The sequence below is a fragment of the Amphiura filiformis genome, chromosome 10 (assembly GCF_039555335.1).
Source record: "Amphiura filiformis chromosome 10, Afil_fr2py, whole genome shotgun sequence".
Classification (NCBI taxonomy): Eukaryota; Metazoa; Echinodermata; class Ophiuroidea; order Amphilepidida; family Amphiuridae; genus Amphiura; species Amphiura filiformis.
The window spans coordinates 35,024,804-35,096,892 of NC_092637.1; the positions used below are offsets into that span (position 1 = coordinate 35,024,804).

The window sequence follows — 72,089 nt, forward strand, 5'->3', positions numbered from 1 at the left end:
TGCAAATAAACTTGATGTCAGAGACAGAGCAACTGTTTACAAGGCTAAAGTTTGCATTGTGATGGAATATACCTCACTGTCTAAGATGAGGGCCAGCACACACACTCTAGGATTACTAGACTCTATCCAGAGGAAGGACCTTCTAATCATAAGCGTGAGCGAAGAAGAAGCAAGTACAGGGCTGAACATCACATCTATCCATCAAAACGTCAAGTGACTGCAACAACAGTCCTCTATAAAATGCACACCAGCTTGTTCCCACCAGATCTGAAGGCACAGCCACTAAAGTCATTTGTAGTCAGAAGGGCTACCCGCTCAAGCCTGTCCATGCCTTGCCATGCTCTCACAATACCAGTTTCTAGAACCATACCTACTGGCAGGACCTTCATCCACACTTCAGTTCACGTTTGGAATAGCCTACCAGATGGGGTAGTCGGAGAGCAGCGTGCATAAGCATCTTATTTCACATGTCTGATGCTTTACCCTTCACTCTTGTTGTTCCTAAGCTACTGTGAACCACTGATTGGCACATGTGGTGTTCTTTTATATAGTGCCTATATAATCGAGTGCCTATATAAGTGTCACTCCTCATGGGCTATTGTTCACTTTAGTATTTAAAAAGCAGTAAAAATGTTTTTCAGCCAAAAAGACACACAGATCTTTTGAATTGGGGTTTACAAAAATACCAATGACAGCAACTTTGTTCCTATACAATCAGCCAAATGTAATGAGCATGTTAAAATGCAGTGGGGACGCCATGAAGGAAGAAAGTGTTAATTTTCAAATGCTCTCTTTTTCCAAACAACATTGGTTTAACATAAGGGAATAAAGTCGCATTGTGCCGAATGATGCTTTAAAATTGGCTACGAAGAAGCTATCAATTGCTGATATTGATATCGATGAAGTACCTTTCTCCTGCTGATATTAGTATTGATGAAGTAGCTATTTTTACTACTGGTGATATCAGTATTGATGGAAGTAATTACCTACTTCTGATATTGGTTTTGATGAAGTAGCTATATCTAATGTTGATATTGGTGTTAATGAAGTATAGCTGTCTACTGCTGACATTGGTATTGATGAAGTAGTTATCTATTGTTGATACTGGTGATACTATCTTATGCTAGCTGAATAAATCAGTTATGGGACATCGGGCCTTTTGAGGCTACTGTCGTGGCCCCCTATACATGAAAAAGTTGTTGCCATTGATTAGTATTATTTTGTAGACCCCAATATGCAATAGTTCCAATTCAAAAGATCCATCCATGTGTTTATTTGGCTGAATAACCAGTTATGGGATATTTGGCCCATTGATGCTACTGTCTGGGCCCCCGTACAGGAAAAAGTTGATATCGTTAGTATTTTTGTAGACCCCAATGTGCAATAGTTCCAATTCAACAAGATCCATCCATATGTTTCTTCAGCTGAATAACCAGTTATGGGATATCTGGTCCATTGAGGCTACTGTCTGGGCCCCGTACAGGAAAAAGTTGGTGTCATTGGTATTTTTGTATAATACAATGGGTAATAGTTCCAATTCAAAAAGATTCATCCATGTGTCTCTTCAGCTGAATGGGTATAGGTCATTGGTAGATCACCAGCGTGGCCATCTTCGGAGTCTAATTTCACCCTTCTTAAGATGAGCACTCCTGGTGTAATTTTCTCTTGCAAGATGACAAAATTGGATAAATCAGTTAAGGGACATTAGGCCCTTTGGACAATTTGAAAAATCGGTTATGGGATATTGGGCCCTTTGAGGCTACTGTCTAGGCCCCCGTACAGGAAAAGTTGCTGTCATTGGTATTTTTGTGCACCCCAATGTGTAATTGTTCCAATGCACAAATATTTATGCATGTCTTCCTTCAGCTGAATAACCTGTTATGGGGCATCAGGGTCTTTAAGGCTACTGTCTGGGCCCCTGTACAGGAAACAATTGCTGTCATTGGTATTTTTGTGCACTCCAATGTGTAATAGTTCCAATGCAAAAATATTTATGCATGCCTCTCTTCAGCTGAATAAATCAGTTATGGGACATTGGGCCCTTTGAGGCTACTGTCTGAGCCCCGTACAGAAAAAAAGTTTCCGTCATTGGTATTTTTGTGCACCACAATGTCTAATAGTACCAATGCATATAGATTCATCCATGCCTTCCTTCAGCTGAATAACCTGTTATGGGACATTGGGCCCTTTGAGGCTACTGTCTGGGCCCCTGTACAGGAAAAAGTTGCTGTCATTGGTATTTTTGTGCAACCCAATGTGTAACAGTTCCAATGCTAAAAGATTTACGCATGTCTTCCTTCAGCTGAATAACCTGTTATGGGGCATCGGGCCCTTTGAGGCTACTGTCTGGGCCCCCGTACAGGCCAAAGTTGCTGTCATTGATATTTTTGTAAATCCCAATGGGTAATAATTCCAATGCAAAAAGATTCATCCATGTCTCTCTTCAGCTGAATAAGTCAGTTATGGGACATTGGGCCCTTTGAGGCTACTGTCTGGGCCCCCGTACAGGAAAAAGTTGCTGTCATTGGTATTTTTGTGCACCCTAATGTGTAATAGTTCCATTTCAAAAAGATTCATCCTTGTCTCTCTTCAGCTGAATAACACCATATGGGCGGGCCCCTTTGGGGCTACTGTCCGGGCCCCCGTACAGGCCAAAGTTGCTGTCATTGCTATAGGCATGAAAAGTATCCTCCTGGGAGTGATATCCAACAAGTTTTGTCCATGTCTCTCTTGAGCTGAATAAACGCATTTTTGGCCCCTATTTTGTGACCCCAGGCTGAACGTACAGGCTGTGACCCGGCAGCAATATGGAATATTGAATCTTGGGCCTATACTAACATAATCAGACCATCAAACCTTTTGTCTCTTCTGAGCTGAATAAATTGTCTGGGCTCCTAGTCTATAAGGCTTGAAATACTAGGAGTTATCTTCTAAATACGGGCGTATAAGTGGTATGGTGGCATCTAGTTAAATGCATTGTTATTATTACAAGTGGAAAGGGGTATACGCAATACGGAGGAATCAAATTCAATTTTTTCTTCTGGATTATGTTTATGACAGTGAATTATTGTACTTCTGCTCACCAAAATCTTTGTATAGTATTGATGTGATATTTTTAGCTGTGAAGATCATCTCCAACTCCACTGCCACTCGCACACCAATAGTTGTTCATGTTACTGAAAACGCATCCCCGTAAAGTCGCCAGTCCTATATTCGTATATATAGGAATCATCAGGAACTTAACACGGAAATATAATTCAAAACATTTTCTTGTTCGACATCTTCTTTAAATGACACAGTGCAGTGGTATCGTTGCAACCTGGTGATTTACATATTAAAGCTTCCAATCGACATTTCCCTACACTTTCAGTAATTAGCACGTCTTTGAGTACGTCTGAAAACTCGATACTTGAAGTACGTCAATGAGGAGTTGAACTTAAAAAGTTGGATCTGCATGAAGACAATTTTGAAGTGCCGCTAAGCAACCCTGATTAATTAATACTGTGCAATTATTATTCTATACGGGATTTTATCGTCTAACCTGAACATGAATCGTGATCATCTTGCGTTGTTTTTATTTGTTGTTATTGTTCACGTGACGCTGTCATCTTGCCAAAGTAAGTTTGAATTGACTTTGAACAAGCGAAGTTGTATTAAACACACATTTTGAGGCACATTGTAATTATGTAATATACACACACTGCATACACTCTAAAAAATAGTTTACTAAACACTGAGTAAAAAGGTCACAGCTCAACAGGTGAGTAAAAAATAACTCAACATTGTGCTCATATTAGGTCACAACTCAACAAATGAGTAAAAAATTACTCAACATTGAGAAAATTACTCAACATTAGTAATTTTTTACTCATTTGGTGAGTTGTGACCTAAATGAGCTCAATGTTGAGTAATTTTTTACTCAACTGTTGAGCTGTGACCTTTTTACTAAGCATTTAAGTGGGTCAAATGTTGATGAAATTCCACAGAATAATCTTTTATTTCCAAAATGAACCCTTATATTACAAAACCCTTTATACAAAACATAAGAAATCGGCTCATTTCAGTTTGCCTGAACCCCCCCCCCCTTTGTCGGATAATATTCGAAAGTAAAATTGATGGATATTTGGTTGAAATAGTCAATAATTCAAGGTGTATAGATGTCATGTTAAGTCTGTAGTAGCATGCTTGTGGACTCTTTGTATTAAAGATACATTCATTTCGAAAATGGCCGATAGGAAGTAGGCCTATAAGCGCGTTACTTAAGTGTATATTTACAAAGGAAAATCTAAAGTCCCGGGTCCAAAGTCCAATGTAAATAATTAATTCGTGTGTGTCATGTACGATTGTATTAGACCGTTCCGATATAATTAGACAATTTAAGGTTTTAAATCGGGATTCCCCAAACATGGCCATGTGTCATGGGGGAGGCAAAGATATTTTGTCACGTCGTCGGAAGGTGGCGTAAAGATTTGTTGGCGCAATAAAAGGGGAAAGGGATAGCGAGCGATATTTGGCAGACTATTTTGAAAATTAACCACACCGGAGTACGTATTATTGCACAACCCCTAAATAACAATAGTAAATTTGAAGAGAAAACTAATACATCAGTCTTGATAAAAATGCATCATAACTGAGCAAGACTGTCATGAAGCCGGTGTGATATGTATTTTAAACATTAAACTGCAAGTGCTTTGGAATTATGTTTCAATGTCATCTTAATATTCCGGGTATTTAAGTTATGGATATGTCAAAACATTTAAATATCCAAATATATAAATCTGCTCTCACACGACTTTTAATGTCTGCATATCATTCATCAAAATACCTGCATGTACATGAAAAAGCACTGGTTGGGGTATTATATACCCATAATGCCATTTGGTCATGTTTTACCCACAGTGCAACTTGCATAATTTTGTCAACTGTCTTGATCGTTGAATACCTGTAATACTAATACTGCATTGTGCAACCAGAAATTTTGATTTCCCCTTTTTATACAAATGTTAACTTATAGGTACATTCCACATCATATACATGCAGATCGTTGGCATAATTTTCAAATCATATCACTGTTATGAAATTCTATTGGTTTATAGTTTTTATCTTTGGTTCACTATTTATATTAACTTTTTAAAGTTGCTATAAACTTATTTTATCTAAACTGCATCATGGATTTTTTCCAGCATCTTGCTTTGGGAACTAAAAATATATTGCATTGTCGCAATATGTCCAAGGAAAAAAGTATAATAAAATACGAAAAAAAAAAAAAAAAAAAAAAAAAAAAAAGCACTGGTTGTTTAAAAAAAATCGACATTGAAAAGTGACCAAGTTTTAAGAAACAAGTTTTGAATATAGTCATATTTTTATTTAATAAACTGTTGCTAAAAACACTCATTATTTTATTACTATTTTCATTTTATTATTACTATTATCATTATTATTATTATTATTATTATTATTATTATTATTATTATTATTATTATTATTATTAGTGTTATTGTTATTATTATTATTATTATTATTATTATTATTATTATTGTTGTTGTTGTTGTTGTTGTTGTTGTTGTTGTTGTTGTTGTTGTTATTATTATTATTATTACTTTTATAATAATAATAATTGTTTTTATTATAATTACCAGATCAAACCTCCTGTAATGCTGCAAGAAACTGCAAGGAGTGTTTAAAACGTGACCCCGCATGCGCATGGTGTACAGATGACGTAAGTATGCTCAGAAGATAAGAAAGTATGAACAAACATCACTGACTTGAATGTCATGATAATTAGAGAATAAAGGTATTGTTTTTAGCCGCTGGAGTGCATCTATCGTCTCATATAACACGGGCGACATCATTATTTTAAGTAAAACAACGAGGCGAAGCCGAGTTGTTTTACGCCAATCGGTTGGTTCAAATAGCGAGTACGCGTATTGCGTCGATGCACACGCGCTGACCCGTGTGATATCGTGTCATATCGCACGGGTAAGAACCAATAAGATTGCAGGAACGTTCTCAAGTGTTTAAGAATTTTCCATATTTCACATAAATTATTATATATATATAATGAAAACTCATTCCTTTTCAAGAGCCTATTACAGATCGGCAACCAAGTAAAGATCATGAAATGCGTAATATGGTCGTGGAGTACTGTGGCTCGGGGTGCGACACATGTGTAGGGGGGGGGATCAGGAATGTGCCCCTCATTTAGGTAAATAAGGCCCAAGCCATTTCGTTCATGCACCATTTTACACTATTTTGCTTTAAACAAAACGTTTACGGGAGCATGTCCAAAACAGATGCCAAAACGGCCACTATTTTTTAAATCCATACGCAGAGGTTGGCTGAAGGGAGTGCTTCCCTGGTAAGTCGGACAATTTAAAAAACGAAGGTCCAATTTACCGTTTTTCAAACCGAATGTGTAGTAGGCCTAGTACAGCAGCATGACCAAAACAGAAGCCAAAACGGCAACTAGTTTTTGTACCCAGGGAGGAGGTGTGCCGACTGAGCCCCGCAAAAACAATATAAGCTAGGAAGTTCAAACTTGAGTTGATTCTCTTAATTATAAATAACTTTCACTTGGTCATAAAAAGAACAACATTTTAATAAGGGTGTATGCGTAACAGCTTTTAGGCTGAACAGCGCCCTCGCATCCTAAATTGGAGCTTGAACTCACAATATAAGATACAATTCTGGTACAAATTGCATAAATGGGTCCAGTGGTCCCCAACTACATGTATGTCAATTATCATTAAAATCATCACACAATATAGACAATTATCAAAATATTCAAAAGAGTGTAAAAGAGGAGGGGGGTCAAAAACGAATCCTCTTCTATGTCGTTTTTTGGCCCGCACCATCTCATATTTCAACCGATTTTTTTAAACATGTCAAAATGCTCAGGAGGATGGGCAGCTTAAAATAAAACACTCCCCTAAGCTTTCTGAAACAGCACCCGGGGCATTTTCAGGCTGTTTAGCTTATGCCTATTAAAAAGAAATCTGAAAGTTTGAAAGAAAGTACATGAGGAAGTGAAAAAGTTAAGAAACTCTAAATTTACAATGAAGACAAAAGATGTAAAAGTGAAAGAGGTATGAGGAAAGGAAGAAATGAAATGAAATGAAGCAAAAGTTGCATTGTTCAAAATGGTATCGTATCATATGTTTCTCTCAGAGAATGATGTACAGCTGTTCACTTCCTGCACTATTGTTTATTATCTATTGAAATGTTGGCATGTAAAATAAGTTTCACAATATTTTTTTCTATTTTCTATCGTATCAGATCTGTAAAACTGAAACCCATTAGAAAAAGTTAGAGGACATCTCCCATTCACCCATGTGTGGTGAATTGACTACGTAATAATCACATACTCACGGGTATAGGCCAATTGCACGTATCCACTGTTTTCGAAAGCCGCATCTTTGCCGTAACAAATGTATTTAGGCCAAAATATCACAATTAATATTGATTTGAATATGTTATCTTCATATACATGCAACAAAATTAAAAAATTAAAAAACAGATACAGGCACCTGATGCAATTTCAACCAAGCATTTCAGTGTTTTGTAGTGAATGTGGATGTGGATGACGGCTTGTTGCCATTCATACTACAGTTCATTCATAAAAAATATCAAAGTCACTCGAATGTATCGACTATCGGGCATATTCTAGCCAAATTTGGACACCGTCCGACTATTTTTCCTATAGGTACCTTGCAATATTGATATAAAATTGGATCGGTTGAGCCCATATTTATTGGTCGAGCTATGAGTTTTAAAATATTGGACGAGACGTAGTCGAGTCCAAATATTTTACAACTCATAGCGAGACCAATAAATATTGAGCGTAAAGCATCAATTTTATCATTATTATGTTTTGGATCCAATATTATCACAACTTGGATCCATCAAAACATAATAATCATAAATATTGGTCAGAATGCCCATATTTGGCATTTGGCAAATACACGAATATTATACACAGAAATATAAGATAGAAATTCCCACACACGGAAAACAGCTAGCTCCTCTTTTGATGTTTACTGAGGTATGGCGAGTGTGGCCTTCACCATGTAAAATTGGGAAAGCTATTTAGCATAACAAAGGGTTAGTTCCCATTACACTGTGGACCACGGAAAGTGGTTATTTGCATAGTAAATACACTATTAAATCACGGCGAGATATAAATTGGGTGATGATGTCATAGCTCATTAAGGTTAAATACAATGGATTTTCAAGGCTTGATTCCAGAGGGGCGTAAGTTAATAATAGAAACAGCCATGCAGAAAAAAAATGAACTCAAGCGTATAAATCTACATGCAAAATGACCACGAACCTATGAAACCGTGGCACGTGAGTCATCCTATGTTGCAGAGATAGGGAGGGAGGGCGCAACCATGATAGGGGCTGCCGGGTGGGGGAAGCCGGTTTCTGCCATTTTTCTATGGTATTTTATAAATTTTAATTTTTTTAAATATTATCCTCAGATGATATATGTCGTGAAATAAATCAATGCCGCTATAGACTAGTAATAGGCCTAGTAGGCCTACCCTGATTATGCAATATATACAATATATTTAGACTAGTCGGCCTATTAATGAATTATACAATAATAAAAAAAACCGGCAAAAACAATCAATCACTGCAGTCAGAAAGAAATAAACGAACAAGAAAGAAGACAGAAAAAGAGAAAGGAAAAAAAAAGGAAAAAAAAATAGAATTAGATCACACAGGGACTCGAAAGTCGAACCCGTACTAGTTGACCAGCTCAAAACAATTACATAGATTCGAGGAGATTATCAGCCAAGCGCGCTAGTCGATTGCGCCACCGAAGCAGCTTACGAATTCTATTGGTCTCAAACTGACTACATGATCAATAGTGCATGCAGGCTGTTATGATAAACAAGCGCATTCCTCCGCAAAGTCGGACGCATCGATGACGAAAAAAAATCGTTTTTTTTTCAAAAGTAGCTTCAATTAGGAATGAAAATCAAGTGGTAGAGTAATCGACAGACAGTTGAGAAATAATGTTGGTAGTTAGATGTCAAAATTAACGTTCAACAATCAAGATATCGATAATGTAAAAAAAAGCAGTGTTTTCTCAAGCAAGATTCTCGAAAATGTTCCCTAAAAATGGGCTTTTAAGATTTAATCGGTACTGTATTTGGTTCTTCCCCATGGCAACATTATTTCTTTGATCGATTTGTAGTAGAATACAAGAAAGAAGAAAACAATCACTCGGCGTGGTTTTATACGGGGCGCACATTTGAAAAAAAAACGTCATGGAACGCGTTTTTGATCTTGTGAACATGGTGCGAAAAAAGGCTTTAAACGAATGATTTTCAAACTTATTCTTAAAATTTGTATAAACACACAAAGAAAATGTTAAGCTACATCAATGCACCAACATTTCACTCGCTGCGATATCTGGTTACTGAGAAAACTCTGTTTTAGAGAACAACTTTATACGTCTTTTATACGTTTTTTATACGTTTCTTAGTGTAACCTTAAAGTTCGTCAGTCGGTGTATTGCAACTTGTTGTAATGCATGTTTTTTCACATGGATATAATCCTAGGATTATTTGACTATCTAAACTACGCTTTCAAATGTAGATTGACTCGTTCGATTTCGCTGCTCGTGAATATTGCACTGCACTGCGAAACTATTTAAACACTTCTTTTGTATACTTTGATCAGGTAACTTCAAACCAAGAGATTCTGTGGTCACACGATTATATAACAAAACTGAAATGAAATTCGAAACTGCTGTCTAAAGGTTTTAAGTTTCTAACAAAGGGTACAGACAAAGGTATCGGTAATAATGTCAGTCAATAGCTTGGGCAGGATAATATGAAACCACGTGGACAAAAACCAAAACCAATCCGAAAACTTGAAATGACCGATTGTCAATTACGAGGGCCGGTCAAAAAGTTCGTAGAACTCGGTATGCTACTTTGTCGCACGGTATTGAATTTGGTCTCATTTGAAAGCTTGTTCCTTCAAAACATTACTGCAAAGATATTATATGTTTGTGCATCGCTGTATATGGGCAGGACACTCTTCAGAGGAAGCCTACCTCCATGAATTCACAGGTACTTCCAGAAGTGAATACAGGGCCATCATGGAAATTACTCCCGAAGGTGGTGAAAACTCGAATAAACTTTAACAATGTAGAGTTGTTGTAAATGGTAATGAAGTCCTTGGTATTCAACAGCAACGAAATGGTTCTTAGAGTTCATGAATGGAATGAGCGTCCTTGAAGATCATCCAAGGTCCAAAAGACTTGCTGACGTCACCACTAATGATATACGCGCTGGTACAGTGGCATTGATAATGAATAAAGAGCCAAATAAGAAAGATGAGATAGCCACAAAATATGACAACTCTGATGAATGTGTTTTCTATATTAATCCATTAACATTTGGGTATTCCAGGGTGTCTTCTAGATGGGGTCCCGGAATCTTCATGCACAAAATTGATACCAGTTGACATATTCAGGTCCACACCTTCTATATACTTAGAATGAGGACCAAGGCAAGTTTAATCTATATGTGACTAAAGGTGATAAGGCATACATTAATCACTGGAATTATGAGTGAATTTAGTGGAAGCACCTGGATCTCACACCCCTAAGAAGATCATCACTCGGTCACCGTAGTTCAAGGTCTTCATCGCTGTTTCTGAGATCCAAGGATAGTCTTGATGACAGATCATTTGCCAAATGAAAGTACAATCATAGGGGTATATCATACAATTTCGATAGCAAAATTGGGGCAAGCCATCATGTGAAGAAGGTTGATGGTAGGAATGTGGCTGTTCTCGGATTGTGTCCTGTACGCTATTCTTAGTTTGTCAAGCTGCCATTCACGACAGAGGGGTCAGTTAATTAAAGTAACCATATTGTGGTTCAGGCATGACCTCCAGTTAGTGAAACCTATTTTAGAATTTTAAGTCCTACCTTCATAATATCAGGTTTGCTGGTGATCAATGCTGGTGAGCCTTCACTGAAGAGTGGCTCATGGAGCTTTCGGAAGACTTCAAGGTTTCAAGGAAAATTGCGATGGGTACATTAAGCAATTATTATATTCATATGCAATCTTTTTACTGTCACGCTCAAAGAACGCTACAATAGCGTTTTAATATGAGGGGATGAAATGTCCAGGGGGATGAAAATGCGAGGGGATGAAATGTCCAGGGGATGAAAATGCGAGGGGATGAAATGTCCAGTTACCACATTAAGGTATGTAGTGACCATGCTAAAGAGAGAGATAGAAAGAATTTGGCTAGTACTCTTTCAAGTACCTTGTTCTACGAACTTATTGACCGCCCCTCGTATTTTGATCATATGCTCGAAATATACGCAGCGCCTTTATGGGACGCTGTTTCTTTATTCAAAATACGATATCACTGTACTTACTGGAACTTACGCGAAATTATAGATTCCAATCGTTCAAGTGTTACGTCAATCATTTGTGACCTCACATTTCCGATTATTTTGTTTTTACCAATTCGAATGCCTAATCAGTGTTTTTATGTTTGATAAATCACATTGTTCTTTATTTTTCTTTGTTATTACTATATAGGTCTTTAACATAAGATGTGATTTGGAGGACAGTCTTATCACTAGTGGGTGTTTAAATGTTACCAATCCACGAGGCTCATACGAAGTTATCAAGGTCAGTGATCATAACAAGTTAATACACACACAAATTGATCATTATTAAGTAATGGGTAACATTATCAAGTAAAATGGAGACAAACATTGTGGCTGGGAAAACATACTAAACACCTCAAAAGAAATAAGTCCCCCTCTGAACATGTCGTCATAACATCGTAAAGTTTCGTTTTGTGCCAACAAAACTAACTTTGAAATAATTATATGACTGTTTACTAAGTGCTGTGTGAAAATGAGAGATTTCCATGACTTCAGGGCTGAATGAGCCTAAATTGAAGACAAAAGTGCCCTTTCCAAAAGTCACAAAGTAGGCCTATGCTTGTTAACTGCAAGGCGTATTGGGACAAGGAATGGAACTGACCATCTTACAACTCACTGTGCTGAACTCTGCACCAAGGGGATTTGCATGGCTGAATGATCAAGAATCGATACACATTACAGTAAATGTTCACTTGGTGAGGATTTTAAACTGCACTCAAACACATGGGGTTTTCCATTAGTAACAAGCCATGAATCAACTTTTGTGACAAGCATAGGCCTACTTTGTGACTTCAGCCCTGAAGTCATGGAAATCTCTCATTTTCACACAGCAATTAGTAAACAGTCATATAATTATTTCAAAGTTAGTTTTGTTGGTACAAAATGAAACCTTACGATGTTATGACGACATGTTCAGAGGGGGACTTATTTCTTTTGAGATGTTTAGTTTGGATGTTATTTCAGCTTGTGAATTATTATGATTAACAAGTAGCATTTGCACTAGTCTCCGTATATATACAGGGTGTAACAATAAAATTTGTACAGTTTTGAAAATAGAATGACACAAGTATGCCGCTTAATTTTTGGTTTGATATTTATATGGCTATCAAGATAATTTCTTTAGCCACCAGATAAGCTTTGACCCAATAAAATTGATGGCATACAAGTGAAGATATGGCCAATTATGTAACCTAGTCTTAAAACCGCTTGGGCCACTTTTGTCTAAGTGTTACAAAAGTGACTGAATAGAGTTGAACCATAGACCAGTTGGACGGTGCTCTTAGGTAGTTTCAAACAATGGGGTATTCGAAGTGGTAAAATGATTACATAATCCTTGAGTTTTTGAAAGTTACAACTAAGCACTGACATAACAACCTCATTTACTAGAAAACGTGGCTGCAACTCAGCAACTTCTATCCCAATTCACGTTAGAAGACCGTATTTTTATGGTTGTGACATTCGGTAGCACATGGAGTCAAGCAGAAACCATAAGATTGTTTATAGCTCATTTTCCAAACTCACATCTTCCATCAAAGCTTACAATTACATATAACTGTGAGAAGTATGTAGAATTTGTTAACAGAAATGCTGGCAATAGTGGTCGCCCCAGAACAGCTAGAAGCCCAGCTGAACTTAATTTCAAAAGTTCATTGTTTTGTACTAATGGATGCAAAAACTTTATAAGGTTTAATCAATGATATCTCAGGAATATGAGAAATTAATGTACTTTATTTTAATTTGAAAGAAATTTCATGACTTCATTTATAGATTTTAAAGAAATATCGTATTATTATTACTAGTATTAAGTTCATGTTAATTATATAAAGAAACATCACTTATAATTCGTTTGTGTCAGTTCTTTAATGCACGATAAGTATTTCTATGCGGTTCAAACTTGATATGCCCAAACATAGCAAAAGTGGCCCAACACGTTTTCTGGACGATTTAATTAATTGGACATAACTTTTGAACCCAAGCCAAGATATCACTGATCAAATAGCATATAAAATTTGTGCCATAACTCTTTTAGTTTTTGCGTGAGAAGTCAAAATGTAATTGTACAAATTTTATTGTTACACCCTGTATGTTGTAACACACAACAGAAACAATCTTGCCATTTCAGTGCATATTAGTTTTAGTTTAGATTGGGATATTGATATGTCGTTTCCTAAAAACATTTGTTTCCCGAAACTTAGGAAAGATAGTGGCTAGATATGGTTGTAAGATTTAATATTCAAAAAAGATTACAATCTATGTAGAGGCCTCTTGGCAGGTTTTATTTCTGGTAATGTTTTTAAATTTACGAACAAATCGATTTGTGAGAAGTCATAAAATGGCAATTTACCATTGGGTGGCAATTTATTTCCAGCTTTAATTGCTCTGTATCATGTGTATGCTTTACACAGTTTCAGATCAAACACTTATTTCACTCTGTTGCTATGTTAGATAAACTGAAACTGATTTTCAAGATGGTTATTTCCGAGTGTAGTTTTTTGCAGAAAATTGTTAATTGGAAATCATAATAGCTTATTTTCACCAATTAAGTTTAATTCCGAAATGTTATTTCTTTCCAGAAAAAAAAATCGCTTAATATGCAAACGATATTTAAACCATAAAATGGTTTAACAATACAAATTACTAATGCATTTTAGGACGGGTTGGCATATTTTAGGTACACCTGAACTCTGACCTCTTTTTGGTAAAAAATGCTTTACTAAAATTTATTCAAAGTATTTTCAATATGATAACAATGCATTAATAATTGAATAATTAATTATTAAAGGAAATTTCCCGATAAGTCAGACAATGCATTGCGAATTTGTAATATTGATATCGCGAATGAATGATTTAAGAGTCGGAATAGCATTCACCGGCAAGATTCCTCTCGGGAATACACATTTTGTTCATGCTCTTTGAAATGACTGATTTATGTTTTTAGGATGAACCTCTTGGAGATGCAGATACTTCGCCTATAAATAAGACAGTTCAAGTGCAACCTCAACACATCAAGCTTAAATTAAGAAAAGGTAAGGAGAGGACATGTTTGTATAAAGGGTATCAGCTAGGTTTCATTATCATTGAGGTATAGGACTTTTTATTTTTTCGGAGAGGAGCAGGTAGGACAACTTTTTGATTATATTTCTACATGTTCATACTACATACTCTGAAAATTTTAGAAAATTCGCACGGGTTTTTTTTTTAATCATATTTTTGTTCCTAAAATGGGGGTTATAACGGGCACTCTCTCCATAGGGCTACATGTAAAGACCAGTTATAGACAAATGGCCCTAAAATAAAATGGACTCGTTCATTTTTCCTCAAATTTTGCATATGATGTAGATTTAAAATCTGGAATGTAATGCAAGTGGTGTCGTTGCTGCTCTTCTAAATTCATTTTTAAAATGTCCGCCCCAGACCAAGGTGGGAAAAACAGTTACATGCTTGTGTTGGTAATAATGTACCCGGCAGCCATTCGGCTGGTCGGCGGTATAACTTTTGCCCCATGGACATTTTGCCCTGTGTTCCACTGTATTAATGTACCTATATGATATGCAGCATGTAGCCCACGGTTTGGTATTATAGTGGTTTTTTAATATTCATTTATTCCTGTTTAGGGGAGACACAACGAATCACCCTATTGGTGCGTCCTGCTGAGGATTACCCATTGGATTTGTATTACCTCATGGATCTCAGTAAATCTATGGTAGACGATCTGAAAAATCTGCGAAACCTGGGCTCAGTTCTAGGTAGGTTTTCAGGGGAGTTGTTAACTATTTAAAGGTGAAAAAATAAGCCACCGACCTCAAGAGAAAGGAAACATAAGGGTATTATCCGTGATAGGTGTGCTAATAATAGCCTACTATGCAAGTGAAGGACCGGAAGTGATATAGTAAGGATATAATTTAGCATTTTAGTGACTAGATATTCGCGTTAATTTCATGATAAACTTAAAATGCATTGAAAACGCCAAATTGCAGTCACAAAATAATTATATAATATTAGGAAATCGCCAAACCGAATGGTAACGTAGGTATGTGGAAAGAAACTGCAATAACAATTACAACATATGTGCCCAAAGAGTTGTCTTTGGCATGTCCCATTTTTTGAAATATCATCAAAATATCAAGTTTTGGAAAAACGCCCCAAAATTTAAAACAAACACGAAACTTCCAAAATAAATACATATTCGCACTTGGCGGCCCAGTCACTGCCTGCTGCTGTGATTTGGGGTAACTCGTTGCTTCCTCTTTCCAGATACCTATACTTCAAGTTCGCCCATACCCCACGCCTTAATGCCAATAGATAATTGTCAAAATGAAATTTAACTCCTTAATGGTTTACTTTTTCATGTTAGTTCATTATGCCACAGTTCATTTTCCTTGCGTGGGTTTAACAGTTCAAATTATTTAGGTCGAAGTGTGTGGTGTTGGTTTTATTTCTTCTTCTTTTTTCAGCACGTGAATTACAGAAACTATCAAGTGACGTTCAAATGGGGTTTGGGTCATTTGTTGATAAGGAGATTTATCCATACGTGTACACGGATCCTACAGAGTGAGTGAACTCTTCCTATTTTCTTTTGTTTCCTTTTGTTCATGAAAAACGGTGAACCTGCTCTCGTGGCCAAGTGGTTATGGCGCATGTCTCGTACAACTGGGGTCCTAGGTTCAATTCCCGACAGGCTCACTTATCTTGTTTCCTGCTTTATTAATTGCTCGACGCCGAAACTTGTAATATCATCATCGTTTTATTTATTTCAATTTCAAGAATTACTAAACCGTTCACATGAATATTCGAGAAATCACGGTAGAAAGTGATGAACATTGTGAGCATGTTAAATTGTGGTTACTCCTTCATGTAATAAATCATGAAAACTAGTTCAGTGTGAAAACTTCATTGAAGGATAAATTACCATCGTCCTTATCATCAACATTCATCATCTTCGTCATTTTGTAGAGTATCGTCCATAAGTTTTTTTTTAAGTATTTTTAAATGACTTGTCTCAATTTCACTTTTACCAAAAGGTTGGAAGAGTCGTGTAACCCCCCTGATCTACCTCCAGTATACACATGTGCCCCAGCCTATGGCGTCAGGAACAGTCTCAGTTTAACTACTGATTTGGACCAATTTCCTGTAAGTCAATTCGATAAAGTCTTTTCAAGTTTTCAGTTATTTCACGGCTGTTTGATGTATATAGAATTGGCTTCATTATTAACTAAATGCAAACTATAGATGGCGCTATTTATCGTAAATCATATTTCTTTATTTGCAAGGGTTAGGTGATTAATACCGCCATTAAAACAGCTGGAATAGGTGAAACAAGCAGCAAGGAAAAAATTATTTGTATTAAAAGCTTGAAAGGGTAATGTCCAGTAACTAAATAGCGCCACCAATTTTGGCATTAATACATACATTTTATATCCGAAAAAGCTTTAAAAAATACTATAAAAGTGAATAATTTTGTAAAAGAGGGGAAATTAAAGTTGAGAACGACTCAAAAGCATCTGTTTACATTAGCACGATATCACCTTTAGCGGGTTAAGCCTAAAATTTAGTTATACATGATGTTTTGTTTGAAAAACTAATAAATGCTCCCATTAAACAACATATTTATGTTACTTCCGATTTTGGTTTTGGTTTCCTTCTGTGTCTCAAATTTGATTGACAATGCTATTTTGTCATCCCTCCCCTTGTGCTGCTAAAAATTAAAACGCCATTTTGTAAATAGGCGGCAATTTCTTTCATTTCAATACGATTTAAAATTTTGATGTTCAAATACAAAGCATATGTTGGATTTCTCTACCGGAAGTCAGTGTGTAACGAAATTCTTTCCCACAAGGTAATAGGCATATATTGCATAACAATAAAACGAAACAGTATACTTTAGCAAATTTTCGGTACCACGCGTACCTTCTTGCATAACAATAGATACAGTTCAGATTCTGTATCTGATTCCGAGAATCCGAATGAGAGTTAAACCTGTACACCCTTCAAGACAACACGGTGGGCACTTTCAATCACTTCGAAGATACACTGAAATGTGAAGTTTTTGTTTGGTTTGGTGTTGTTTTTTGGCGAATGTGACTTCTAAAACAAATGCACAGTGATTTATACAAGACAAGCTTCTTGAAAATGAAAAAAAAAACCTCCCCATGTTAGTGACTAAAAATCGTTTATACACACAAAAATCCTAATACTGGACTTTTGTACCAAAACTTGAGGGATGAACAGTAATTAATAGCAAGAAACACATACAATATCATATGCTAGATGCCATATTCGAGTAAAATGATAACATTTGATTAAAGGGGTATCTCGTGATCCTAGCATCCTCTATTTATGTCATTTTTCATTAGATATCCACGAAAAAAACCTATTCCCAAAATTTCAGTTGATTCCGATTTTGCGTTCGCGAGTTATGCATGTGTATTATGTGTTTTACACTGCTCCATAGACAATGCGTTGTAATTTCGTTCTGGTGCACCAGAACGAAATTCAAATTTCACGATATCTTTGCTAAACGAATTAATCTGCAAGAAATATTTTGTACATAAACATTATATTAGAAAAGTGGGGGGATGAGGCTGTGGATCACGAAATGCCCCTTTAATACCGTTACGGAATTTAATTGAAATAAAAATATTTTTTATCACAAAATCCAGGAAATGGTTAGACTAGCGAACTATTCTTCAAGTATAACAAGACCGGAAGGAGGTATGGACGCACTTATGCAGATTGCTGTTTGTAAGGTAGGTTCGTAAAATTATTTTATGTAAACATCATGCGATCTTGTGGGCTTGTGCAAAATGTATGCCTACTTTTTATTATTGTACCAGGGCCCTGACAGCAAGTTCAGAAGTATGTTACTGCGTGGAAGCGGCCATTGACCCTGTCATCGGGTATCAGGAACTACCGGTCGCGTACGGCGCACTTGAATGCACCCTATACGCGTTATTGATCGCGTGGGACGCTTGTGCTGGCGACGCGTTCGTTAGTACCCCGGCGACCCCCGCGTTGCCGTTAGCACCCGTTAGCGCCCTATGGCAGCTCCCATACGTGTGTCAATTTGTGATTCGCGGGATCTTATTTTTCAGGCTTTGTAGCGTGCAAATTTGGCTGGTCGGATTTTTACAGTAGGGGACCTGATTGTGCCACTGCTTGCTGCAAGTAGCCACATTCTATGGCAACCGATAACATATATTGATTACATTTTTCAAAATTATTTTACCAGAGGAACATTTTAAACAAATATTTCTCAAAGTCACCCATGTCATGCATGTATCATTTAAACAGTTTTTAAAACGTTTTTATGTGTGCTGGCTTATCTTTGTCGATTTCATATATCCATTTGACAATACAAAGTGTAATGAAACACCAGTTTCTTCTTTCTTTCCCTCCTTCTCACCTTCCCCTGTTTCCCCTCCCCTCCCTTCTCCATAATCTCCCCTCCCTTTCCCCTCCATTTATCCTCGCTCTCTCAAACTTTATCCCCTCTTACGATACCCCATTCCAATTACATGGCACTCCAGTTGCCTCCTCCTTAATGGCGTAGTCAATGTTTTTCTTTTAGGAGGGCGTGAGGAGGCGACTTTCAAGGGAAAATATTATTGACAAATATGGGTAAAATAGGCCTAAAACGTATAATATCATCGCGGCCAGCATCCAACTGGGGAGGTCAAGTGTGAGGACAAGATATCCTATGAAGGAGCTGTCCCTCCACTTGGCTACCGCCACTGCATACCCTGTCCACTTCCAATGCCCCCCTCTCCTTCTCCCAACCCCATTTCTTACCAACCAGACACAACCAATGACATGTTCTATTGAAAAACATATATGCACCTACTATACTCTTCCAGTATACTACACTGCTCGCTCCAGTAAAATCAGACCATTTATACGGGAACTGGGAGCTTAATCCCTCGCTGTTGAAGTTATTTAAAAAATTCATTTCGCAAACTGAATTTTTGTACTTCATGAGCACAAACAAAAGTATTATACCAAGCTTGACGTTTGGAACAGAAAATATTAACACCTATAATTCAATCAGCAATTTTCAATAACATATGGCGTGTTTTTAACCCAAACCAAATTAGATTTCCAATAATTAGGTTTTTAACTGGATAATAAGCAAATGGTAATCAATGTTGTAGTTTATGAGGAAATATGGAAACTTTTGTTCTGAAATTGACATAGTTTCGTTCATTTACGGCTCACTATAGATTTTCGCGTTCACCTCGACTTCTAGAGGCTTTAATGTCAGAGTGTTTTTGAATACATAATCCTCTAAACGTTTAAGTTTGTGATTTTGAACTGCATTTCCCAAATTATCTCATCTCTGCCTATAATCTCTAATCTGTACCGATGGAAAAAGGGATAAATGGCTCAAGCACGTATATTTAGTGTGTATGTTATATAATTATATTAAAATGTTCTCAAACAAATCCAAATAAAGGTGATGTTATTTACCTCAATGACGTTTCGTGCTGTAACACAGCACTTTCTCAAATTGAATGACCAGCTTTGACCTTTGACGTCGGCTGCTTCCTGTTGGTAGCTGACGGACGTAGGTGGTGCTGTCAATAACTGATCATAGATGTGCGGAAGGAAGTAGTTCCCACAATCCCTGTTGAGAGTATTTGCCTGCCCATTCTCCCTTATCCATATTGATTCTTTGATGTGTCTCCTTTTCCTGTTAGTTTCAATGTCTCTTATTTTGGCTTCTTCCCAGCCTATCACATGATTGTCCTCGGCGACATGGTCCGTGAGAGCGGATTTCTTAGGGGCGCTGGCGACAGATGTTTTCCTTTGGGCCCTGGTATTTGGTTTTTCTGATGCCAGGTCCGATTCAGTTTTATGTTCTTTCATCCTTGTACCGAAAAGTCTGGAAGTCTCTCCGATATAGGATTTGGGGCAACCTAGGCAGGGAATTTCGTACACGCAATCTGCTGTTGTTTTGGTATCCCGTTTATCTTTGGGATGCACCAGGTGATTTCTAAGCGTTTTGTGTGGTTTAAAGTTCGCTTGGTAGCCGTGTTTTTGAAAATTCTTCTAGTCTTTTCCGACAAGCCCTGCTTATAAGGGAGGCACACAAAGCCACGACTTTTGGTGGTTTGAGATTGGTCAATGACTTTTGGCTTACTGGGCTCCTGAACCTTTTTAAAGGCCCACTCCGGGTAGCCGCAACGCGTAAGGGCTTCCTTTATTTTTGACTCCTCAAGATCTCTGTCTTTTTCCTCGGTTACTACTTTCTCTTTTCTGTCCATGAGAGTTCGGATAACACTAAGTTTGTGTTGTAAGGGGTGGTGTGATTGGAAGTGCTTATATTGATCTGTATGTGTCTTCTTTTTATAAACTAACAGCTTGAGAGTTCCGTCTGATTTCCTGACAATTAGCGTATCTAAGAATGGGATTTGCTGATCTTCCTCCGTTTCATAAGTGAATTTAATGTTGCCGGTTTTGTCGATTTGATTTAAATGCTCAGTGAGGGGTTCTGCGGATCCTTTATTGACTATCTCCAACACATCGTCCACATAGCGTTTCCATAGCCTCGGTTTTATGTCAAGGGGGGCTGTGACGAGTGCTTCTTGCTCGAGTCACTCCATGTATAAATTCGCTACTATAGGGCTGACCGGGGAACCCATAGCCGTGCCAAATCGTTGTTAGTATATTTGTCCTCGAAAGGAAAAAAAAAGTGGTGGTAAGAGCAAATTCAAGTACTTCCATGATGTTGTCTATGGTTAGCTTAGTCCGTTCTTTCAAGGTCTTATCGTCCTCCAAACGCTTCCTAATAATATTCAAGGATTCGCTGACCGTGGTGTTAGTAAATAAGGATACCACGTCATGAGACATGAACTCTTCTCCTTCGTCAATTAAAATCTCCGCTAGACCCTCCGCTAGATCTTTTGAATTAACCACGTGACGTTGGGTCTGGCCTACCAATGGACCTAAGATACGAGCAAGTTCTTTTGAGGTCTCGTACATGATTGAGCCACAATAATCGACAATGGGTCTCAACGGGGTACCAGGCTTATGTATTTTAGGTGTACAATACATACGAGGCGTGTTTTCCGCAGTAGGATACAATTTCCAGTACTCGCTAACTGTGATCTTTTCTTCCTTTTTCCATTTCTTTAACATACCAAGGAGTTTGTCCTTGTATTTGGATGTTGGGTCAGATTTCAGTTTTGGTACGTTTTTCATCACTCAACATGTTGTTTACTTTGTCTTCATAGGAATATTTGTCTAAAACCACTGTGGATTTGCCTTTGTCTGCTGGTAAAATCATGATTTTATCGTCTTTCTTGAGATCTTGTAAAGCCCGTTTTTCCTCTTTTGACAAGTTGGATTTTGTGTTATTGGACGATTTAATCGCGCCAACCATTTCTGCACGTAACTGGGAAGCATCGCTCACGTTCAAACCTGCGCAGGCTTCCTCAGTGGCAACAATATAATCGTGCAATACTTCGCTGTTGTTTTCCGGCGCGACTGCATAATTCAGCCCTTTTGCGAGCAGAGTGGTTTCAGGGGCGGATAAATCGCGTTTAGAATTATTAATAACCCATTTCTTGAGCTGTGTACCACTGAGATCAATTTCATTACTACTGGTAGTACTCACATGATTACGTGAAAGAGATTTCTTTGCTTGTTTTTGTCCTTTTTCTTGCAACCATTCCAGCTTCCGGGTCTGCCGACATTTTGTTTTTGTGAATTCGCTCTCGCGAGAATTCGCGATATGATCGTCTATTTGGCGTCTCACATTGTCAGGGAAACGGGACTGTATTTCTAGATCAGAATGACTTGATTCTTTCTCTAATGCATCGATCTTATTGCTAATAACCCGAATTCGCTCCCGAACAAGTTCTTTTTGTGCTTTGTTAACAATCTCACGTGCCTTGTTGGTATTTATTGGGCATTTTAAACGAAGACTGGGCGGCGTGATGTCTAAATCGCGGCAACTACTTCCTTCCGCACATCTATGATCAGTTATTGACAGCACCACCTACGTCAGCTACCAACAGGAAGCAGCCGACGTCAAAGGTCAAAGCTGGTCATTCAATTTGAGAAAGTGCTGTGTTACAGCACGAAACGTCATTGAGGTAAATAACATCACCTTTATTTGGATTTGTTTGAGAACATTTTAATAGAATTTTAATGGACAATCCTGATGAATCTATTTGCATGTTTTATGATAAAATAAAAATTACTTTGATAACCCTGTCTTGATTTTTTTTAAATTCCTATCTTTATTTAATTCCTAAGATTGGTAATTTAGTCCATTATTTACCTTTGATGTGTGAAATTTAAATGCAAGAAAAGAAACTAAATATGACGTTCCCTTCTTTTTGTCAGCACCGATCAAGTATTTAATAACCATTAATGGGTCCTAAATAATTTTATATTTTGTTTCCATATATTGTAGGATTTGATAGGCTGGAGAGATACAGCCAGACATATGTTGGTTTACACAAGTGATAGCTCTGTTCACGTTGCAGGCGACGGAAGGGTAATTAATATCAATACGAATATTATGTATATAGAAGAAAAAGACGTAGAAGAAAGACCAGGAGAAGGAAGAAGAAGTGGAGAAAAAGAACAAATAAACGAAAGCGAAGAAGAAAACGAAGAAGAGAAGTAAGATGAGCAGAGATAGAGGAAGGTGTGGAGAAGATTGGCAGAAAATGAAGAAAGAAGAGCAGCATCTGGGCATTGTTACTTTGAAAAATCAATTATAATCAATTGTTTTTTCTCTTCTTATATTTACATGATTTATAGAAATATTTATAATGATATTTACATAATATGTTTCAATGTATGCTTTAGATAGGTGGAATTTCCAGCCCAAACGACGGGATGTGTCATCTGGACCCTATCACTAATGAGTACACAGAAAGCGTTGAACAGGTAAGTCATGAGAGTATCATCAGAGGCATAGCTAACGTGGTTCCGTTTAGGTAGGGTTGGTGCTGGCGATGGACTATTTGACCAGGACTAAAATGATAAACTTCGGTCATCCCTCCGTGTAGGCATAGTTATGTGCGCACAGGCGGATTGCATAATGTCCATAAAATAACATGTCTGCCAGTATGTTATTATTTTATAGATCGCTTCGTGGCATCGATGATTAGTTGTTTGGTTATCAAAGGGAGGGGAAGTGAAATGGGTAGTGGGACATCAGGAAATTTGTAATTTTCCCCCAATGTGGGATTTTTTGTTCTCATTGTGTAGATGATACCTTTTAAATGGAGTTAATAGATTGGGTTTAGTTACCAACATAAACATGAGAAAAATATTTTATCCTATATACAGGATTTTCCCACTATAGGACACCTGAATTCGAAAATCAGCGATAATAATATCTATCCGATATTTGCCATTGCAGCACTTTATCAACAATTTTACGAGGTATGTGTAGTGTTCTTCAGTATGTCAGCCTTGCAGTAAATACAAAAACAGGTCCGTGATTTCTCTCTTGTCCGAAGGGCTGCTAGTCCGAAAACCAAATTAAATTCGCTAATCCGAAGGTTCTCTAGTCCGAATATAGAATAAGGGTTAGGGTTAGGGTTAGCGCTAGCCTCGTTCTATATTCGGACTAGAGAACCTTATTTATAATTCGGACAAAAGTACCCGATATTCGTACTAGCGAGCCTTTTTCAGAAAAGTAGCGAACCTTCGGATTAAGGAGCCTTCGGACTAGGGAACCTTCGGACTATTGTCACCTAACAGGTCATGCTAAATGCTCATGATTTCAACACGAACGAAACAAGCATAATAACTGCGTTGTTGTGTTTTTGTGAAGTCATTTATTGTTACTGATTGGAGATATGTAACATATCTTCTGTAGTGCCAATTCTGCTGTCATTTTGACACATAAGCACGTAGATCTAAAACCATAGTACTGAAAAGTAAGACGTTCAATTGTAATATGATCATTCACATACCTCTTCTTCACGTTTTATTTCTTTCACAGTCGATGGCAAAGCATATCACTGGAGCAGCTGTCGGTACCTTGGCACCAGATTCTAGCAATATCATATCTATCATTAAGGAGCAATACAATGTAAGTTATAACTTGGAAATATCAGACGGAAGGAACACCAATGATATTTGCGATTTTAACGTGAAACGGAACCTTGAACGGTAACGGCATTCATCCGTTCCGACGTCTAATTCACGTTATGATAGTGTATGCATTATTTGTGTGTAACGCATCTTTCACCGAGGTTGTGTAGACGCATTAATGCGCAAGATCTTGTTATAAACTGCTCAAATAAAGAAAGTCCGCAGTCATACAACCCGTCGTACACCAAAACCTGATCTTGTTATTACCATTTGATTGATACGGTCGTATGCAGAATCTTGTTAGCTCCAATTTGATACCCAATTTGCTACCAAACACTCAAAAGTGACAAAGGTTGATACCAGTTTATGGCATTTGGTGCATTTTCGAAAGTTGCAAATCAAAACGAAGCACGCGGTCGAAATGGCTTAGCGTGGCAATATGGTCAAGCTTGCTTGCCCACGATGGGCCCCTGTCGACTACCCCAAGTGCGCGCTTTATTCAATTGTCAATTTAAAACGCATGGATTGCTACAGTGATTTACTGATGAATACTAGGGCACGATGCGATCGATATGACCTAGCGGTTGTTTCGGGCTATGTCATTATGTCAAGGGTCGTGCTCTGCCATTCACCTCTACAGGTTCGCGTGGTCCGTTTTTAATTTGCAACTTTTGAAATACACCAAATTTCATATACTGGTATCAATCTCTGTGAATTTAGAGTTTTCGGTAGCAAATTTGGTATCAAATTGCAGCTAGCAAGATTCTGCACACGACCTTAGCAATCAAATTGTCATAACAAGATTAGGTTTTGGTGTAGGACGGGTTACATGACTGCGGACTTTCTTTATTTGAGGTGTTTAATATATACTGCGCCAAAAAGTTTCCTTGTCGACGCAAACATATTATTTTAATAAATGATTATTAAAACATGCCATGACAGATTTGCCGGCTGCTCATGCGTTCCATACTTACCCGCAAATGAATGATAGGTGTAAGGTATATGTAATATATTGTGTTTTTGTACATTTATTCATATTATTATAATTGTTGACAGGCTATAACCTCCAAAATAGAATTGATAGACTCAGCGCCCGAGGGAATCAACATTGCCTACACAGCCCACTGTGGTGAGGGAGACAATAGACCTGGGGAGAAAGTTTGCACAGGGCTCTCATTGGGTCAGGTGATCAGTTTTGATTTAGATATTACGGCAACCAGTTGCGAAGAGGATGTGAGTCGTGGGTAAGTTTTGTTGTCCGGCATGGACTTTTCTGTGTATATAAACTACATTCGATTCCAGTACTGTGCCTGCATGTTCTAAGTGATCCATCTCTGAACACGCCCTAAACTAGTCTTTTGTTCTTCATAGGTTTTATGTAAAACCATACGGACTGAAAGATGCTCTGGTGATAGCAACTGAAGTTATTTGTTCTTGTGAATGTGAAGAGAAAGGGGTGAGAAACGTTTCTTTTTTTAAATTTCTTCCATGTTATTGATATTTGGGGATTTATGGTTTTTGAAACTACATGACAAAATGACACTGGCCATTTGTATTATCACTCTTCATTTAGGGACGGTTTCAAAACTCAAACGCCGGTTGTCCGCCGGTTACGACCGGGTCTTTCCGATTGGAGATGGTTTGTATTGTTCTAAAACAATGGAACGCCGCCTCTTAAAGACCTATTTGCTTCTTCTTCTTTTTTCTTGAAGTCATCTGTGTTAATTTCTTGATTAGAATATAACTTGTTGATATCATTGCATTATATTTATATAACGACAACCGAAATACGAAGGTTGTTAAAACAAATTGCTATTGTTTAAGATTTACCCTAATGTAGTCTATTTTGATATACAGATCCCAAACAGTGATCTCTGCAGTGATGGCAATGGAACGTTTGCCTGCGGTGTGTGCTACTGTAATCCTAATAGATATGGCAAAGAGTGCGAATGTGATGTAGAGTCGGGAACCGGTGAGGGATATGAAAACTGTCGGGCGTAAGTACTGACTATATAGACGAATCCATTTTCACGCATTCCTACACTTTAATGGCAGCCATTATTGGGTCCACCTAAAATGTGAAATGATGTGGCCTTGGCGGGGATATTAAACTGCATTCCATCACCCGTGTTAGACGTAGACAAAAGAATGATGAAAGTTTACAACACAATACAATTCAACATCGAATTTTAAGCGGATTTAATCCACCCAATTGGGCAGTATCAACACCAGTTTGGTGCAGATTGGATTCGTCTATAGCATGCTTATCAAACTTAACGCTACTAAATATCAATTCTTTCTTTCTTTCTTTCTTTCTTTCTTTCATTATCCTTCTTTATTTGCTTTTGCAGATCTAACGCGACTTTGATTTGCTCTGGTCGTGGTGAGTGTTACTGCGGTGAATGCCAATGCTTCCTGCGTCAGGTACTCGAGTTAACTAAAGTCGTGTTGTCTTATATTATGATACAGATTAAAATACCCTCTAGTACCTTATCTTTTCCTTCAACATAGAGTGGGTCGATCTTTACACTCACATATTGAGACAAATAAAGCTTGCACACAAGAGGAAAGGTTCTGATTGATATATTATGTCCTTAATCCAATAACCGAAAAACCCATGGAGATATAAATGCAATTATTGGCTTTCTTGACGCATCTCTAATAAAATCAATATTAATATATATATATTATGAAGTACACTGTTTTTATTTCAGTTAAATGGCTAGAACTGAAAAAACAGAAGAGATTTTTTCCAATATGTGTGTTAGCTTTAGGCCTTGCGTGGATTACCCGGGGGATTACCCGTGTCATTTATACTCATAGACAATACCCAAAAAAAAACACTGTATTACATTATCTTATTAACCAAATCCGCCATTTTTGCTCATGCCTATTAAGTTCAACTTTAGTAAATATACCGGTTATTTTTCTCTGTTTAGAATCCTAAGGAAGTCATTTCTGGACCCTTTTGTGAGTGTGACAATTTCTCATGTGACAGATATGAAGGCGAAATATGTGGAGGTAAGTGCGAATTAGTTACGTGCAGACATGGTTTCTTTTCATTCCCGATAAGCACACCTTGTAAAACAAATCTCAATTAGTCTTTTCCATGTATGGCGGGCAGTATTGGAAAAATACTATATAATCCTCTTCGTGGAGCGTCACCGCATAGGAGTGTCACGGCCATACTTCTAAAAGGCTAAATGTGGTAGTCGCTTCATTCAATTTTCCCCAATAAGTAAACGCGGGAAATGTATCTGTGATGATGACAATGTCACAAAGGTTATGCAGGGAACGCATGTCAGTATCTAGATATCAATTTTCCCCAATAAGTAAACAAGTTAACCCTAACCCTAATCCATAATAGTATTGGGGAAACTTTAATAAAGCGACTACCACATTAGCCCTTTAGAAGTATGGCCGTGGACACATTGCGGTGACGCTCCACTGAGAGAGTTGCACAGTCTTTTGCCAAGCGTTCGACAAGGGCGCGCACAGGTTTTCCCATTTTTCCCGGAAGGTAAACAGATTGTTGGTGTGCACTCACATTAAAAGAGATTCGTACAAGCGTAGTAACAAAAGCCTCGAAATTGCTGCACATAGAATTTTAGTTATGATAAAACTTGTGCAGAGTGTCAGGCAGTTTGCTTGCCGTAACTTAAGGCAGTTAATTTGTTTTAACCCTAGAATAAAAAATATTTTTTTGAATTTCGTATAGGCCCAAAACGCGGGAAATGTATCTGTGATGAAAACACGTGGACGAGTAAATGTCAATGTCACAAAGGCTATGCAGGGAACGCATGTCAATGTCCAGATACTAATGACGCATGTATGGCTACGACCGGGGTGAGATTTTATGCTTATTTCAATTATTGTTAATTGTTCCGCAGAAGGAGCCATAAATACACACTATTTGTTACCTCTATTGTTTTTATATTGGAAGATAAAGACAAACAAAGAACACAAAGAACATTTGTTCATTTGCTTTTATTCGTCATCAGTCATCCTAGACTATTTAATATAAGGCACTTTTCAATTAAACTATGAACTATGACTTACATTAATGACCCATGGGTGCCGCCATAACAAGATGTGTACAATGCTAACCATTGCAGATGGGAATTTTTTAGACAAAAATCATCGCAATTATTAAAAATTTAATAGGCTAATTTATCCACCCCCTTTTCATCCTTTTACAGTTTCTCCTAGTTCTGCTATTTTTATTATTTTTTTCATTATGTGTGTGTGGTATATTATATCTTATTTTCTTTCATAGCTGCTGTGTAATGGATTTGGTGAATGTGATTGTGGAAAATGTGTATGTGATGAAAATTCGTCATTCCGAGGCCCAACCTGTGAAGATTGCGGGGTACGTACACTTATGGTTGCAAAAAATCCCCTTATCAGTGGCGTAGATTTCTTTTTGACTTTGGGGGATGGGTTGAAAGATGTCTTTAAATACAGTGCATCCAGCCCCTTTTGGCGACAGAAAAATGTTATGGTACAAATGCGTGCGAAGCGCACTGAAATGTGTGCAATATTGACTGATGCAATATGGTGCAAAAGTGGAATAAATTCTCGCGAAGCGCCAAAAATGTGCTTATTGGGGGCTAAGATGGCCAAATATGATGTTAATTTGGTCAGAAACCCACATACAGGCGTCAACATTGGGGATGATTGTATGGACATCCCCCAGGCAAAATATTGGGGAGGGGATCTACGCCTGTGCCCCTTATTATACTATATATCGTGTATCATGGATTTATCGTACTGTTGGGTGTGAACAGATAATGCCCGATACCGCGATGTTGATGCGTCCCCGACGTGGGGAGTGCATTAAACGTATGAACATCGTGCACCTTTTTGTACAATTATTTCACTCTCAAAGTAACTTCAGAGGGTGACGTTATCGACTTTAATGTTGCCAAGGTTGCAACCCGCAAATTAAATATTACAAACAGTTTATTGAGACGTTTATATTATTGTCTCCATATCAACCAATAAGACCAAAGAACGTGCCTTCAACCAGGCGTATTTGTTCCCCTCCCCCTTAATTAGCCACAAAAGACAACTCAGGTACCTGGTTTTTAAGAGAACGGGTCATAATTGGAATAATACAAAAGCTAAAAGCAGTGTTATTCAATTCGAATAAAATTTGGCACGATCAATTTGCTGGGTGAGGTGGTGTTACAATATCCATGTATAATTTGTTTGATTTGATTTATATGTAATTTCAACACAGGATATCCATATCATCTAATCTTTATACATAGTCAGCTAACTTAAATAAAGTAATCCAATAGTTCAATATAATAGTATAAAAATTAGACGCTATGAATAACCGAAAACAGCTTTTCACTTACTTATCTTACTCCTCACTCCTATTTAACTCTTTCTTCAAACAGATTTGTATTGGTGACTGTGGAGTGTTTCGAGAGTGTGTTATGTGTACGGTGTTTGAGGAAGGGCGTCTTTCCCCTGAGGAGTGTGCACAATGTTCTATGTTAATTGTAGTCGAAAAGAAACTTCAAATTCGTGAGTTGAGGTCCATTTTGCAAACGTCTTTACATGTTCGCTAGTAACACTTAAAGCAATAGTGTTTCAATAAAAAATGGACGTTTTTTCCAAAAAAAATGTTAGTTTTTACTGAACCGAAACAATGGGGAGAAAATTTATTAAAGCCTTACAGGTATGTTGGTTCATTAAAATTCATTACAATCGCGCAGAAATCAGATTTTTCGAAGCAAATAAATGAGGACGTCCTCAACAAATGCTACAACGTTGATTTAAGCAATATACATATAGAATGTGGAAGTTATTTTATACTTGAGATTATTTTCCTATTAAGGCCTATTTAGTTATATTTGTTTGCCTTTTACACCATCAGCTGAAGGTAGCTTGCAGTGCGAGACCCTCAACGAAGCAAACTGTACCGTGATCTATTACTACGAAACACTACAAAATGGAACAGTTTTGGTTCATGTACAAAAACATCCAGGTAGGTTATAAAAATCGTACACACCTACATACATTATAAGCTCACCCACTCAATCTCTTAATGATAAAATTGAATTTTCAACCTTAGTCTGTGGTGTGTCCGCAATATAAGAAACCAACAGATTGAATAATCAAACCCAATCGACTGTGCACTCGCCACTTATAAGAGAGCATACCCATACGCGCTCAACATCCATACACACCCCAGCTCACACCCCTATATACACACCCCAGCCCACACCCATTGCAACAGCGATAAGAATACATTATGTATTATGCTTGTGTGGAAAAAATTCCAATTCCATTAACCCTATGAAATACAGGGTGTCCCTCCCAAAAAAGAGAAACCTGGTTGCGCCCTCTTTTTCCCCTATTTCGGAAAAGTTGATCAAATATATTTTGATTGGTAAAGAAGTTTTTAATCGTTAGCTTTAATAAACTGAAAAAAAAAATTTCAATCGGCTCACAACTTTTGACGAAAATTCTCTTTAAGAAATTAATCCGTTTTTTCACTCTGTCCACGGAGGAGGTTTGGTACTTCAAGATTACACGTACCATGAATGGATATCAAACATTCCTCAACGATAACTTTAAAAAATAACATTATTTAGGGAATGGGCTTTACTTGTGGGTTTCGGATTGTGTTAAGTGTCATTAATTTGTGCGTAAAATGGACGTGGGATGTAACTTCTTTTGGTATACTTGCAATTTTTTTTTTTTTTTTTTTTTTGGTTATATGCTTTTTTGTTTTATCATGTTTCTTACTTTCTTACGTTGTTGTTTCTTGCTTTACTGTGCAGCTCTGCCCTCTACCTGGTTGCCTCCTTGGCGAATACAGGTTTCAGCCCTGGTCCTCATTGCATCAATTGCGTTGCGTACCATCCTCGTGCGCCCACGGTTGTTTGATTGGATCATTTATTAGTTTTTTAAATAAAACATCATGGGCGTAATAATAGGAGATGAAATCTGCTGCGTTTATGATGAATTTTAGGCTTTATTCTTCTTTGAAAAGCGTTTCCCATAACTATGCACACTCAACCCTCGATAACCCGAGTATACATCAAAATTATGCAATGATAGAGTACAAGAGTGTCTTAAACAGTCTGATGTTTTTCTTCCAGACCGAGCAAGTCTGTGTTCTGTTCCTGGCAACATTCTGACGGAGCATATCATTATACATGTATAGGCTATTCCCAGAACAGTCTGTTATGTTGTGCCCTGTATTTTGTTATCAATTACCAGTTAGCGTGAAGTCAACTGACCTATTAATTAACCCTAACGCCCGAAGCTCTTTCTGGCGTTCTGGCGACTACGAGGGAGTGCGACTGAAACAAACACAGAAGTTGTTTGCTCTGGGCATTGAGTCACGGGTCTTTCGCTGGCCGGACCAACGAAAGCGTGCCTATCACGTGAGATATACGCAGACCCAGTGATATATCATGTACTATTTTGTAGTACTCGGGCGTATTATGGTTAATTTAGTTATAAGAAAGCCCTTAAAATAACTTATTGACCAAGTATAATCAAACCCCATTTTGATTCTTTTTAGTGTGTCCACAAGCAACAGTAGTTAAGGTAGAGCCGTGGATCATAGTTGTCGCTATTATATGTGCCATATTGTTTATCGGGTTACTTCTTATCCTACTGCTGAGATTGTATATATACTACCTTGACAAAAAGGAATTTGCGGAGTTTGAAAAGGATAGAAAACAAGCCAATTGGGATACGGTAAGGAAGCCTACCATACCAGAATACGATTATTTTATATACTATCGGGATTTCCACATACGGACGAACAACTATTTAATATAAACCGTACCTGTAGAACCCATGAACATGGTTTAATCTAATACAGGATTACGAAGACTAATTTGTGTCTGATGTAAATGTCAATAAAACTCCCCGGGACCCTTAATTGGTTAGTAGTGCGTAAAAGCCAGTGGTTTTTTTAACCTTTAAAAAAAAATAATCTTTTCTAGGCATTGTTGACATGGTGCCTTCAGGAAAGAAAGTTTCCTATATGTGCAAAAAAAAAAAAAAAAAAAAGATGTTTTCAATTTTTTCAGATTAGGGTAATTTTAGCCTCCACTGATAAAAAAAAACCCGACCGAACGACCCTACCTGAAAGGTCCGTACGCAAGTAGGACATGCGTATCGTTTGAGATGGTTTGTATATTTGAAGGTGCAAAAGAAACGCAATCACCAGGACAATTCGTAAACAAATCGCTTCTTAGTTTGAGTGACAGATGACGTCAGACTCAAATTAGACTTTTTGATTATGTCTCAGATTATTAGTGATTTACAGTCACAAAACAGCTTTGCCTTAATAACGACACTCTCTAAAGTCAGTATAATACAAAGGAACTGTTTATAATTAACCGAGGCTCGTCTGTATGAGAAAACAAACTCTATTGATTATAATTAAAATTTGGATAGATCTCAAGACCACTAAAAACAGTAAAATTAAAGTTCATTGTTTTTCTTTTGTCAAGAGACACTCTTTTTCATTTTAAATTATGAGAGATGTTTATTGCACGATAGTTAATAAACGGCGAATAAGACTCTGAAAACGTTATTTCCATTTCACCTCTTTAAATGCTGCCCATACGTGGCAAAACTTATGTTTTGACGGTTGCATTTAGTCACATCTCCAGTATAATACAAAACAAACGTTAATATAAACATTTTTTTTTTGCCTGAAGACGAAATAATCAAATCATTTGACCTTCTTAGATAATCCCTGTAAGGGTATGTGGATAGATCTGAGATGTCATTTGACGTCACGATGATGTGCATATCATTTAGCGAAAACCATTACTGCGCATTTCAAAGCCGAGAGAAGTGCGTAGTAACGATGTGCGCATCGGCGTGACGACATAACAAGTCTACCCGCAAAGGATTATGTGAGTAACAGAAGAGGTCAAGAGTCCTGTAGCAAGTTAAAGCCATATTATATTACATTTCTGTCAAATAGATTAGTATTTATTTTCCATAAAATGTTAGCTTTTACTGTCAGATATGTCCCCTTTTAATTTTGAGCCGAACAAGTGAGGTAAAGCATAGAAAATTGGAATTAACTAGCGCCCATGCATGTTACTCCCGCGGTTGTAATACGGTACGATCCTCGGGGTGTGTGTGTATGTGTATCACACACGCCGTGTACGTACTGTGCATACGCGTTCGACTAATATTTCCATCGTAATAATAAAGCGAGGGTTCCATCGTTTTATTCAAAATCTCGGATTTTGACAAAACTACAGCACCTAAAGTCTTGATTTTTGCAGAGTATCTTTATTGGCTAGCACATTACAATCCTGTAAAACCAGAAAAAAATGTCTAACCAAATGATGCAAAATCAACAAAGACTAATCACGCTGTCAAAATAAATTATACTTCTTAAATTTGGGAAGTGTAATGTATGGAGATGGCTTTGTTGGATGTGCATCGCAAACGGACGTGACTTTACACAGGCGGGCGCGTCTTTTGCAGTCGTGTCTTAATTCATAGGCCTATATGTTTAAGATTGTGTCTTCAGCCAAGACACACTGCCGTTTAGACTATGCCATAGTCGATTTTTGATAAATAAAAATACGTTATTAATCATGATGAACGCATTCAGTTGAACTCGAATTTATACTGATATTTATTACATCAAAATACTAGTATAAAATGGTTATGAAAAAGTTTATATAATTATATTTGTGACAGTAAAAGTAAAGTATACGTAAACTTATATTATTGAATGCAACATATCATAATGGCATAACTGTAATGACACTCCAATACTGAACAATTCTAATTTTAGAATCTGCCAGTTTATTACGATTTAAAATCGACTATGGACTTTCACTTTTAAGCAGAACTTTACCCCGGGACTCACACACTGTCAATCATACTTGTTTATCAATAAAATCTAACCACAAGACTAAGCATGGTGGTACAATACGCGCTAGATGCATACGTTCATCCACCAGCACAAAAGCGCCGCATTCCCTAGATAGTTGTGTACCATGTATAGTACCAGTACGCGTCGGGAGGATTTAAACAATAACGAGATCTGGGCGACCAATCACAAGCCAGATTCATTTTTAAAGATGCATTACATCATCACCAATTTTAGTTAGGCCAGAAATGGGCCTAACTCTCAAGTCAAAGTCCGTAGTCCACTTGGGAAGCTAACATACAGAGGGAGTACGGTGACTGAAAAGATGATCAGTTGCGAAAATCTATCAATTGTGCACAAATTATTTAAATCGGAGTTTTAAGCTTAAATGCAATATCCAAAGTATGCACATTCATGACAATGGGCAAGTGGACTACGGAGTAGTCTAACTGCCGTTAAGGCAATCTTTGCAGTGTAATATTTCTTATTACTTTTTAATGTTCCTTTTTGCAGTCAACAAATCCTATCTACAAACCTTCAACAACGAAACACGCAAACCCCATGTATGGAAAAGCTGTACAGATGGAATATCAAGACGATCCAAGACCAAAAACCGAGTTATAACCATTGATAACCAGTGTTAATGGAACCAGAGGCAAAATAATTACTGACAAACCAGGATTAGAGCAGGCCAATGATCAAGGACATCGTTTAATTCAAGATATGAGTTATTTAGTACGGATGTTTAAGTAGGATTATTTCTACCACAGACAGAACTACCAAAACCGTACATATCATTCGCAGTCATCTTCTACGTATTATTATAATTATTTCTGAAGTAATCATGACTATATTGCGAGATTCTTATTTCAATCCCGGTCGGTTCAGTCTTCACTGAAAATGTGTACGCATGATGGTTCCAATTAGGGGTACTTTTCAAGAAATGTCCGCGGAATTTTTGAGGACAAAATTGTTCGCGATTGTCCAAATTAGGGGTGTTTTGGAGCAAAATTGTCCTTGAAATGAAAAATAGGGTGTATTTCTAGGACTTGCGTCCACGTTTTACCACTACAGTTTTCGTTATTGTCCTCATTTCCCCGTGAAATAGGGGGGGGGGGGAATTCAAAAGCATCCTTGAAATGGTCAAAATAGGGGTATTTATTTTGGAAAAATGTCCTTGATTCCTCGCGATAAGGGGGTGAAATGAAAATGCGTCCTCAAAATGATAAAAATAGGGGAGGTATTTGGGGGCAAACTTTCCTTGATTTCATGCAAAATAGGGGGTAAAATTGCTGCAAATGTCCTCGATTCCCCGTGAAATAGGGTGTCATTTTCAAATCCTGGAACGGTCATACGTCCTACCTTTAAATACAAACTGAACCCACCGGGATATCAATACGAATGAATTTTTTTTAACGTATATAAAGAACTACATACACAGAGTTATCATGGTTATATGAGACATAGAGATCTTACACCACTGATACTGGCTCCATAGAGTTATTGTATAAAGTGCATCTTCGTATGAAACGAGGTTTTTCTTATCCGACATTTCTGCCGCTTGCCGCAACGTATCAGCCAAATGAACCAATAAGAAGCCTTGATTGTGCCCTTTTGTCTGCAATGCGCTTGCGTATGATAAAGGCTTTGGAACTGTTTTTCATTATTACTATTTCTTTGCAAAAAAAATTTTGCAAACATTTTTTAGGCCTTATTGGCGACAGTGTAGTGTTGAAATTAGCCCTTCCCAATCTCATGACCGCGAAAAAAGTGAATTTATGTGGGAATTTGTCACTTACTTTCCGATAGAAAAGAAAAGAAAAGTGATTATTAAAAGTAATGAAAATACTCATCTGTTTTGTACTTCTACCAAAATTCATACCAATTTCTATTTTGTATTTCATTTTTGGAGGGGGTGGGGTTTTGCCGAATTGAAACACATTTGGATTTTCTTTATTTTAATTTTTTTTTTTTTTTGCGCTGTGCGATCTACGCTTACACATGCACCACAAAAAATAAATAAACTGATCGTAGAAAAGACTTCGGTTCTAATATTTGATATAGTGCAATAATTACATCTAGAACGGGGTGCTTTGCAATGATTAAAGAACGGTAATCTTGCACAAAATAAAATCAATAAAATCAAAACTTGTTTCTCTGACTTGTACATATACAATCAAACACCGTGCCCTCCCTTAACTGTAATCAGAGGACGTAGTACAACATAAAAACACATTCATTAAGGTGGCTGTGTACTCTCAGACATGCATGTAGTAAAAGTGCCATACCTTTGTAATTATTCACGCAAGACGTATAAAAGTATGAATTTTTTAACGGCAAGACATCAAGAAATGGTTTGAAGAAATATCATAACCAAAAAACACCTTTTCCAAATTTTTTTTTTTTTTTTCTTAATCTTGAGGCTCCATTCCAAAAATCGGGTTTTTTGTTTTTTGGGCTTTTTTTTGATATTGGCATAATTTTTTAAGATATTTACCATATAAGGCATACATTTCACAAACAAATCGGAAATAGACCAAAATACAACAAAATGAGAAAATGGTATCTTAAGTCGATCTTGCTTTTTACGATGAGCATAATTGCGTACCTATAGATGCTGTATTTATTGTACCTAAATCGTCATTTTCCTGAGAAAATGAACATTGAAGTAATGGCCGCTGAAGTGTAAAGTGGTCACATTTTGCACTTTCATCGAAGCTCACAGGAGAATGCGGCAGTTCTCGTTTTTCTACCTCACATTACGTGAACATCGGGTAAATTCACACCCCCTTGACAAGTTAGAGCCCACATTTTATGAGCTAAAACGGAGCCATTTGACCACTTGAAATTAGGAAGCGTCACGCATACAGATACGCGTCGCCTATGCGTAGCGTTATATGTGCGTTAACAAATTGCGCGACTACGCAGCGCGATGCATTGTTGCGCGCGCTGGTACAACACATATTTTCCCTCTTTTGAAATTGCGAACAAGAGTGAAATGGTGAAATAAAATATAGCAGTTGGAGTTTACAAATCTGGATTTTCTTCCGTTGTATTGATAAAAAACATAACAAAGTACAAAAGCTCAATTTCGCGAAAGAAACAACGTCTAGAGTACACAGCCACCTTAATATGTCAACAACCCGGATCGGATCGGAGCAGATCGGATAGATGAAGTTCTAACACTGTAGTTCATTCTTCCCTTTATTTATTCTATACAATTTAAATTGACATCCATTATGTCCTTTCATCCCTGGTGGAGATAATAGGTATCGTTGAAAATGGCGCCAACTAGGGTGTTGCAGATTTGCGTGTGAGGATCCCAAAAAAATGTTGGTTCCATCTTGTACTATTACACGGTGTCATCGCCCCGATATCTTCATGGCAGAAATCGCCATGGTAGGTTGAGTCCACAGCCACGCATGGCCATTTTGTTCCGACCTTTGAGCCTCATAATGAGCCGTGGGACATCCGACTAAGGCTACTGACAATATCCTGGTTAATGACCTTTCTGTGTGTGAGTGAGCATGTATACGCCATGATGCGGTCAATGGTCATCTGCTTTTAGACTGCCTCACGGGAATGAGTGCAGCTAGCCTACGCTGCGCTATAGTTCGGCACATATAAAATCAGAATATTTTTGTCAGTTTTTGACTTCAAGACGCACGCTTCTTTCTCAAAACGCTAGCTAACGACTATCATATCCGTTGAACACATATATTCAAGTGCAAGGAACAAAATCTGGCTTCTTTAGACTAAATTAATTACGGGAGATATTCTTCATTTTCTACCCCGGTATCCAAAGATTTATCGTCTGAATATCAAATCATGAATAGCACATTCATGGGTATCGATTCCGGGTATTGTAGTGTCTCTGCTGTATAATGTAATTATTAACCAGGCGATGTCGGTGTGTATTAGGGACGTCTTCTCTGTTCCATTGGCGTACAAGCTTCTTCGATAGACAACAGGATATTCCCTTTAAATGTAGCTGTATTTACATTATATATTTTAACAATAATATCTCATTCTGAACTGTTGTTCCATTCAGCATTGGACGAATACAATTCATAATAATTGATAAAGTAGTATGGTTATCAGTATTCCAAGTAAATACATGTGCCTAATTGGAATTGGAATCCCGGTTACCTCAACCTTATTCGCATAAAAAGTACACTTTAAACAAAAGCAACATCTAAAAGACACTAAACCTAAAATAGCAAATGCAGAAATGAAGTAGTCAATAGATTTTGTTATGTGTATCTTGACTTTATTTTCCCAACTTAACAGTTTGAAAGAAAATTAGAGCATTTCACAAGTAACAGCATTTACATAGACTTTTCTCTCGAAACACGCAAATGGTGAATACGGCTAGTAAGTGTGTGTTGATCTGTCACGTTGTAACAGCCCCTTACCATAATCGATAGGAGTCGCCTGAAGAAGATAATATCCTAAATTTGTCACTTTTGAAAAGCTCTCTTTTTCCATTCAAATTGACATGACTTGGGAAATAAAGACGCTTCGTGTAGAACAAAATTATCCATCTATTGATTACTCTACATCGTAATTTAGTTTTTAGTGTCTTTAAGGCGTGGGGTATGGGCGAACTTGAATCAAGTACAGGTATCTGGAGAGGAGAAGCAACGAGTTACCCCAAAGCACAGCGCCAGGTAGTTAGATACGGCACGATTTAGGGTGTAAAAAATCGGATCTTTTTTTTTCTACAGCCTCACATTTCTATAGAACTAAAAAGAATGTTGCCTCACAAAACAATCAATAAAAAAGCAGAAAATATATCAAATACATCAATGTAATTATGCGGCATTGGAAATGGTTGCGATATTGTAACCAGTATTATAAATCATAACAAAGACTGGAGGGAAATATAGTCCAGTTTCGATAAGCAAAAAGGTTTTAACGCCCAACCTAAATACATAGACCACTCACAAAAAACTAAAGATATCCACTCACAAAATATTAGAAAACATAACAAATAGTGGTTTTTTACTCTTTCCTAAAAATAAGTGATCGCCTCACAAAACAATATAAAGCAAAAGAAATCAATCACAAATAATACAAAACATAATATAGTGGGGTTTTTTATCTCTCTTGCAAATGATCGCCTCACAAAACAATATAAAACAAAAGAAATCCAATCACAAAATATGACAAAACATAACATAGTGGATTTTTTATCTCTCTTGCAAATTATCGCATCACAAAACAATAAAAACAAAAGAAATCCAATCACAAAATAATACAAAACATAACTTAGTGGTTTTTTATCTCTCCTGCAAATGACTGCCTCACAAAACAATATAAAACAAAAGAAATCCAATCACAAAATAATACAAAACATAGCATAGCGGTTTTTTTTATCTCTCCTGCAAATGATCGCATCACAAAACAATATAAAACACAAGAAATCCAATCACAAAATAATAAAATACATAACATAGTGTGTGTTTTTTATCTCTCCTGCTAATGATCGGATTTCTTTTCTTTTATATTGTTTTGTGAGGCGATCATTTGCATGAGAGATAAAAAACCCACTATGTTATGTTATGTTATGTTTTATTTTGTAATAAAAAAATACATAAAACATAACATAGATCTCTCATACAAATGATCGCATCACAAAACAATATAAAACAAGTGACGACATTGTGTTATGTAATTTGTGGAAGAAGAAGCATTTTTAGTGAAAATCACATTTGGGCCATAATGACCTTTGGATGACCTTTGACCCCGAGTTGGTCATGTAACATTTGTGCCCCCACCCAATGGTCCTTGTGACCAAATATGGTCACATTGGCTCAAAGCATATGGCTACGATGGCTCGTTAAAAGTTTGACAGAAGAAAGAAAGAAAGAAAGAAAGAAAGAAAGAAAGAAAGAAAGAAAGAAAGAAAGAAAGAAAGAAAGAAAGAAAGAAAGAAGTAAGAACTAGTGGCAAATGTGGTCATAGACCACAAACCTAGCTGGGGCGTGTTTGTGTTGTGGAGGTATCTGACCCCTGCAAAATATTCCAAAAATGTTCCCCTGGTCATGAGGTCTGTTGTCACCAAGTTTGAGTCCCGTACTCCTAATAAAGATGTCAAGAAAATGCAATTTTAATATTTGACCCCAGATTACCTTTGACATGACCCCCGCAAAGTGTTCCAAAATGTTCTCCTGATCATTAAGTTTGTTGTCACTAAGTTTGTTGTCACTAAGTTTGAGCCCCGTACCCCTTACAGATATCCAGGAAATGCATTTGACCTCTGCATGACCTTTGCCCTGACCCTGTAAAATGTTCCCCTGATCATGATATTTGTTGTCATTGATTTTGAGCCACATACCCCTTACAGATATCCAGAAAATGAAAGTTTAAGATTTGACCCCAGATTACCTTTGACCTGACCCCCACAAAGTGTTCCAAAATGATCTCCTGATCATTAAGTTTGTTGTCACTAAGTTTGAGTTCCGTACCCCTTACAGATATCCAGGAAATGCATTTCTAAAATTTGACCTCTGCATGACCTTTCACCTGACCCATGCAAAATATTCCCCTGGTCATGAGATTTGTTGTCACCGAGTTTGAGTCCCATACCCCTTACAGATGGCCAGAAAATGCAATTGTAAATATTACCCCTTTAATGACCTTTGACCCCAATTCTGTATACAAGTTATAGGCACTGGGTAAAGCCGATGCATATGCGCAAGTGACGTCGTTGTGCTATGTAATTTGTGGTAGAAGAAGCATTTTGAAGGTATTTGGTTACATACCAGAAATGCCCCCTTAATGACCTTTGATCCCAATTCTGTTTACACCCTATGGGTACTGGGTATAGCCGATGCTTATGTGCAAGTGACGTTATTGAAGAATGTTACATATACGGGATGAAGCATCTTTAGCTGAAATTACATTTTTGGCCTATTAGACCCCTTTGTAACCTTTAACCTACTAAAAGTCAGGTGATGTGTATGGTCGTGGTCAATGATGGTTGTGACCAAGTTAGGTCAAAATCGGTCAAAGCATGTCTGAGCTAGAGCATAAATGTGCAGTTTATTGCCAGAAGAAAGAATGGATAGCATTAGAGTACCTAGCTGGGGGGTGTAAACCCCCATCTAGGTAACAAAAGAAATCTAAACACAAAATAAGACAAGACTTAACATTCCGTAAAATTCCATCTACAAGCATATATATGCCTCTAAACGAGTTTTATTTTTTGACACAAGAGACAAGAGGCAGACACTCTTAATAAAAACGTTATTTGGAGTTCGAACAACTATATTACTGATAAAGGCGGCTGTACAAACATGTATATTTGTAAGACCAATCTATTGCAATATTTTTAGAAGGGTAATGGCCTTTCATATCTTTCGTTAAAAAACCCTCGTTTAGAGGCATATGTGCTTCTAGACGGAATTCTACGGTAGTGGTTTATTTTACCTCTTCTGCAAATGATCGCCTCACAAAACAATATAAAACAAAAGACATCCAATCACAAAATAATACAAAACATAACATAGTCGGGTTTTTTTTACCGCTTCTGCAAATGATCGCCTCACAAAACAATATAAAACATAAGAAATCCAATCACAAAATAATACAAAACTTAACATAGTGGTTTATTTTATCTCTTTTGTAAATGATCGCCTCACAAAACAATACAAATAATCCAATCACAAAAAAATACAAAACATTACAGTGTTTTTTATCTCTCCTGCAAATGATCGCATCACAAAACAATATAAAACAAAAGAAATTCAATCACAAAATAATAAAAAAACATAACATAGTGTTTTTATCTCTCCTGCAAATGATCGGGTTTCTTTTCTTTTATATTGTTTTGTGAGGCGATCGTTTGCAGGAGAGATAAGAAAAAAACAATATGTTATGTTGTGTTTTATTTTGTAATCACAAAATAATACTAAACATAACATAGTGGTTTTTTACCTCTCCTGTAAATGATCGCCTCACAAAACAATATAAAACAAAAGAAATCCAATCACAAAATAATAGAAAACATAACATAGTGGGGTTTTTTGTATCTCTCCTGCAAATGATTGCGTCACAAAACAATATGAAAGAAAAGAAATCCAATCACAAAATAATAGAAAACATAAAATAGTGTTTTATCTCTCCTGCAAATGATCGCCTCACAAAACAATATAAAACAAAACAAATCAAATCACAAAATAATACAAAACATAACATATTGTTATTTTTATCTCTCCTGCAAGTGATCGCCTCACAAAACAATATAAAACAAAAGAAATCCAATCACAAAATAATACAAAACATAACATAGTGGGGTTTTTATCTCTCTTGCAAATATCGCATCACAAAACAATATAAAACAAAAGAAATCCAATTACAAAATAATAAAATACATAACATAGTGTTTTTTATCTCTCCTGCAAATGATCGGATTTCTTTTTTTATATTGTTTTGTGAGGTGATAATTTGCAGGAGAGATAAAAAAAAACCCACTATGTTATGTTATGTTATGTTTTATTTTGTGATCAAAAATAATACAAAACATAACATAGTGGTTTTTTATCTCTCATACAAATGATCGCATCACAAAACCATATAAAACAAAAGAAATCCAATCACAAAATAATACAAAACATAACATAGTGTTTTATTACCTCTTCTGCAAATGATCGCCTCACAAAACAATATAAAACAAAAGAAATCCAATAACAAAATAATACAAGACTTAACATATTAGTTTATTTTTACTAATAGTTCATTTCCATGGACCGGTCCATAGTTCATTTTGCGGGCATAGTTAATTCAATGACTGCACTTTCAAACAATCAGATGACAGGAATCTATAATGAGGTATATAAACGGTGATATGAGTAAAAGTGTTACCACTTAACTTTAAAACAATATGATTGCATGTAGTTTTACCCTGTTTAAAGGTATTATTATCAATATTTTGCATAATACGTCGATGGGGCGAATCCGACCGGGAGTCCACCTGGGGGAAAACACAGGGCGAACTTGCCCCTTTACATATAGGGCGGACTTCAAAATATCGATCTTTCAATTACATAATATGTCTAACGACTGAGCTACACAGTCTGTCCCTGATTAAACAATCTGATGCTTATGGATATGACCAGTCAGGGTAAACAGTACAAACAACACACAACACACTAGTGTACGAAATTAATTAATGATGCTTACCCGCCAGCCTAGTATATATCATATATACAAACAAGGGATACTTTGGTAACGTCTTACACATTTAGAATTATTTGACAAAGTTTAATATGTTCCCAAAAAAGAGGCCCCACATTGCGCCCTCTTTTTCTCTTATTTCTGAAAAGTTGATCAAATATATCTTGGTAACCTTAAATCGTTAGCTTTAATAAACCAAATCAATTCTTTCAATCGGCTCACAATTTTTAAAGATATGCCCTCTTTAAGAAATGTACCCGTTTTTCACTCTGTCCACGGATGAGATTTGGCTACATCAAAGCTTTAAACGAAACACACGGTTAATGACATGGATAGATAATAGCATTAGGTTTGGGAAAGCATTCACTATAAGCGAGGATCACCAGCTAGCTTCAAACATCTTGGCAACCCCGTATTTCTGCTGCATTCGCAAGTATCCGGCGCACAATGATGGTACGCAACGCAATTAATGCAATGAGAACTAGGGCTGAAACCTGTATTCGTCATGGAGGCAACCATTTAGAGGACAGAACAGCACAGTAAACTCACTTCAAAAGAACCAAAGACAAACTAAACAGCCCTTTTCAGGGCTACCTTTTATTCCAAAAAGAGAAATGACTTATGCTGTCAATAAAAAGAAAGCAAGAAACGAGAAAAAAACATAAGTAATTGCAAGTATAGTAAAAGAAGTCCCATCCCACATCAATTTCGTCCAAATTAATGACACTTAACAAAATCCATAACCCATAAGCCCACCTGTAAAGCCCATTCCCTAATAGAAAGTTGTTGTTTTATAAAGTTATCATCGAGGAATGTTTTATATTCATGCATGGTATATGCACTTTTTAATCTTTGAAGTAGCCAAACCTCCTCCGTGGACAGAGTGAAATTAAAAAACATTTCTTTAAAAGGATATATCTTCAAAAGTTATGAGCCGATTGAAATAATTGTTTTAGTTCATTAAAGCTAACGATTTAAGGTTTCTTTATATACCAAAATATATTTGATCAACTTTTCAGAAATAGGAGAAAAAGAGGGTGCAATGTGGGGCCTCTTTTTTGGGACACCCTGTAGCTGTTTAGTCATGACCCCCTTCTTGAGAACATGCGTTTGGCATTTTGTAACAAATGGCTTCGTGTGCCATAATCATGACATCATGATCACGACCATGATCATGATCAGCATGATTTTAGTAGATGCTTCATTTAATATTCCGCAATATGCAAATAAGGGGTAGAGCTATGGTTAGTGTTAGATTTATCTTATTTTCATATTGGGAATATTGAAAGAAGCAACTACCCATATGATTGTGGATATATACTAGTTGTAGCCACTGTGCCGATTCCGCCCAGAGCATGTACGTATTCTATATCTGTTAATAATGTTTCACATTTCGCTTACCACTTTTGTTCAAGAGAAGTTTTTTCAAGTTTTCTAGTGAACAAATACGTGAATATCTCTTAAACTATCTTTTAGTATCCCTTTAAAGGCCCTTTCAGTGATTTCACAGGAACATTAAAAAAAAATGGAAATTTGTCAGAGTTGCTTAGAAATAAAGAATAAGTCTACAGAATTTCATTAAACCACTTTTCCCTGAATACATCGACAAATTAGTCAAAAACAGAAGTTTTAGAAAGGTTTTCTACTTCAACTCTGAGAAAATCGAGATTTTCGTACAGTGCGCCACCAATCGACTGGAAAAACTTCCTAGTCCAGTGTTTCTAACACGGGGAAGTAGAGTCTAAATTGATTTAAAACAGACGCTTTTAAGCTACAATTTTGTAGTAGAAAACAAAATAAGCAATTAAAGGTCACCGAGGCAAACTAACGGTCAATTCAAATATGAAAAACAGTTAAAATTGTGTATTTTGTTTAAAATAGTAGCTACTGATGTAATAAGTAGTAGAAACAATACGCAACGCGTGTTGGTACGTGGAGAGTGAGCTTCTTTCGATCTCGAGTCTGACTTTTTGTACTGTCAGTATCAAAAGTCCAGAATCATGCAAATGCTTTATTTTGTCTAAAATACACGGCTTTCGACCGAACCACTAGCAGGCTATGTTAGCACATCTATGCCAATTACAAAGGTACCAAAATCTGAATTTTGATGATTTTACGATCGTCCGGATGAGCAAATCACTGAATGGGCCTTTAATATAATGGCCTTTGAACCAGGATTCGGTATTCCTGGCTTCCGCCGAAAGTTTTTAATAAAGTATAAGGCTTCCTGATATTGTTTTGAAGGATGAGTATGGGTTTTACTATCAAACAAAACTGGTTTCTCAACCCGGCAAAATAGGCTCGACCAAATAATGATCAAAATAAATTAAAAGTGCTGTCTTTGCTTTCTAATTATGTGCAGATAAAAGTGCATGTAGATAAGCAAACTTAAGAAACGTGATCTGATAACCTGAAAATGATTGATTTTAGCCCTACTTTGGGCGAAAAAACCACCTGAACCAAATGCCCATACCACGCACCCCTGAAAATCAAATGGAGCGCCCCTAAGGTTTGCCAATACATATGTATTAACCTTCATGCATCATGTATCAGGGGTTTTCCCGTCCACTTTTGGTGCGCTATTTTCTGCCTACTATATCATCGTGAACGTATTCGAGAGAGCGTTCGGATGTATACTTGAATATTACTAGGGAAAGAGTTACGGTAAGATTTTGTTTAACTTCTACAACTACCTCCCACTATTATACTACTCTCATTGACTGTTGTAGGACTAATGTACAAGTTATAATGTATAAAGTTTCGGAACTTTCGGTGCTAATACACTTATTACGGCACCTCGAAAATATCGCATCGGCTATTTTAGGCATGGCAAAATTTTAAAAAAAAATGAAAAAAACAAAGCATAATAACAAATAATAAGGGCCTCTCTTAGCGATTTTATTATTGTTATTTTTGTTTTTACTTGGCCTTAATGATATAGCATCATCATTAAAAATGTTTTGCAACATTAATGTGATTTCAAACAACTGTCGTGTGTAGCAATTAATGTAATATTCACAATTGATCATTTATAATATGTTAATTATGGAGAAAACGTCCCCGAAGCCACAATAAGAAGTCAACCAGGATCAACGTAAGTAGCCAAAAGTCGACAAAACACCAATTAGAGACCAAGTTTAAGCCAAACGTGACAATAGACATCGCGTGAGTCAATGAGACAACTGCAAATCGTACACTCCGCCTGGTCAGAAGTAAAAAATCCATAAGATTGGAGTAATGGCCTCATTACACCAGTATTCAAGAACGGAGACAAGCTCGACCCAGTCAACTCCAGAGCAATCACCCTACTGTCCATCCCAGTGAGTATTCTGCAAGATTGTCCTGAATTGAATCCAAGAGACCATAGATAATCACCTGATGGGGGAACAGTGTGGAGTTCGCATATTGTCGTACGGCGAATCATTAAAAAGGCGATGGAAAGACGTATACCGATCCACTGGAATTGTGTTGATTTTAAGGCAAACCAGATGCTCAGCTATGGTTGATCGCAAATGAAGTAGTAAGTGATGTGAGACAAGGATGCCTCCTCTCTCCAAGCCTATTCAACAAATACCTCGAAGTTTTGTTCCAACATGTCCACAATCTATAGACAGATGGGTAACATGCACATAAACAACATTCTGACGATGAATTGGGAGCTGATGTTTTCCGAATTTTGAAGCTTTTGACCGAACTGGATCGGCAGTTGTTCGCTTCTCTCAAGCATATACATAATGCCTATGGACTCACTCAAGAACGTCCCGGTATGACCTGTAGTTATCCAATGATTATACGGTTGCATGCTTGTATATATGAACCCGTTATAACTGGGCAGAGTAAAGATTGGTGATGCTGGTATGCCAAATGGGGAAACATTCGAGCACATGTTCCAAAATTCGCAAAACATCAGCTCATCTCTACTGTAGGCTTTCGGCAACTTATACATCCAATTCAAATTGTTTGGCAGAGTAACACCCAAAAGTTTCTCTCAGCAGTTTGTAATTAAGAGTAAGACTGGAGGGTAACGACGTAGGCAAACATGTAAACATGCATAAAATAGCAATGACATACTTCGGCGGTCATCATCATCATCATCAGTCTTCCCACGTTGTGGAATATAAAGGGCATATTCTTTCACAGGCGGAGAAATTTGAGTTGATGAATCTTGACTCTGGCAACCAGTGGAGTGTTGTTGGTCAGATTGTAGATGGTTTCATTTGAAATCCGATCCACGCGCTTGATGTTTAACATGACTCTGTAGCAAGATGTTGCAAGGCATTGATCTTGTTTTCCATGTCCTTAATGATTACCCATGACTCGCACCCGTACAGAACGACAGTAACACAAGTTGTCTCAAACAGCTTGATTTTTGCTCCGATTGGCAGGGATGGGCTTCTCCAAAGGCGTTCCAGTTTCCAGGAAGCTGCCCAGGCTAGTGCTTTTCTTCTTTTTAGGTCTCCAACACTAGAGCACATCTTGGAACCCAAATACTTGAAATCTGTGATATGGATGATGGTACTACCATAGACTTCAAGTGCTGGCTGAGAGTTACAGTTTGCAGTCATATATTCTGTCTTAGGTACGCTGATGACAAGACCTAGATCTGCTGCTGCAGTTGCAGTTCTAGTAATCTGTGACTGGGCCCGGGCTATGGTAGCCTTGATCAAGGCTTCCTCCTTACTTTGTTTATATTCATGCTCTTCATAGGACACATGTATAATCAGTGGTAGAAGTAGGCCTATCATATACTGGACTCTCTAAAATTTTTAGTCAGGTCAGATGTTTTGTGTAGGACGAAAGCCTTGATGGGTTTGTAATTGGATTAAATCTGGCCCTACACAACTGAATGGGATAGCAAATATTCTGCAACACAGATCTGAATAAACCGATCACAGGCTTACCCTGTTTAAGTCATATCATATCATTTTATTTGCCAGCAAAAAGACACATATACATATAAAATATTGCACAATATCAAAATTACACATAAATATATAAATTACAAATGCAAAGATATAAAAATGTAAGCCATGGAAGGTCATAAAGCAAGAAATTGAAATTGAATTGACCCATGTTGGAGAAAATAGAGAGATGGCATGCCATAACCAGGAACAATTTAAACAAAGGACAAGAGAACCCCTGGCAGGGATAGCCAGATAGTGACAAAGTCACTTTCAAAGTGGCTAAACCTAATTGATTCCCACAAGAACACAGACAATCAGCACAGGTGAACAGGGCAAAGGATGAATCTACCTACATTCTCCAACATAAGATGAGGCGTGATAATACAATGTAAGCACAACATTTAGATAAAAAATAAGCCTAAGCCCAACTAAAAACTATTTTGAATTCCAGCTAATTGTTTTGAAATGTTTTTTGAGATTGTCCAGGAAATTAAATACACTAAACAAGAATTGGTCTTTGAGAGATGGAGGAAGTTGATCAAAATAAACTGGAAAACGATTGAAGACAGTGTATTTAAAACTATCGGTTCTAGCATAAGAATGGGAGAACTTAAGAGAATTACTATGACGAGTATTGATGGAAATATACTCCAAAGGATCAATATCATGCTTGCAGTAAAAACACTTGGCATGAAAAGAAATAGCAAGATAATTGTATCTATTGCACACAGACATCAGACCTAGTTTTTCAAGGCGTACACCATACTCAAGCTCTCCCCTGGGTGCTGGGATACAGGCACGTGCCAGACGTCCCTGTATTTTTTCCAAGGATTTTAAGTGTACACTTTGATGTGGAAGCCAGGCTGGGATACCATATTCAAGAATTGGACGGCAGAGGGAGGTATATAATTTGACCAAAATATCTGGATCATTGCAGCGGACCAGTCGCCTAATAAATCCCAAAAGACGCGAGGTTCTTGATGTGACTGATTTAACATGGTCCCCCCATTTCAGATTTGAAGAAATCATAATGCCGAGATATTTATAACTATGAACTACACCTAAGGGTTTGTTAAGTAAGGTGTACTGTGGAGTGGATCTATTAACACCAACTCTCCTGGACAATCTCATAACCTTGCACTTGTCTGGATTTAAAGACATTTTGTTAATATTGCACCAGTTAACTATACTGTCAAGATCATTTTGGACAGTGTTGATGTCATCTTCCGCCTGGATGGGTCTGTACAGGAGTGTGTCATCAGCATATTGGGGGAGCGACGAGCTAACAAAATTTGGCAAGTCCAAAACAAAGAGATTAAACAACAAAGGCCCCAGGACAGAACCCTGAGGGACCCCGGACTCAACAGAAACCCAATTTGACGATGCCCCTCGGAATTTAACACACTGTGAGCGACCTAAAAGAAATGAGGAAATCCAGTGCCAGAGAGGACCACAAATACCATACTGTCACTGCTATTTGGGAATCATAACTTTAAAAAAGGACCAACTTTGAATTTCATTTTAAACAAAATAATGCTTTTGTTATGAATTTTTCTTCTAAATTTCTAGAAGATGTGGCAAAGCTTCCATGAATTTTACATTCTCTAACTATGGACGCCAAAGGACTTGAAGCAAGTCTAGGGCTATGGACGATTCCAACAGGGTAATATCGTCAGCAAAATCCAGGTCTTTCAGCATCATAGCAGGATACCTGCTTGACCGACAATTCCATCGTCAATTCCCGAAGTTGATTTCTTCAGAAGGTAGTCTATCAGGATAATGAACAGGAAAGGGGCCAACACATCACCCTGAAGCACTCCAGTTGTTTCTTGGAAAGGCTCTGAGGTACTTCCATCTACCATAACAGCACTATTGAAGTTCTTGTAGATCACCTGGATGGCATTGACCACAACCTTAATTTTGTATTCCATAATACCGCAGCACTGAAAACATGACGGATCTCTTGATGGAGTCGAAGGCTTTTTTGAAATCCACAAAGTGACTGTCAAGGAAAGTTGGTACTCCTCGAAGCCTTCCATGATCCGCCTCAAAATATGTATTTGCTGCGCACAGCTGCGACCTGATCGAAAGCCAGCCTGGTTACTTCTCAGTAAATGATCAATGTGATGTCGGATCCTGTTCAGGAGGATCTAGTTGCAGACTAAGTCTTTTGTACATAGTTTGTCATGAGAGAGAGGTCGCCTTTCTCTGTTAAAGGAATAATTACATTTTGTGACACATTGAAGTGGCGATGTCAGCGTTGAGAATACTTCCATACAGAATTCGAGAATCATATCAATCATGCTATCTCCTCCTCCCTGAAGTGCTTTAGCAGTTATAGCACAGTCCAATGCTGCTGCCTTGTTGGTCTTCATGGCTGCTATTGCTTCGACTACTTCTTCACGAGTTGGGGTCTAAGTGATAATAGGAAGATCTTCAACAGCTGGTGCAGGGAACTCTGAAGCTGCTGTGCCACTATCGTTGTTTAGGAGTGAGCTAAAATATTCCTTCTATGATCCATTCCTCAAACAGTTTCATGGTCACTGGTTGGGGCAGATCCATCCCTCTTTTTGACTTTCACCCCTTTCCTTGAGTTCTTCCCAGAAAGCGAGTGTATGATTTTCCATGTGGTGGTGTAATTCATTATCTCGTCGGCTAGCTATATGGTCTTCCATCTGCTTATTGAGGGTAGCAAGCTCATCAGATTTATAAGAGTTATTAAGGCTGGTGTTCAAGTTCCTCCATCTTTCTCTAGATTGACGAGGCTTTGAAATGGAGTACCGTTGTTGGCCTCATCCCGTTCAAGCTTCGGCGGTATGTCATTGCTATCACACCAAATACTGAGAGTATCAAGATCAACTTGAAGTTGAGACACAGATGGGGCCTTAGCATTGACAACTTCACCAAGGGAGGACAGTTTTTATGGTCTACTGAGCTCAGCAATGCTTTGCTTTCTTCGATAGCGCATTGTATCGGAGAGGTACCTGGCTTTTATCAAAGCCCAAACCCATTAAAGCCTACAACAAACTCTTTTAGGCTCCGCTCAATTGACAACTCTGCTCCGAAAGAGTATCTACAAAGCATTGACCAAAATATCGATCGAATCAATTTTACGACCATGCTTGAATTAACAACCCCTTGAAACCTAATTACACCACTTTATGTAAACATAAACTTACACATATTATTTACTTTCTATTGAGCGCAGACACGACCAGAGACATGCTTATTTAATGACCACTTGAGTAGTTGATGAGTGGGTCGTTATGTACTTAAGAACACAAAGGAAATTGATTTTGGTTTTACCATCGACCGTGTTTATAATCCTGCTGCTCCGGTGAACGCTCCGATATATATCAGCAAACTCGTATACTGTTCGCTTGTTCCTATCGAACGCTCTAGCGTACATGAACCATTATCGAAGACAGCAAAGCATTGCTGAGCTAAGTAGACCATAAAAACTGTCCTCCCCGAGTGTCATATCATCCACTTATTCCTAACGGAGAGTTATTCCTCCGCAGCATTAGCAACCCAGATAATTCATTCATTCATTCATATATATTTTCCATAATAATCAAAGACATTACAATAATAATATATACAAACACGGTACATATGGAGGGAAAGGCTGGAAGACCAAAAGGTCTGAAAGTTAGCCTTTACCGAAAATCAAATGAAATTAACAAAACAAATCAACATCACATAACATAACATAACATAACTAAAAAGACATGGGAAGGGGGGAGTGTTCACGGAAAAGATTAATTATATTTAGAGATAAGTTTTGTTTTGAATTAATTGCGGAAATGTTTAACAGATTTTGAAGCGTTCAGATTTGTATCTAAAGAATTCCAAAGAATAAGACCTCTTGTACGTATGGTATGATCAGAAAAGACTTTCTTATTTTTGGTTAGACAGTGTGTACATATCTTCAAGTTTTAAAACGTTATAATTAGCAAACAATGGCGCTGTGTGGTCTCTATAGTGACCGTTTGCCACCGTTCTTATAGCCCATTTTTGAATTTGTACAATTTTATTTAAGTAAGTTTTACACGTATTTTCCCATAAAAGTACTCCTAAAGATATTAATGGAAACAAATTTTGTCCCCTGGGGAACCCCTCCCAGATTGGAAGTATAGCGGTCCATTAGCGGATGATATGCCCTTGATTCTGCTGCCAGTTTGAGTCCTGTCTGTGAGAAAACTACATAATGAGGGGAATAATAGCAGGCCAAACCCTAGCATCAATCAGTTTCTTAATGGTAATTGAATGGTTGATCCTGTCGAAAGCCTTAGTTCCAGACTATTGGAAAAGTACCCTCACATAGACATGCATTGAAAATATGTGTGAGCGGTTCAGTGAGACAGTTTTTTTTTATATTAGCGATGAACATTGAACCATGAACTTGATTAGAACGCTCCCGTCATACCCATAGACAGGCCCTGAGCCCCGATGTGCATATCATGCATGGTGATTTCAAAACTGTGCTTAATTGTTAATTTCTTTTGTATTTTGCTCTGAATTGCGAATTAGGGTCCTTGTTGAAAGTCACGTCAATGTATGGCGGTGAAATACCACGTGAAAAGTTATAGATGATATAGTAGTTGGAAAACTTCTTCTAATACACCCATCTAACTTGAACAATTCCACCCCCCCCCCAACCACCACCACCACCCGAGCTTCCCCTCTGAAAAAATATCTGGCTGCGTGGAAGTAATATTTTAGTATTTGGGGGGGGGGGCTGGGGGCTTTTGATGTTTTGGCTTGTTTGATTTTACTTGTTTGTAGTGTGTTTGTTTTTCATCTGGTGACACTCACCAGTGTCACAATTATATTAAAAATCCGCCACATTTGGGTAGTTGATATGGAACCAAACTCAGAAAAGCCTCTTTGACCGGTATCTAATATAATTTATAATCATAAATCACAATGAAATGTTTGCTTTCAATAGCCTTGCATACTTCTAACACTAACAGCATGTTTCTCATGTTGTATTTATATGTGACAGGTTATCAAGTCCAGCCGCAAAACAAGCAAGATGTCTATAGAAGAGCTGAAAGCGAAAATAACAAATAACCTTCAGTGCCTACAACAGTGCACGGATTACACGACATCTGACGCGGCATGTGAAGCTGCGGACGATAATAATGATGTCTTGTTAAGCATTTTGAATCAACCTGATAAACAGAAAGCTCTTGCCAAACATGTTGCTAGGCTGAATTTGGGTACGCTTTTTAAAAGGGTTTGGGAATCACTATCAAGATTCATTACAAAGAAGCACAGCCAAGGATATGCGTATTTTGGGATCATCCTTGAAATGTATGTCAACATCACTGACATATCTCCTGAAGTTTCGAAAGAGTTAGGAGAAGTCGGCTGTATACGGTTGATGCTGCAGGCTATGGAAACGTTCGGAATAGATTATAATGGTGACGCCGGGCCACTCTACTATATAACTACTATTTTATTGAACTCTATACAAGATTGTACCGAAAACATAACTATTTATAGAAGAGCAAATGCAGTCTCTATCTACAAAAGGTATCTGGATAGTGAAAACATGGAAGTTAAGACAGACTCTCTTCGCATCCTCGCATATATAGTGGATGAGGAGGAGAGCAGTCTTCTTCAAACAACTAACGATGCTGTCGCTTTTTTGTTGTCCCTATTGAAAGATGCCACCTCTAACAAAGATCATCGCGCATATTTAGATTCAGCCACGGAATCAGCACTAGAGTTAATCCAAGCGCTGAATAAGCTAGCGGTCAATGATGCCAACAAAAAGGAAATCGCAAAACACGGCGGAATTCCTGTGTTCACTCGAATGCTACGTAGTGGTTTCGTGTTTACTCGAATGCAGCGGAATAATGTCTCTAAAGAAGAGCAATGTGCAGCCGTGCAAGCGCTATGGCATTTGGCATTTATAGACGAGATCAGGACATCCAAGGAGATGCAGACGTCGGTTAAAGGTAGTTATTGCGAATTCTTAGTCAGTGGGAATGGTCTAGCTTGTAAGCGCTGAATTTGATTAATTCATGCATGTCGTCTATCATACGGTAGAGGATATGGTCTGCGTCGTTACGCAACACGTTTGTTCGAGGTGCGAACTAGCTGCGCGCAAGTAGCGCGTTGTAATCGTAGTACGTGCAATTTATTTGTAAACAGGTTTCGTTCATTTTAGAATAAGGGGAGTTTTCATGACCCTTAAGTTTAGTAACTTATTTTTCTTAAATAAAACTCGTTTAATTTATCAAAGTAATAATTAACTGACTAAGAATGAGAATAAACGATAGGCGACAGGCAGGTCCAATACTTTTATCGTCGTGGATACCGGCTGCGCCGGCATCCATTACTCAAAATATTGGACCTGCCTGTCGTCTATCACACAGTAGAGCATAGTAAAAACAAAAATCCTATCGTTCATTCTCTAAAATCAGTATTACGTTGCATGTTCTAGGTGGGAGGAGTATGAGATAAGCAGATAAGCATAATTGACCCTTACGTTTTATCTATATAATTTTTGTACAATTTCAGCACTGGAAAAACTGGCAAAGTCCGACAACCACCATCTGCAAGAGATATGTGCCCATGCTCTTGCGCAAATCAAAGGTCACCTTTCAAGTAAGAAAGTTGCATCGAGTCAATCTAAGGAAGTGCCACCGAGTTACGAAGAGGCCATCTCGCAGCCTGCAAAATCTGCTTCATCCAGAAAGGTTCAAGTAATGATTAGCTACCAGTGGGACAACCAGAAGACGACAATTAGGCTGCGAGACAATTTGGTTAACGCTGGATACCAAGTGTGGATGGACATCACGCACATGAGTATGTCTAAGCTTAAAAGTACCTGTAAAGTTGTGTATATTTCATACAAAAATAAACCTGCTATTAGAAAGGAAGACAAATAAAAATTCCATGACAAACATATTTCTGATTTAATCTTGTTAATAGTTTTAATTGTTACAAATAAGGCTTAAATTGACGATGGTTACGGTGATGCAAGTTGATTATAGTAGGAATCATTACAAGAGTATGTTTCTGCGATATGCCCGTATAGTTATAGTTCATAGAATAGTGTCTCTATTTCACTTAGGAGGCAGTCTGCTGGATGCAATGGCAAAAGCTGTAGAAACATCATCACTTGTGCTTATCTGTATGTCAGAAAAATACAAGAATAGCAATAATTGTCGAGCAGGTAATATAGCTAATATTCAGGGTTTTTTTGTGTGTGGGGTATGGGGGTGTGTGTGGGGGGTGGGTGTGGGTGTATTTTATAGTTCTTCCTTTTGCACGCTTTACTATTATCAAGATTACCGTATTTACACATTTCTACACTCTTATTTTCCCGTATACGAAATCCTTAATAAACTTTATGCAATCGTATATAAGCAACGGGTTCACTACATGGCGCGGTAACCCGTTTATTGGTTAAAAGTTGTAACTCTCTTCACGGTTTAAGAATCCGAATCAATAATTGGTTAAATTTGTAACTTTTGAAAAACAGTGAAATTTGGCGTAAATCATCCAGAATTAAACATCTAAACAACTTAGTTGTTTACAAAAAATATATAATTTATTTTAATTCAGCTATTGTTTACTTATTTAATGGATTATATTGGGACTATGAAATTGGTATTCATTTCTTTCTTTCTTTTTTCATTCTTTAAAAAATCCAATTGTGTTGACAACAGAGTAGCTGCCAGGCATTGATAATTCGGCATGTCTTCTGTCCGATGTACACCGGGCATGTACACAACGAGGTCCATACATATGGTGATAAACATGATAAAGCAAGAGAATCGTTTAGGAAGGATCAGCCCCCCCGCCCAAAAAACAACAACAACAGACAGATACCATCTCGTATCAATGTGTATCCATGCCTAGAAATGTCTCTGTATTCGTTGCACATAGGCTATGTATTCGCAACACTACGAATGCACCCATGCATTCACTATACACGGTGCATCCATCGCGTATCGAATGGCGTGTACAATTTGCACTGCACTGAAATGGCAAATTCGAATAAAGTTCGATATGTAAAACATCCAAAACCTCTCTATATAATCGCCTGTCATGGTAATTTAGTATTATCCTGGGCTTCCTGGCTACACATTTGAATAATGTATATGGAAATTAAAGTAGATATTCCGGCAAATTTTTATGATCATTGCTCGACAGTCACCACGCAATGCCTTGTCGATATCGTTCACCATTTTATTGTACTCTTTATACAATCTTCTATTAAAATAAGGGTTGCGCGAACTTTATTGCCGAAATAATACTGATGTTGCTTTAACGCATTTTATTTCTTTAATCAAGCATGCTGATTAAGGCATTTACTTTGCAAATGTTTAAACAATATCAATAGCCCCTGATTAGCCCAAAGAAAAATACGAGTAATATATGCTGTTTAAAGCAAAAAATCGTAATCAGGGCAAAAATGTTAAACAAATTTTCTCCTAAACAGCGTTTTCTTAATATCGCCGATAAGAGTGTAGTTTAAATAATAAATAAAATAAATAAATTTTTGGATTTATAGAGTTTCTATCAGTTTCTGTCCATTTTCAACCTATTGCTCTTGAAGGAACCCCAAAGAAGGTTGTCCAATTTAGCTTAACAAACATAATAAATGAAATGTAAACAAGAACTTAAATCAACTGATACAAGGCAGCCATGACACTTCAGCAGCTTTTCAAATTTATCAAGTCATTTGTCACCAAAATATTTAAAAGGGTTTATTTCTTTGAAGTCTACTTTTCTCTCCTTAGAGGCGCAATATGCATTTACGAAGGAGAAACCCATCGTTCCACTACTTCTAGAACGCGGGTATAAACCTGACGGCTGGTTGGGAATCATCGGCCTCACCACCCTATATCATGATATCACGTCACCAAAGAAGCTGGACACCAAGATGCCGGAAATACTTGCCGCTATACAATATGCTCTTGGTGGTGACGTTGATGAAATTGACGGTCAGTGCGTTCTTAATTGGGTAAAATGGAAGGGATTAATCTTGCTTACTTCTAGGCTGCACACCTTATAGTCTACAATATTCCAGAAAGATGCAGCACTAATGTTTTAGCATTAAAAAATATTATCATGTTTTGTCAAATTAAACATAATATATTTAGTATTTATTTAGTAGTTTTGCAATTTGAGTCAAATGGGTCAAAAACGTGCAATTTTGCATGTTCTCGTACAAAATTTAAAGACTTGGAACAGGTCTAAGCACTCATAATCTTGGTTTGGTCATGATGTTAATATCTTATGTTAATTGATTATAAAAGAAAATAATAAATGTGCTTTCCAAGAATGTAATACTTGAGATTAGCCTTTGTACAGGTTTTTGGGCTTGATTGTCACAAGATACAAAAACACCCTTAACAGGCATGTTTTAGCCCTTATATTCAGGAATTGACCCAAAATATAATTTGGCTTGCATTGGCAGTTAGAACTAGCTAAAAGATTAGGATTTAGCTATATTTCATGTAGCAAAACAGTAACATGTTTTTTTAATTGGTGGAATCTGTTTCTGTTTTTTTTCTGGAATCGAAAGTATAATGCTTGTCGATAAGTAAAGAAATCAGTTTGTAATATTTTTTTTGTTTGATTTTTTTCGATACAGGACCAATTCTCCCTATCCTACAAGAGGTCCAAGGCACTGCCAGAAAATCCAAAGAAAAGGGAAGCAGTCAGGCGAAGAAGCTTGTACGTCAATGGAGCATAGAAGATGTCCAAGATTGGCTGAAGGAGAACAAGGAACTCATCAAGCTCTGTGAAGCCTTCAAGACATTCACGGGCAGACATCTGGAGAAATGGTATGGCAAATACTGCGAAGATAAGAACGCCTTCTACAACCATCTTGAGGCCACTTATGAATGCAGCATGGATGACAGAACACGCTTCGAGTTTGAGGTGGCCTTTGAGAAACTATTTGAAGAGGAGTGATTATGAAAAAGACCAAGTGTTGCAATGGCAAAGCAACCCAAACGAACAGTAAATTACGTTGATGAATATTAGTTAAACTATACCATGTCTATAGTTGAGAAAATTAAAAACCAGGATTACAATTCAAGTTAAACAAAATGTATATAATTGTAATGGGATGCTATAGTTTATCTTAAATTTATACAATCGTCCAAAGTCTTCCGCTGTATTCTAAGGCCCGTACCTAAAATTGCTTAAAATAATTACTGTTCACATCTCTTGAGAAATTGATAAAACGTATAAAATACAACTTTATGTAAAGAATATATTATACGCCTATTGAGCAAGGACGAATTGGTTGAAGGACAATAACTCACAAGCTCTGTTAAGGCTTAGACATTTAAGGGCAGACGTCTGGAGTTATTGCATTCCGCGCAAAACGCACAAGGATTTCGTAGTGAGCCAAGGGGCGTACCGGGGCCACCGAGCTATAGTCAACATCTCCAAACCGTCCCGCTGACCCGCTACTAAAATGACTTTACCAGGACGAAGCGCGCGAAAATTTGGCCAAAAATTGGCCAAAAATTAGGGCAATTCGTCATCTGAGTGTACGAAGGTCATAAGTGCATAGTAATAACAAAGCAGTTACTACCTTCTTGCAGTCAAATGCCGAATAGTGGCCTAAAACACGTAAAATGCATATGACAACTTTTGGCCAATCTTGTCCCGGTATTTTGAGCCAGACGGGGAGGTAACTTGCGCTCCCCAGTCCGTACTGATGATACACCTCTGGTCGTGCTGGTGGTGACTCTTAAAGTCTAAAATGGTAAAGCATATGTATTGTAATGAATGTATAATACTGTAAATAAGCTTTTTAAGGCTTATTAAAATAGTCATGTGGTATTATTTGAAACAACCAACAGTGGTGTATATAATTATCCTTTTTGTTCACGCAAGTGAACGTTAATATCACTTCCACCCACATCGCATATGCACAGTTTATCCATTATACCCTATGTCTTGAATAGACATTGTAACCCACCAACCATGTGGTTAAGAGGCTATGGAATAATCTCATACCCTCGTTTGTACGCCTTTATCTAATCCTGCTCCCCATGACAAGGACTATTTAGCACATTTAATCCAGCAGTGAGACTCCCCAGTGTAGGAAATCTTTCGCCTTTTTTATTAAACATGTTTGCAATTGGCTTATAGCCATCACATGCTGACAATACACATAACTGATTGGTGTTTACTTAGTGATTAGGCATATTATCTGTATAGAAACCTATTCAGCAAGCTGCAAGAGGCGATTTACTTCAGAAAATAAGTCCATTCTCTATAGTTAATTGAATGTAATAACCAAGCAATGTGTGTATAAACATTATCCAATGTATAATGTATTTTCTGTTACAAAATAATAATTGGTGTTCATAAAAGCTGGGATATGAGACAAATATCCCTGACAAAAGCTAGCAAGACCACAATGTGTAATTTGTTTACTATAGTGATATTAAGGCATCTAGCATATCGTCGGTCACAACACATAGTGGCGTAGAGTGATTTCCCAAATTTTCCGTTTCACATAGTGGCGTATAGGTTTAGAGCTAGCTATTATCCTATAACTATTAAAGATACAGTTTAATAGTTTGAACCTTAAACTTTAATTTCAAATGGAATCGAGCAGCAGAGAGATAACAGTGGAGGAGTATCGACTCTGTCACTAGTAGCATATCCTTCAAAAATGTTTTGCTCGGAGACGTATTTTGTCCTTCACGTACGCCACTATGTGTTGCGACCGACGATATGTATATAAAACTATATAATTTGACATAATTGCCAACATGCAGTGTTCCTGAAACACATAGGCGATTTGCTTGAAAATTATTTTCCAGAGTCAAGATGCGAGTATCATTTGTGCCTCAAATCACTTATTTATTGTCCAATCAGTGCAGAGTAGGTTAGTATATGAATATTGAAAGATCAAAGTACTATACACCTGATCCGTGAACTTTTTCTTTTTGAATATAAATACTTGTGTTCATCAATTTATTGTTAAAAGTTAACCGAAATTAATCATTGAGCGCCGATGGGTTCGTGTTTATTGACACTAACACCCAAAATTACCACAAAATACCACGAGGATAACCACTGCGCATGCATGAATCACGCGTGATGCGATGAGGCAATCACCCTAAGTGCTATATACTCAGGAAATCGCTTGCCGGGCCAGCGACATTAAATTATCCAGCACAATTTTTGGTCATGGCTGAGTGAAGATTGTCAATTGAATGCGAATTATCTCTTTGGATAGAACTCATGACTTTAGTTATACATGTAGTGTGCATACTATGAGAGGGGGGCAAGTGATTTTTGGCAGACCATTTTGAGAATTCACCACCCCAGGGGTACCCAGTGGTTTACATGTACAGCCCATTAGGAAGCACTTTTACACATATTTGAGGGGCATTTATTAGGTGCGCTTAGTACGGTTACCTAAGTTATTAGTGATTGATTGATTGATTGATTGATTGATTGATTGATTGATTGATTGATTGATTGATTGATTGATTGATTGATTGATTGATTGATTGATTGATTGATTGATTGATTGAAGATTATGTTTACGAACTTGTTGACATATATATAACAGAACTATTACCAACTTTCGGTTAGGGCCATACAATTATACAGAAGCTTACCGTTTCTTCCGTGCACAGTTTTGCAATGATATATCTGGACTTATACAGCTCTCTACCATGTCTTTAAATTTTTTGTTTGTTTTTTTTGTGCAAAATAAAGGTCAGAGTCGGGCCTACTTTTTGGGTAGGTCGGTTTACACCAATCAAACATTGTAGGCATAAGTGTGGTATCACACTACATATGAACTTTATTATGTTTTTGTAAAGTCAATCATGTTCAAAGTTATGGTCACTCAAAGTAATGGTTGATTGACCAATGTTTGACCATGGATCCTTTTTGTTGAACTGGGGGTAAAGAATTTCATTAAACGTCATGTGGCGTGAATTGACAAGGATTATCTCATTATCTGATTGTAAAGTACATTATTTTTACATTAAATTAGTTCTTTGAAATATTATGAGAGGGTATTGAAAATAAATATTTGATAATGAGACAACCATGGTACAGAGAGAAAAATACACATACCAAAATGCTCGTAATATAACTTTGCACACTTCACTGCCATTAAAATACTGTGCGAGTTTCCTTTCAGGTTTATCTCCCACAGATATTACCCACAATACACTCTGCTCTGAGATAAATTGGAATTGCGAAAGAACTTATTTCATTGCATCTTAATATTAACGGTGACAAGATATAAATGTAGTTTGTTTATACAATGGTCATAACCACACCGGAACATGTTTCCTGCAGTTATTGTTAGTCAAAATTGGAGATTGTGATCAGTCGAAAACTACGTATAACCATGACATGTACCTTTCCATCTTCCTGTATCACTCACACAAATTCAATCTTTTAAAGGTACATTTTCAGAGATTTATTTAGTTTTAAAATGTTTGCTCAAATTTTGATTCAAATTAATCCTATATACATATTTGGAAGCCAGATTTGCAGGAAAATAATTTTGAAATGGCACATGACATTATATTGTCCTTTAGTGCATTCAAAATTGGGATTGCAAATGTGGGGTGGCAAATAATTTAAGATAAACAGTGGTACTATGTGGTATTTTAAAACTGTTCCGCAAAGAAAAAAAAATCAAGCTTTAACATAAGCTTTATTCTAGAACGAAAGTTATGCGTCATCCAACGAAGTGGTCAAAAATCATTTATAGCATGGAAATCGTTTCACTGGTCATGTCTAACACATCTGGTAACAGGATCAGAAACCAAGTCAGATTTTTAGTTAATTGTGTAGAGAGGAACATTTCATCCAAATGTCCTTGATACATACACTCTAAGATAACGAGAATCAATCAGAGCAAGTGTTAGAAAAATCCAAACCATGCATTGATTGAGGTGTTTCATACACTCTTAGATAGCGAGAACCAATCAGAACAAGCGTTAGAAAAATCCAAACCACGCATTGATTGTGTCAAATGTGCACTCCTCGTTCGCGTCACGTAGGCTTGATTCACTTTTCGGGCGGGTTGATGCATTTATATTTTTATTCTTTCTATCACTTATTATGTAAAGAACAATGGATTATAAAGCCTACTCCAAATTGGAGATATTCAACATGATCCCTTATCTTTAATAAAAAAAAATGGTATAGGTCTAAAAAAAGTACAGCATCATTGCTATCCCAGCAAACACAAAACGTTTTCGACATCATTCGCAAAAGGTTATAGAAGGTTGCCAGAAAACGTTTAAATGTCGGGTTATATAAAGGGTATATTAAGAGTATAAAACGTTTTCATAACCTTAAAAAACATTTTTTCTACTGCTCAGCAAATAAAATGTTTTACAGAAAACGTTTAAATGTCGGGTTGTATAAAGAGTATAAAAACGTTTTAATAACATTCCAAAAACATTCTTGAAAACTTGATTCAAAACATTTTAAACAGAATGTTATTTTGGGGTTGAAAAAATATTTTTCGAAAAATGGTTGCCCAAAATATTTTCAATAACGTTTTAAAAACGTTTTCATGAACTTTATATAACCCGACATTTAGATGTTATTAAAAGGTTTTGAAAAAATCATTTTAAGAACATTTCTGAGTTTGCTGGGTTTAAATATTTTAACATAATGTTATTTAAGTATTGACACAATATTTGGCAAAAATGTTTGCAAAAAATAGTTTACAATAACTCACATCCCTGTCCACTTCCACTGCCCCCTCTCTCCTCCTCCCTACCCTTTCTTACGAGACGCAACAAATGACAAGTTTTGATCACAAAAACAAATCAAACTTTTGGATCTTGGAAATCTCCCTATGCCTCAATGTGATCATTGTATTGCATCATGTAGGGAAAATCATGGCTGGGAATTTCCAGTTTTACCACTTTGGTATTATAAGTGAGAAGTGGCGGTTTCTCTTGGCAGAACTGAGTCAGAAAGTGGACGTAGGCTTTCTAATGTGTTGTACAGTTTATGTGCCTTCACAAAGAGAGGTACCTATGAGCCAGTCAATTTACATAGCCAATAATGTGCAATTATTCCAGCAATATAACGTAGGAGATGTCGAGTGCAACACAGTGATCTTCTCTGAATTCCCACAAGGAGAATATAATTCTTCAGTCGACTTGCTGAAGTCTGGTTTACGAAACACATCTGTCAATAAAGTGGATTAGTGCAGAAAAAGCCTGCTTCCTGGAGAAAGTGAGTGAGTGGGGCAAGCATTTTGGAAATTGTCATCTATGCGAGGATTTTATAAGCAAAGGATATATAAATTCAAGTCAACAGTGGACTTCGCTGAACAGTGAACTTCGCAGGATAGTTTGAATCAGGATTACACATCAGTCGTCCGGAACATTGAGTGCAACAGAACTTTGTAATCAACAAACGCAGTTGTATCTTTGTTATAACCCTGCCGATCGCGAGCAAGCTGTCAAGGTAATGGAAGGATGTATTGCTGATGTGAAGTCTTGGGCCGTTGAAAACAAGCTTGTTCTAAATGACGCCAAGACTGAGCTTGTCCACCTAACATCACGGTTTTCGAGAGTAGCCTGTTCATCACCTTCTCTGACTGTCGGTGAATCTGTTATCAATCCTTCTAAATGTGCGCGAAATCTTGGTGCAGTGATTCATTCCAGGCTGTGTATGAATGGTATTGTAAAATAGTTTTTGCAAATATTTTTTTTTGCTAAATATTTCGTTAACACTTAAATAACATTATCATTATGTTAAAATATTTTGCGGGCAGTTTCAAAAAATGTTTTGTTTTTAAAGTGTTATGAAAACCTTTTATACTCTTTATATACCCTTTTATAACCCGACATTTAAACGTTTTCTGGCAACATTTTATAACTTTTTACGAATAATGTCAAAAGCGATTTGTGTTTGCCGGGCAGCTATATATTAGTTTCATGTAAAATATCATATTTTGTCTTTATTACGCGACTTTCGGCCTAAACGAGCAGGTTATGTTAGCACATAAAATGCTCACAAATTCCAATCAATATTAGGCATATAGCCATAAAATAATCTAATGCCATCAGTCAGGAATACGCACCTTTTTCCGAGACACAATATAGGCCTCCTAATGTCACTTACCATGCTTACCGAGAATTCGTATGTCACTGATCAATCATAGACCATAATAACGAGATATCTTTAATGCATTGCATGCAGCCTGTACAGACCAGAAATGCAGACTGTCAACAAACAGAGCACAAACACTGGTTGTGATATAATATAATCGTGTCAAACTATAATTTCATAAGAATGGGAAACAACCAGAGCACTGCAGGTAAGAAGCCTTACATTAATTGTTATCATTATTATAAAATTCGGGTTTTTTAGAAGAAATATAGGTTACACGTAAAAAAAAAACACTTTTGGTGTCGTCACCACCAATTTAAGGCCGTATAAAATTAATGTTTTGGTTCTCGTCCAGAGGATTTTCATGAATTGATTAGGAAGGGATGTTTTGGTGGTTTTTTTTTCAATGTAAAATGAGCATTGTCAGTATAGTTTTCGGGCTTTTTCAACAGTGCTTGAGGAAAGGATGAAGCCTTTTTTTTTCAAATGTGAGATTCTGAGGGATAACCCCCTAGAGTACCACAAAAAAGACTTGGAAATTATCCTTGTTCTTATTTATTTATTAACTTATTTATGTGTATAAAGTTTTCATAAATCATTCCAAAGATTTAAAAACAAAATGAAAAATCTAAAAAAGGAAATACCAAAAATTGAGAAAGGAGGGGACGAGAATCAGAGCATTAATTTTATACGGCCTAAGCTACTGATTCAATAGCGTTGTTGCTTCATCATGTCATTACCATGAATGCACCAACACGAGATTGTATCAAAAACCCGCTATGATTTAGCTGTAGTATTAAAAATACAATGTTCATGTTCATGTATAGATGCCATTATTGTGTGCAAGTCGTGCTGGGAACATCAGGCCCTACATTGATGCAGAGAAGATGATTCATGCGTTTCTGAGAAACAGAATCAGGTGATGGGCTACAATCTATCCCAAAAATACAGTCTATAATATCGAATTGATTAATTCGAATTAAACAATTCATTGATGTTAGCACTGGGTAGTAGCCATTACTGCCAGTAGACAGGAAGTCTAGAAAGTTGACCTCAACGCTGTAGGTGGTCTTCCTGTACTTTTGAATGGGACAGCGGTAACCTTGGGCATGTTTTAGACCAAAATTTTGGATTTTTCAGATTTTTTTCTACGTTTGTGAGAGCATAACAAGACTATCCGTCGATGGATTTTTATTTCCGTCGCTAGATATTTTTAAAATTAAGTTTTTCATAACATATTAAAAAGGCAGAGACCCCTGATGTATAATAAATTAGCTAGGTAAGTTTTGAGTAACCTTGATGAAAATTATCAAAAACGTGCCTATTCAATTGTGTGGGTACGGTCCATCACCTGTCACTTGGTAGTCTTGTAACATGTCTAATGGCGCTGCCTATGGCCACTCGATGAATTGTTTAATTCGAATTAATCAATTCGATATTATAGACTGAAATAATGGTATGTATATAAAGTCAAAAGAAAAATGTTAGCGCGTGCAGTCATCCAGCTATTTTGTATAGCATGAAACAGTCAAGAGCCACTTCGCGAAGTTTTAAATCTTGGACGCACTAAAATTATGAAGTTTTTGATACTTTTATATTTGGCATAGTGTTTGGTTCTGAGGTTTATAAGAAACATGACATAAAAAAGGTGGAGTAGTGTCTCTGAGGAAAAATGAAACTTCAGAATGAAAAAAAGGGAAAGAGTGACCACTCATCCTCCCACCGTGCCTTTATCTCTATACCTTTATACTGTTGCGTACACACTTAGAAAACAGGTGAAGTTGGAACCCCTAAGGGTTCTTGACCTTGTCCTGTATATGGAACCCTCAAGGGTTCTTCCAAGAACCTTTACATTGGGGTTCTTTGAAGAACCCTATCAAAAAGTGCTTCATGGGACCTCTAAAGGGTCTCTAAAGAACCTTTGTGATAGGGTTCTTTGAAGAACCATATCACAAAGGTTCTTTATTGAACCTCTAAAGGTTCTCCCATTTTGTCCCGTATATGGAACCCTACGGTTCTTCAAAGAACCTTCATGATAAGGGTTCTTTGAAAAACCCTATCAAAAAGGTTATGTGTTGAACCTTTAAAGGTTCTTCAAGTTTGTCGCATATATGGCACACTATGGTTCTTCAAAGAGCCTCTGCAATAAGGTTCTTTGAAGCATGGTGACACGTACTCTAGAAATTATGCTTAAAAGTACGGTCTTCAAGTTGAACGGACAGAGATTTCTATGTATATGCTTAAAAATATAAAATCCGTGGTGTTAAATAGCGTTTGCCCTGCGTTTCAGTAGTATGTAATACGTGCACTAGGAGCCCTTTTCAATTAAAACAGGGGTTCCTTGTGGAACCCTATAGCTATGAAGAACCTTATTTTCACCGCGAGAACCCCATTGAGACTTCTAGCGAACATTTGAAGGTTCTTCAAGCGCACATGGTTCGTGAACGAGCCCTATATCATTTTGAAGAACCATTGAAGAACCCTTTTTTCTAAGAGTGTACCCAAGGGTAGCAATTAATGTTAAAACTCATCCGTTACCGCATTAGAGACAAATTATACCAGGTTGAGTATTCTTCTTCTGATTCACCTATAAATCAGTACAGAACATTAATTCAGGTCTTCATCACAGGAATATGCATGGTCAATAAGGGGGCTTTCATGTTCTTCGGAGAGGGTCATGAGTATACTGGGGGTTCATAGAGTTTTTAGACCAAAAATAGGGGGGGGGGGGTTATAATTTTAAACACCAAAATAGGGGGGTTATAGAATTTTTAAGGACTGGTGACTCATTCTTTAGCTCAACAATCAAAATGTACGCCTTTTTTTGCGCTCCGCGCGCCTCCTTTACATTTATTATCAAAATGTTAACGCGCTCCGTGCACTTTCTTTGCTCTAAAGTTTTCGCGCGCTCCGCGCTCTAGTTCCAGCAATGAATAATTTGTCTTGAGTCTGTGTAGGCGGAAGGGGGGCGGGTCATAAAAAATTCGACCCAAGATACTAGTGGGGTCACAAAAAAAAATTAGCCCGCGATATGGGGATCATAAAAAAATTGACTCCGGTCACCGACATATTCATGCCCCCCCCCTCCGAAGAAAATGGGGTCAATTTCATTTGCAAATAGAGAGCTCCCTCCTCTGAAATCCCAATAAGAATTAAGGTTCCGTGCCTGTATTTGATGGTGGGAATTTTACGGGAGGGCACTTTTAGGTTGTGCTTTAGAATTTGATTCCGAAATTCTTATGCAGGAGGGATCACATTTGGTACCAAATGTTTGGAATTTATTTTCATCTTAACAACGTAAAGAACATAAAAATCCAAATGACGTAAGAAATCCAACTAAATCATCAGAATTCAGAATTTGGGAACTTGAACGTGACCGATTTTAAGAGAATCACAACAAATAGATTTTTGACTCAAATTTTAATGTTCAAACAACCATAATCTTTACAGTCAAAAAATTTATTTTTACCACATTTTTATATTTTTTTAAAAAGAAATCTGATGTTACTCATTGTAATTCTTCCTTTGCCGGTACATACCTTTTAAAGGGATTTTTATTACTGCAACCACGAACCATCTGCTCAGTCTCTGAGTTCCAGGATCTGTGGTGTGACTCATGGTTTTATTCACTAATATTTTGGTGCAAGGGCTAATCACTATCACATATGTGGAGCATGTGGCTATTAAGCTTGCTAAGAAGTATAACAATTGAATTATATAAATGATTAAAGCCATAATGTACGATTTACGACCAATCTTAATTTTATTATGCTGTTATAATATTAGAAATAACTGTTGGGAAGGGATTCTGTCCATTTTAAACATAAATAACAATGTAAAGTGAAAGAAATCCTACTGGCTATTATGGTTGTTTAACATGGAGTTCTATAGGGATTTAAAGTCATAATATGACTTTATGTCGAACTTTTGCTCTTGGGACTTGTGTAAACATTACAAATATGCCAAAAAATCAGGTTTGAAAAATTAACCACTTTCCTATTATAATATTGTACATTATGGTTTTAACCCTAAATGTATTGATTAACTCATAACACTAATTAATTAGAAGTTTCCTCATGATCTGCAGGATCATAACAATACACTGCATATTTTTCGGAACATACGATATATATATTTTTCCCCAAAGTTTCTTTTTAACATTGTGGAGTAAAATATATTTTGCAGTGTAGTGGGGGAAAAGGCAGCAGAAGATTAACATAAAAAGTGCTATCTTTCATTTTCCTTCAGATCCGTCTTAGGATGGACTTCGTATTTTGATAACTGGTGACGGCAAAACATCCCTCACGTGTCGTATATTTGCGACGGGTTCTACTGTTGAAAGTCCCAAACGATCATCATCTGTAAGTAACAGGGAGGAACGGAAAATATGGGACGAATCATTGCAATGTGAAGTATTTGGGCATAAACCCAGCAAAAACGTTTTAATAACATTAAAATGTCGGGTTATATAAAGGTCATGATAACGTTTTAAAACGTTTTGTATGAAAACACACTAATACAATATTTTTAAATGTTTTCAAAAAATGTTATTATAAACTATTTTTGCAAACATTTTTGCCAAATATTGTGTCAACACTTAAATAACATTATGTTAAAATATTTGAACCCAGCAAACACAGAAATGTTCTTAAAATGTTTTTTTCAAAACATTTTAATAACATTTAAATGTCGGGTTATATAAAGGTCATGAAAACGTTTTTAAAACGTTATTGCAAATATGTTGGGCAAACATTTTTCGCAAAATATTTTAGCAACCCCAAAATAACATTCTGTTTAGAATGTTTTGTATCAAGTTTTCAAGAATGTTTTTGGAATCAAAACGTTTTTATACCCTTTATATAACCCGACATTTAAACGTTTTCTGTAAAACATTTGTGTTTGCTGAGCAGTAGATTATCAAAAAATGTTTTATAAGGTTATGAAACCGTTTTATACTCTTAATATACCCTTTATATAACCCGACATTTAAACGTTTTCTGACAACCTTTTATAACCTTTTGCGAATCATGTCGAAAACGTTTTGTGTTTGCTGGGAAAGTTCTTATTGTGGATTTCCCTTTAGACAGGTTTGATAACACTTTATGTAACGCTATCGAAGTGTCTTTAGGTGCTAGATCAGGACCACATTGTATTTTGCTTGTCAATAAGATCACTTGCAGTGGACCCGAGTCCGATTCTAGTATAATTACAAATCACAATGAATTTTTCGGCCATAGCGCGGCGGTGTAACACCGAATTTACACTTAATTTATGTCCAGTTTGTCTTGGGTCAAATCTCTACCATGGAAAGTTTGCTATAGTTTTAATATAATGACTGTATTAAAGATATTAAGGTTTTAGGGTCTCATATTTAAAAACAAACACGATGTTTAATCGCAATATTTCAAAACCACAAACCAAAACTGGGTGCTATCATGTACGATTTTTCTTTTCTTTCTCTTTTTTTTGTTTTTTGTTTTTTTGCTTCTCGATTTATTTTTATTCTGATCTCTGTAAGTGTTGTCCACCTACCTCTGCTCTAAAGTATATCCAATCGCCAGCGGTCCTGCTTGTCGTGATTTAAGCCTCCAGCATACTTTCCTGCCGCTGCGGCAAGCGGCAGGGCGTTTCAACCAATGACAAGCCTTTATTGTGTCCGTTTGTCTGCAATGCGCGTGCGCCACGCCGCTCAGCGGCAAGCGGCAGGGTAGTATGAAACCAGCATTAAACAAGCAGAGATGTGACAACAATAAATTGAGAAAATTGCTGATCCCAATTTTCATCACTTTAAACTGGTTGGAGGCAGCCAGAAAGATCACTAACGGAGACTGAAATTGATTGAGAACTTGTTTTTGTTGAGAGCAGAACTATATTAGAACGTTTCAAAGGTGATATATTTTTTCCAAGGTTTCTAATTAAATTTGGTGAAGTTAGAATATTTCAATGCAAAGTGCCACAATGTCTTTTTGAAAGACAGTTCTTGTCAGGTGTAAAACAAATCTACATCCTCTTTTGACTTTTCAAAATATACAATCTACAGTCGGAATCCGACAAACCGGAAGTGAGGATCAACCACCATCATTCTGAAGATGTCTATCGACCATGATTATGATAGACGAAACCGTCAATCGTGAGTAAAATTCTGGTTTTATGCAAATTAAAGAAATTCATTCAGTGTGTTTACCTACAAACCTGATGAATCTATTCAAATTGCCTTGCATTCTTCTAACATCATTTTCTCTTGTTGTATTTATATGTGATAGGTTATAATGTCCAGCCGCGAAATGTCTACAGAAGAGCTGAAAGCAACGCTAACGAAAAACATTCAGTACCTGCAATAGTGCACGGATTACACGTCTTATGGCGCAGAAAGAGCTGCTGACGATATTAGTCGTGTCTTGCTAAGCATTGCGAAACAACCTGATAAACAGAGAGCTCTTGCCGGACATGTATCTAAACTCAACTTGGGCACGCTTTTTAAAAGGGTTTGGGAATCACTGTCAGGATTCATTACGAAGGAAAATAGCCAAGGCTATGAGTGTATTTGGTCCATCCTTACAATGTATGCCAACATCACGGACACATCTCCTGAAGTTTCGAAAGAGTTGGGAGAAGTCGGCTGCATACATTTGATGGTTCAAGCTATGGATAAGTACAGGAAGGAGTATAATGGTGATAGAGGACCACTACAATCTATACACTATGCTTTATCGAACGCTATTCAAAACTGTACCGAAAACATCAGTATCTATCGAAAAGCAAACGCAGTCTCAATCTTCAAAAGGTATCTGGATAATGAAATCATGATTGTTAAAGTACTCTCCCTTCGCATCCTCGCATATATAGTTGATGATGAGGAGAGTAGTCTTCTTCAAACAACTAACGATGGAGTCGCTTTTTGTTTGTCACTATTGAAAGATGCGACCTCTAACAAATATCATCGCACAGAATCATTCACAGATTCAGCACAAGAGTTAATCCTAGCGCTGAATAAGCTTGCCGTCAATGATGCCAACAAACGGGAAATCTCAAAACACGGCGGAATTCCTGTGTTTACTCGAATGCTACGTAGTGATTTCGTGTTTACTCGAATGCGACGTAATGGTTTATCTGAAGACGAGCAGTGTGCAGCCGTGCACGCGCTATGGAATTTGGCATTTATAGACGAGATCAGGATATCCAAGGAGATGCAGACGTCGGTTAAAGGTAGGTATTATGAAATATTAGTATACAACTATGAATGTTGTAGATGGGATAAGCAGATAAGCATAATTGATCTTAGTGTAAACATTCTCGTGGAAATTCAGATTTGTTACGTTGCATCTATATTATATTGTACAATTTCAGCACTGGAAAAATTGGCAAAGTCAGATAACCACCATATGCAAGAGATATGTGCCCATGCTCTGGCGCAAATCAAAGGTCACCTTTCAAGAAAGAAACCTGCATCGAGTCAATCTAAGGAAGTGCCACCGAGTTACGAAGAGGCCATCTCGCAACCTGCAAAATCTGCTTCATCCAGAAAGGCTCA

The 72,089-nt window shown here is 37.1% G+C and overlaps 3 protein-coding genes and 1 long non-coding RNA gene across 6 annotated transcripts in view; all 4 read left to right on the plus strand.

The window, feature by feature from the left end:
• Nucleotides 1-3,003: 3,003 nt before the first annotated feature.
• LOC140162786 (integrin beta-1-B-like) lies at nt 3,004-35,231 on the plus strand. Its single transcript, XM_072186085.1, has 23 exons — nt 3,004-3,617; nt 5,640-5,719; nt 11,577-11,669; nt 14,367-14,454; nt 15,043-15,174; nt 15,883-15,979; nt 16,450-16,558; nt 18,088-18,174; nt 22,845-22,928; nt 23,246-23,326; nt 23,732-23,827; nt 24,393-24,482; nt 25,541-25,728; nt 25,856-25,940; nt 26,342-26,481; nt 26,836-26,908; nt 27,424-27,505; nt 28,203-28,330; nt 28,761-28,853; nt 29,890-30,019; nt 30,372-30,482; nt 32,031-32,209; nt 34,878-35,231. The coding sequence occupies exons 1-23, from the start codon at nt 3,548-3,550 to the stop codon at nt 34,986-34,988; spliced, it is 2,427 nt and encodes an 808-aa protein (XP_072042186.1). The 5' UTR covers nt 3,004-3,547; the 3' UTR covers nt 34,989-35,231.
• Nucleotides 35,232-46,099: 10,868 nt separating this feature from the next.
• On the plus strand, nt 46,100-59,818 carry LOC140162787 (uncharacterized). 3 transcript variants are annotated; one of them, XM_072186086.1, is made up of 6 exons: nt 46,100-46,208; nt 53,457-54,417; nt 54,983-55,270; nt 55,539-55,640; nt 57,214-57,417; nt 58,071-59,818. In XM_072186086.1, the coding sequence occupies exons 2-6, from the start codon at nt 53,487-53,489 to the stop codon at nt 58,391-58,393; spliced, it is 1,848 nt and encodes a 615-aa protein (XP_072042187.1). In that variant the 5' UTR covers nt 46,100-46,208; nt 53,457-53,486; the 3' UTR covers nt 58,394-59,818. The 3 variants fall into 3 exon arrangements, with proteins under 3 accessions (XP_072042187.1, XP_072042189.1, XP_072042188.1); XM_072186088.1 differs by lacking the exon at nt 57,214-57,417; XM_072186087.1 differs by lacking the exon at nt 55,539-55,640.
• A 4,832-nt stretch (nt 59,819-64,650) lies between these two features.
• Nucleotides 64,651-71,346, plus strand: LOC140162186 (uncharacterized). Its single transcript, XR_011860213.1, has 3 exons — nt 64,651-64,766; nt 68,807-68,919; nt 70,822-71,346. It is a non-coding gene; the product is annotated as an uncharacterized lncRNA (long non-coding RNA).
• Nucleotides 71,347-71,361: 15 nt separating this feature from the next.
• The window catches only part of LOC140161822 (uncharacterized), a 5,789-nt gene continuing 5,061 nt past the window's right edge, over nt 71,362-72,089 (plus strand). The window contains exons 1-2 of the mRNA XM_072185119.1: nt 71,362-71,764; nt 71,906-72,089. The exon at nt 71,906-72,089 is cut by the window's right edge and continues 104 nt beyond it. Coding sequence (XP_072041220.1) covers nt 71,362-71,764; nt 71,906-72,089 — 587 coding nt within the window. The remainder of the gene's footprint in view (nt 71,765-71,905) is intronic.

Coding starts and splice junctions, on each gene's coding strand:
- LOC140162786 (XM_072186085.1), top strand. CDS start 3,548: ATGAATCGTGATCATCTTGCGTTGTTTTTATTTGTTGTTATTGTTCAC. Junction 3,618..5,639: donor GACGCTGTCATCTTGCCAAA/GTAAGTTTGAAT, acceptor TATAATTACCAG/ATCAAACCTCCTGTAATGCT. Junction 32,210..34,877: donor AACAAGCCAATTGGGATACG/GTAAGGAAGCCT, acceptor TCCTTTTTGCAG/TCAACAAATCCTATCTACAA.
- LOC140162787 (XM_072186086.1), top strand. CDS start 53,487: ATGTCTATAGAAGAGCTGAAAGCGAAAATAACAAATAACCTTCAGTGC. Junction 54,418..54,982: donor GATGCAGACGTCGGTTAAAG/GTAGTTATTGCG, acceptor GTACAATTTCAG/CACTGGAAAAACTGGCAAAG. Junction 57,418..58,070: donor TGACGTTGATGAAATTGACG/GTCAGTGCGTTC, acceptor TTTTCGATACAG/GACCAATTCTCCCTATCCTA.